This window comes from Cajanus cajan, chromosome 10 (genome assembly GCF_000230855.2).
Source record: "Cajanus cajan strain Asha chromosome 10, NIPB_CcT2T_4, whole genome shotgun sequence".
Classification (NCBI taxonomy): Eukaryota; Viridiplantae; Streptophyta; class Magnoliopsida; order Fabales; family Fabaceae; genus Cajanus; species Cajanus cajan.
In genome coordinates this window covers 4316298-4388386 of record NC_138526.1, presented here as the reverse complement: position 1 = coordinate 4388386, position 72089 = coordinate 4316298, and the positions used below count along the sequence as shown (strand labels likewise).

The window sequence follows — 72089 nt, the reverse complement described above, 5'->3', positions numbered from 1 at the left end:
TGTGAAACCCAGATGAGGTTATGCTGAGCATGGGATGTATCATGTTAGGCTTGACAAATTTGGTGAGTTTCTGCCTTGCCTTAACATCGAACGTGACTCACTGACGTCATGCATGAGAGAGAGAGAGGATGCTCTCTGTTTACTTTTAGCATCAGGCATAGTTGTTTGAAGCCGGGTGTGGCCTAGTGAAGCCCGACACAGACTAGAAATATGTTATTATGTATGGTGAATTTTGATGATGGTTGTGAATTGTATTGATAGAAGTTGCTTGAAGAAGTGATTGAGGTTCTTCTTCAATGCTCCTCTGAATTCCACAATTTTCTTAAGGTTGAACAACACTTGATGAATCACAATCCAAACTCAAAGAAGCAAGGTTTGGCATGCCAATTCTCCTTGAAGGAGAAGAAGATCTAAAAGAACAAAGGAATCCTTCCATTGTGGAAGTTTTTAAGAAGAAAGTGTTCTCCTTGGTTGAATGACTCTTGAATTAATTGATATTAAGATTAATTTAATGCGATATGATTACTTATTTTATATTTATTTATGATACAATTATTTATTTTATATATATTTTTAATTTAAAATTAATTTGATACAATACAATTATTTATTTTATATTTTTTAATAATACGATTATTTGTTTTATATTTATTTATAAATCAATTTTTTTTTTTAAAATTGAATCAAACCATTCTACTATCTAAAAATAATCTATTTTCCAAAAATAATCTACTATCTAAAAATAGATAAAATAATCTGTACGGGTAAGGGCGTTCGGCCACCACCCGGTCGGCTGCCAAAAGGCAAAACCAAGTGACCGAGTGGCGTTCGGCCACCTGGATCGGCCAATCATCTCTCATGGCCCTTAATCCATGATTAGGAGTTAATTAGTTGATTAAGGTGTATTACCTAATACGGTAAATACGTTGCAGGGCCCATGGGGTCCAAAGCCCATAAATGTCAATATAAATAGCTCAAGTCAAAAGGTAACGTCACTGTTCATTAATTACCCTCGATATTGGTGATTGTCCTGACTTGAGCGTTGGAGTGCCTTTTGCAGGTACCAACCCTTCACTCGCATTGGATTGGACCACTCGTTCGGCCTTCAGAGTACGAGAAGATTTGGTGTATCCTCCAGACAGGTACATTTTGGCGCCCACCGTGGGGCCGAACGAAAGTGGTTGAAAGTTTGCTAAGAACGATGCCGATAACTAGGAGAACAAACACGCAAGACCGCCCTACTGAAGAACATGTGGAGATGGTGGATGAAACAGATCTTACCGAAACAGTACGACTACTCAAGCAAGAAATGGAATTGATGAAACAACAAAGAGAAAAAGATGCAAGGGAGCTTTCAGCCTTGAGGGCTGAAAATGAAGCGTTGAGAAGTCAGGATACTTCTTGGAAGCCTACCCATGCCACCAACACACAAACTCAGGGGTCATACCAATCTCATGCGGTCCATACATCGGTCCCCCACGCTTCAGCAGTAGCCCCTGAGAGATTCCCTTCGGCTTTACCTACTGTAGTTCGTCCTGCAGATGTAACCACTATCGGATCACACCGACATCCGTTTACTCCCTCCATTATGCAACTCCCCCTGATGGACAACTGGAAGGCTTTACCTATTGACAAGTATGATGGTACCACTGATCCTGATGAACATTTAGATGTTTTTCTGACACAGGTAACTCTGAGTACGACCGATGACGCTGCATTGTGTCGGATTTTTCCTACGTCCCTCAAAGGCAGAGCTCTCAGCTGGTTCACTCGTCTCCCACCTAACTCAATCGATTCCTTTAATACATTATCATCCCAGTTCACTATCCAATTTGCGACAAGTCGCCCTCACAGTCTAACATCTTTATCTTTGGTTAGTCTTAGGCAGGATAAAAAAGAGTCTCTTCGGGCGTTTATGGATCGGTTTAACAAGGCTACTTTGGAGATCAGAGATCTCAACCCAGCCGTGGCGCTGCATCATCTCACAACGGCTTTAAAACCAGGCCCATTCGTCAACAGCATTTGTAAAAAGCCTCCTTCGGACATGAATGATTTACGTAGGAGGGCAGATAAGTACATGCAGATGGAGGAGTTGGCAGAATTTAGAAATCAGGCCCGCGCCGAGCAGTCCACTAAATCCGAGAAACCAGTTGAACCATCATACAGGGGGCGAGGCAAAGAAATATCCCTTCGGGAGAGGCCTATTCGTGGACCGAAGTATACTCAGTATACTCCCCTTAATGCCAATCGCGCGGCGGTCCTCGAACAGGCTTTGGCATCTGAAGTGTTAACGATCCCGAAGAGAGCATCTACTCCGCCAAGAGCAGATACTAGCAAATCTTGTCGGTATCATAGGAATCGGGGACATTCAACTGATGAATGCGCGGCCCTCAAAGACAAGATCGAAGACCTGATTAAGCAAGGGAAACTGCACAATTTTGTGGACCGGTCTGGTTCGTCTCAAAATCGTTCATACCAACCCAGGTATCAGGATCGGCACAGGCAAGACCGTTCTGATAAAACCTCTGATAGAGGTCGACGCGAGAGAAGCAGGTCACGTGAAAGAAAAGATGATTCGGCACCCTCGCATCGAAGGATTATCAATACCATTGCTGGTGGCTTTGCAGGTGGGGGCACAACTTCTTCGGCCCAAAAGAGACATCTCCGAGCTATCCGGTCGGTCAACGCTGTTCACCGACAGTCGTCTCGGCGATTACCAACGATAACCTTCACAGATGCAGACTTCAAGGGTATTGACCCAGAACAAGACGATCCGATGGTCATTAGTGTTGAGATTCACAACTGCATTGTCAAGAAAACACTGGTTGATCAGGGCAGTTCGGCGGACATACTATATTGGAGCACATTCCAACAGTTGGGTATCTCGGAAAAAGAGTTGCTTCCTTATGACGATCCGTTGGTTGGCTTTGCAGGAGAGAGAGTCAGCACCAAGGGATACATAAAACTTTTTACAAGGTTTTGTTTCGACGAAAAGGAGAGCAGAGAGATCCAAGTAAAGTACATTGTCGTTGAAGCTAATACCTCGTATAATATCCTACTCGGTAGACCATCCCTAAATGCATTAGGAGCTATTGTTTCAACGCCACATTTGGCAATGAAGTTCCCGTCAGACAGAGGAAATATCATTACAATTCACGCTGATCAAAAGGCTGCTAGGGAATGTTATTACGCTAGTTTGCGTGTTGAACCGAGGGAGGAAAGAAAATCCAAATCCAACAAAATTCATGCTGTGAACGTTTCGGCACTAGTAGAAGAGGCTGTGTTGGATCTTGATCCAAGAATGAATAATGAAGAAAGGGTGGAACCAATTGAGTCTAAAGTGCCGTTCCAGATAGGCTCACGTCCCGAGCAGGTCACGTACATCGGTGCCGAAATCTCTGAAGATGACCACTCGGCCTTATGTCAGGTTATAAAGAAGAACAGAGATCTCTTCGCATGGACACCCTCCGATATGCCAGGAGTGGATCCAAAAGTCATGTGTCATAAACTTTCAGTCTGTGCCGAAGCAAAACCAATCGCGCAGCGCAAGAGAAAAATGGGGACCGAAAGAAAGCTGGCAGTTGAAACAGAGGTTGCCAAATTGCTTGATGCCGGATTCATTCGAGAGGTTCATTACACCACTTGGTTGGCGAATGTGGTCATGGTAAAAAAGTCGAATGGAAAGTGGAGAATGTGCACAGATTATACAAGTCTCAACAAGGCATGCCCTAAGGATGCCTATCCACTTCCAAACATAGATCGATTAGTCGATGGAGCCTCGGGACACGAAATGTTGACATTCCTGGATGCTTATTCGGGATACAATCAAATTCCCATGCATGCTCGGGATGAGGAAAAGACGGCCTTCATTACCGATTCGGCTAATTACTGCTATCGGGTAATGCCGTTTGGGTTGAAAAACGCTGGAGCAACGTACCAAAGGTTAATGAATAAAGTTTTTCAACATCAGATAGGCAAGAACATGGAGGTATATGTGGATGATATGGTGGTAAAATCCAGAAATGTTGATCAGCATGCAATGGATCTTTCTGAAATATTCAAACAGTTGCGCAAGTATGATATGAGGCTTAATCCGGAGAAGTGTGTGTTTGGAGTATCAGGAGGAAAATTCCTTGGCTTCATGCTTTCGGTTAGGGGGATCGAAGCTAATCCCGATAAGTGTATGGCAATCGTCAAAATGATCAGCCCTAAGAATCTTAAGCAAGTTCAGCAGTTAGCAGGTCGGCTTACAGCGTTGTCAAGATTCCTCCCGTGTTTGGCTGAAATAACCAAACCTATGGTAAAATTACTGAGAAAAGCGAACAAGTTTGAATGGTCTGCCGAATGTGAGAAGTCTTTTCAGACTTTAAAAGAACGTCTTGGTTCTCCACCTATCCTTTCTAAGCCCGATCCGGCAGTACCAATTCTGGTCTACTTGTGTGTTTCGAATGACACAATAAGTACGGTTTTAATTCAAGAAAAAGAGGGACAACAGCCCATTTATTTCATCAGTCGTATGTTACAGGAAGCCGAAACAAGGTACCAGCTTTTAGAAAAAGTGGCACTCGGGCTTGTTCACACTGCTCGGCGCCTTCGGCAATATTTTCAGAGTCATCAGATTATTGTTCGAACTGATTGCCCGATAGCCAAAGTGTTACGCAAACCCGAGTTAGCAGGAAGGATGATGGCTTGGTCAATTGAGTTATCGGAGTTTGATATTTGTTTTCAACCTAGGGGACCCATCCGGTCCCAATGCTTGGTGGATTTCGTTGATGAATTGCAACCGAAAGGATATTTTGTTAATACTGTATGGACGATACACGTGGATGGTTCCTCAAACAATCAAGGGAGTGGGGCAGGTATAATTTTGGAGGGACCAACAGGATTAATCATAGAACAGTCCTTACGGTTTGCGTTCAAAGCTTCAAATAATCAGGCCGAGTATGAAGCGTTATTGGCTGGCTTAAGACTCGCGCAAGAAATTGGTGTCAACCGGCTGGAGTGCTGGACCGATTCAAAGGTCGTAGCCGAACAAGTGAATGATAATTTTCAGGTAAAAGATGCAAACTTGTTGAAATATTATCATTTATTCCAAAAAATGCGCGATACGTTTGAAGAAGTTCAAGTAAAACACACACCAAGGGAACACAATACGAGAGCGGACCAATTGGCTCGGTTGGCAAGCAGCACCAGAAAGCCTGGACAACTACGAACCACACTTCACTTGGACCTCGAATCGCCAAGTGTGGTAGCCGCCGAATGTTTGGCAGTGGAGCGATCCGTTCGTACGTGGATCACCGAGATAATGGATTATCTTGAGCAGGGCACACTACCATCGGACCCAACAGCGGCTAAAAAGCTCCGAACGCAGGCCGCTAGATATGTTATTCTTGGAGGAGATTTGTATAGGAGAGGATTCTCGACTCCATTGTTGAAATGTGTTGATGAAGCACAAGCTAGCTACATTTTGAGAGAAATGCATGAAGGGATATGTGGTTTTCATTCGGGGGGACGGACTTTAGCAACAAAAGTGCTACGAGCCGGATACTACTGGCCTACTCTCAAGGACGACTGTGTAAACTTTGTGAAGCATTGTGTGTCATGTCAGCGACATGGTAACCTTATCCACGCTTCGGCTGAAGAACTGCACGGCATAAGTTCGCCGTGGCCATTTGCGATGTGGGGTATGGACATTCTAGGCCCCTTCCCGATAGCCAAAGGACAGTGCAAGTTTCTACTGGTAGCTGTGGATTACTTCACAAAATGGGTTGAAGCCGAGCCGCTTGCAAGTATCACAGCTGCCAATGTCCAAAATTTTTTATGGAAGAACATCATTACTCGCTTCGGCATTCCATATGCACTTGTTACCGATAATGGGCTGCAGTTCACCGATCAGAAACTCAATCGGTTCATACAAGATCTCGGTATCAAGCACAGATTTACCTCTGTTGAACATCCACAAGCCAATGGGCAAGCCGAAGCAGCAAACAAAGTCATACTTGGCGAACTGAAGAGACGGTTGGGAGACGCTAAAGGAGCTTGGGCGGAGGAATTGTTGGAAGTTCTATGGGCTTACCGGTGCACGCCCCAATCCACGACTAAAGAAACACCATTTCGGCTGACATATGGCACCGAAGCTATGATACCTGTGGAGGTTGGAGAACCTTCTTTTCGAAGAATGCATTTTGATGAAAATACCAATGATATGTCTCTCCAAGCTGAAGTGGATATGGCGGACGAGGTTCGTCTCAAAGCAGAAATCACGGCTGAGGCTTGCAAGCAAAGGATGACTCGCAGATTTAATTCCAATCTTATCAGAAGAAGTTTTAAAGAAGGTGATCTAGTATGGAGAGCACAAGGATCGGCGAGGCGTAATCCGAGAGAAGGAAAGTTGGCTGCTAATTGGGATGGCCCATTTCGGATTCGGCATAGCTTGGAGAACGGTGCATATAAATTGGAAGAGCTTTCAGGCAAGGTCATTCCGCGAACTTGGAATGCATCCCATCTGAAGACATATTATAGTTAATGTTTGTTGTAAATCAGACCTTGTATACATAGATGGTGTACTCTTTTCCTTATTCGGTCTTTTCTCCCCTTGTAAAAAAGTGAAAAGGGGTTTTGGCCGATAAGGTTTTTAACGAGGCACCTGTTAATAAAAATCTATGCAGTTCTTCCATTCTTACAGCTCAATTTTCGATTCTGTTACTTAATCAACGCAACAGGCTTCCCTCCCGAGTTGTTCAACTCGGCCAAGGATGTGCCTCAAAAAATCTCGCAACAGGCTTCCCTCCCGAGTTGTTCAACTCGGCCAAGGATGTGCCTCAAAAAATCTCGCAACAGGCTTCCCTCCCGAGTTGTTCAACTCGGCCAAGGATGTGCCTCAAAGTCTCGCAACAGGCTTCCCTCCCGAGTTGTTCAACTCGGCCAAGGATGTGCCTCAAAGTCTCGCAACAGGCTTCCCTCCCGAGTTGTTCAACTCGGCCAAGGATGTGCCTCAAAGTCTCGCAACAGGCTTCCCTCCCGAGTTGTTCAACTCGGCCAAGGATGTGCCTCAAAGTCTCGCAACAGGCTTCCCTCCCGAGTTGTTCAACTCGGCCAAGGATGTGCCTTAACAAATATGCTTCCATCACAGATATACAAGCCGAAGCAATTCATTCGGTTTTATTAATAAAAGTTCTACAAGCCGAGGCGTGTTCGTTCGGTTTTACATAAAACAGAAGTACAAGCCGAGTCAATTCGTTCGGTTTTATTCACAAATGTTCTAGAAACCGAGGCTTGTTCGTTCGGTTTTACATAAAACAGAAGTACAAGCCGAGTCAATTCGTTCGGTTTTATTCACAAATATTCTAGAAACCGAGGCTTGTTCGTTCGGTTTTACATAAAACAGAAGTACAAGCCGAGCCAATTCGTTCGGTTTTATTCACAAATGTTCTAGAAACCGAGGCTTGTTCGTTCGGTTTTACATAAAACAGAAGTACAAGTCGAGGCAATTCATTCGGTTTTATTCACAAATGTTCTAGAAACCGAGGCTTGTTCGTTCGGTTTTTCATAAAACAGAAGTACAAGCCGAGGCAACCCATTCGGTGTTATTCAAGATCTACAAACCGGTACGTGTTCTTTCGGTCTTACATAAAACGTGCAAGCACTAGCCGAAGGAAGTTGATTCGGTTTTACCCAAAAGAAAGCTACCAACCGAAGCAGGTCCTTTCGGATTTGTCAAAGTTGATTTAGTTTTACCCAAAAAGACAGCTACCAATTCGGGTTTATTTCCTATCTTTGGTTTTATTTAACTGAAAGATGAAACTGGCTTGTTCAGCTTTTATTCAGGCGTTCAAATGGTTACCCATTCGGTCCTAGATATATACATACAAGTGGTTAATCCATTCGGCTCTTTATCAGGACTCAAGAATGATGATTTTTATTTAACTAATCATTAATGGACAGCAAGTCAAAACAGATTGCTTAAGAAAAACGATTTCATTCAGATAAGAAAGCTCTATCGGCCTCCAAACTACAACAAAAAGGGCATTTTGATTACAAGTATAATTAACTACTCTTCCGGCGTCCGGACGGATTCATCTCCCATAACGGTATCGGGGTTTCCCTCAGTATCGTTGGTAGGATCATGGTGTCCCTCATCCAGTGTGTTTTCCTCGGAGGTCTCCACATCATCTTCAGCTTGGGGGGCAGGATCATCATCCAGTTCAGCTCCTTCAGGCAGATCGGCATAAGATATCAAGGACCCTTGATAGAAATCCTTAGTCATATCAAATTCAAAGCCCTCTTCAAATTGACCGAAATGCTTAGCCTGACGAATGGCCTGCTTGAACCCAGCCTCATGTTGAGCAACGATCTTTTCTTGAGCTTGCTTTTTGAGGGTGTCATAGGCAGTCTCAGCCTCCTCCAGTCGGCGACGCCCTTCATTGGTTATTTTTTGAAGTTCCAGACGAAGGGTATCATTATCACGCCGAACAGCATCCAACTCGGCAGCGAGATCCCTATTCTTGGCAGTCACCTCTTCATTGACTGAAATTGCATCGGCTGCAGTCTTTTCAGCCTCCTCTAAATTTTGTTTCAAAGACTGAACCTCGCCAAGAGGTTCCATAGCAAGGTGATGGGCCAGAGCCAAAGAGCGTGCTTGAACCTCGCAAAAAAGTCTCCACTTTGTTTTCCCATCCAAGGATGATAAAAATTCTTGCCCGAATGGAGAGACAAGATCAGACCGAATCACTGACTCGGAGGGAGTATCCTCGCTTAGAAACGCACGAGACATCAGTGGAGGAGGCACCACAATGACGGTTCGGTTTGGAGAGGACTCAGGCAATGACTTCGCCTTTTTGGACACTTCTGGTTGATCGTCAGAACCTTTTCTCTTTACGCGCTCTCGGTTGGTCTCTTTTTCCTTTTTCTTCTTCTTGCGTTCGGGATGAGGAGGCAACCGGTCGTCCGTATTGGGTCGGGGAGAGGAAGCAACAGTTGAAGTACCTATTTCCCCGGATCGCCGAGCTTGCTTCACCCTTGCGGCAAGCAAGCTACGAATGTCTAAGTCAGCAGCACCACTTTTGACCATGATTCCTGCACGATGAGTTAAGTAAACATCAATAGGATTTAAATTGTTAGAAAAAAATAGGACGAATAGCATACCTATCAGGTCGGTCCACCAACGGGGCGATACAATTAAATTGATTAATGACCTAGTCGGCAATCGCCGAGGAAGGCGCATTAACAATTTCAAATCTGTTCGTTCTTCAGCTGTCAGCATCTTCTTCGGTACCACGTCATAGGGCCGAGGGGTACGAGTCCAGTATAACGGAAATAAACTTTGCCCATTACCATCAAAAAAGAAACGTTGCCCATTCGGCCGTATGGTCACTCGGAAAAATCCAGTTTTGAAATTCTTATACGATGAAGTGAAACTATTTAATAAAAGCCGATCCCCTATTCGGCTTAGGGAATGCCGCTTTGCTAAAATCGTTGGCCGAGACGAGTAGAAATACAGAAAGAGAAGAGGGGAAGGCTTAATATGAAGACATTTACATAAGTGCTTGAAGCCCTGCAGTTGTGCCCAGCTGTTCGGGTGCAATTGAGTAGGAGCTACATTCAACACTCGTAGCACTCCCATCGTGAACTCGTCAAACGGCAACGTAACCTTGAGATCTCGGAGGAGACAATCATACATATAGAATGATGGCATTTTGCCATCACTTTGATCAAGACAAACTAAATCAGGATTAACAAAAGCATTGTTTCGGCATGACCGAATCCCAATCGGGTAGGGATTCTCTTTAGTATCAAAATTTAAACAGTTGGTGTAATCAAGGAGATTTGTGATCATTTTGGTGTCTTGATAGCGCGAATAATATGAAGTCACTTCCCCGTTTACCCATTCATATCCAGGCACATCAGACGGACCATATCGTTGACGGTTAGACGCTCGTGTTCTTTTCTCTTGAACCTCTTCACCGCCACTAGTAGAAGCTTCGTCGGTTGCGGCACTGCTTTCACCTGACCTTTCGGCATGCATGGGAGATTGAGATAACCTAGGACTTGATATACTGGACGAGAACCCCTCGGAAGACGAGGACCGAGAGCTGCTAGCCGAAGAACTAGAAGAAGTATCAACCATGGTTACAAGAACTTACCAATTTTTCTAAACGAAGGATAACCGGGTCGGCTTCTGAGGTCTCGGAATAACTCAACACGGATTATGATAAAGTGTATGAATGGCCCTACCGTTTAACCTATTTATAGGAATGAAAAAAGGCGCGAAAATTTAAAGTATCGAAAAGTTGTAACCGTTAGATCTTCCATATCTAACGGTTATTTAATACATGACCCTTCACCTTACCCTAACCGCCATCTTCAGTTTACCCTTAAAGAAAGTCACGTCTCTCTTCAAGGCTGGGGGGCAGTGTACGGGTAAGGGCGTTCGGCCACCACCCGGTCGGCTGCCAAAAGGCAAAACCAAGTGACCGAGTGGCGTTCGGCCACCTGGATCGGCCCATCATCTCTCATGGCCCTTAATCCATGATTAGGAGTTAATTAGTTGATTAAGGTGTATTACCTAATACGGTAAATACGTTGCAGGGCCCATGGGGTCCAAAGCCCATAAATGTCAATATAAATAGCTCAAGTCAAAAGGTAACGTCACTGTTCATTAATTACCCTCGATATTGGTGCTTGTCCTGACTTGAGCGTTGGAGTGCCTTTTGCAGGTACCAACCCTTCACTCGCATTGGATTGGACCACTCGTTCGGCCTTCAGAGTACGAGAAGATTTGGTGTATCCTCCAGACAGGTACATAATCAAATCAAACCAATCTATAAAAATTGAATAACTAAACCAAGTTTTCAAAATAATTGATTCTCGATAATATATATATATATATCCTTTTCAAAACGAATTGATTCAATACAATACTATTGTTCATTTTATAATCATGTACGAGTCAATTTTTTTTTTATCAAAATGGGTAGATAAAAAATTAAATTAATTACAATTGTTCATTTTATACTCATTGACCAATATTTTTTTTTTTAATTTTATACTCATTTACGAATCAATTTTTATCAAAATATATAGATAAAAAATTAGATTAATTACAATTATTAATTTTATACTAATTTTACGAATCATTTTTTTTAATTTTTATTAAAATAGATAGATAAAAAACTAGATTAGTTCCATTCAAAATCAATTTTTATTCAATTTCTTTATAAAAGTCAAACCGAACCCATCTATAAAAACCAATTTACTTTATAGATTAAATCAATTTAATCAAAAGTTTTTATTATCAAAATTGTTCCTACTAGGAAACACTCTTACGTTGATGCTCTTTGACACTTGATCTTTTTCTAGGTTGAGGTGATAGTTTCCTAAATCCTTGTCCTAACAAGAGGGAGGGTACCTGCAAAGACACTCTGACGCTCAAGTCAGTACTCGGTATAGAGCAATAAATATTGTAGTATTAAATAATCATACCTCCCTTTCTGTCCCATCAATACTGTATTTATGGTGACTTATTTGGGCCTGATGGGCCTTTTTGATTAAGAGATTAATAATCTTGAGTTTCATAACTTAATATGAGCTAATGTGGACCTCTATTAACTAACCAAAATTAGTGTAATGTGACTTCAGTAATAGGGGGTATTCGGCTTATCTTATGATCGAATACTCTTTCAGGTTATGCCTTAGCCGAACTGGTACTCGACCTTCAACCTTCGTCACTAGATGGCTGCTCAGCCTAGGGTGACTTTCCTTGTGGTCGAATACCCTTTCGAGTTGTGCACTAGCCAAATGGGTATTTGATTCCCCTGTACACATCCCCCAAGCCCGAGGAATTATGACAAAGGGGTTTGAGAAAAAATTATGCGAAACGGGGTGCCTTGATATCATCCCTTTGTCGCATTGTGGCTGACATGTGTGTTTACGAAATTTACAAGGGTACTAGCCGAATGGAATATTCGACCTTTATTAATTATTAATATAAAAAGTAAGTTATTATAGCAAGATTTGCGTGGCATGTTAAAATTTACGTGTAGCACATTACAAATTATGAATATGCATGGCATGCTAAAAGTTGTATAAATATGCATGGCGTGCTAATTGTTTCTACACATATGCGTGCTAAAAGTTATATAAATATGTTGTCACAAAGGTGTTCGACATTTGCTAATTAGTAATTATAGTGTCAATTGAGAGATGCAGGCCGAAGGGGGTAAGAAAGCCAACCATTGATACGTGTTGCGTTTTTTAATTATTAGTAGACTAGTACAAGTGAAAAATTAGATAAAGTCCCTACTTGTACTGTCAAAGAAATTTTCCTTGTGTGATGTGGTGGCCTATCACAACTCATGCTAATCTCTCTTTATTTGTAATCATGTGATAGTTGACAACACTTTTAATATATTATCTATGGAAATGAAAATTATGTCATAGGCTTGTCACATGGTCGAAGGGGTGTGTCCTTCCATGAAGGATTGCGCCCGCGATTTCGGAAAGTTGAAGTTATTTGAATGGCCGAATGCATCCTCTACCGAGGAGTTGGTTTTATGGGAAAAGGGGAGAGAAAATATCCGGGGTGAAAACATGCCTTTTCTGAGGATTATGAGTAGAGTGGGATCGGCTTTTCTGAGTAGAGTGAGGGTACTCGGGAGGGTGTGCTTACTCACCCTGACCAACCATTTAAGTTTGGGAGGGATTGTAGTATTCATCCTTAGCCGAGTGAGGGTACTTGGGAGGGTGTGCTTACTCAACCTGTACTTGGAAGGGTGTGCTTACTCAACCTTGACCAAGCATTTAAGCTTGGGAGGGATTGTAGTATTCGTCCTTAGTCGAGTGAGGGTACTCGGGAGGGTGTGCTTACTCAACCTTGACCAAGCATTTAAGCTTGGGAGAGATTGTAGTATTCATCCTTAGCCGAGTGAGGGTACTCGGGAGGGTGTTTTAATCATCCTTGGCCGAGCAGTGGTGCTCGAGAGGGAATGGTTTTGCGTCCTTGGCCGAGTAGTGGAGCTCGAGAGGAAATGATTTTACGTCAGCAATGGTGCTCGGGAGGGAATGCTTTTGCCCGTTAGCTTAATTTGTGAATAAAAAGACGGAAACTTGGATGCGAACAAACTATTTGGGTCTAAGATGTGTTTCATTACTAGGGTGCCTCATTAAAAACCTTTCCAAGTAAAACCTCTTTCACATTCTTTTACAAGAGGAGAAAACCTGGGAAAGGAAAAGAGTACACTGAAACAACTACATAGTTGGCATAAAATTAACTGGAATAATGTTTTAGGTCTGTTGCGTTCCACGTTCTTGGAATGGCTCGTCTCGTAAGTTCCTCGAGCTTGTAGGCTCCATTGTTTAGGTTATGTAATATGCAAAAAGGGCCATCCCATTTGGGTGCTAACTTTCCCTGCACTTTGTTCCTTCTTGCTTCCCCGATGACTCTCTAGACTAAGTCTCCTGGTTGAAATTCTCGCGGCTTTACTTTTGTTTTATGTTTCCTGGCTACCCTTGCTCTGCATGCCTCCATGTTGATAAGCGCTCGGTCTCTTACTTCGTCGATCAGGTCCAACTCCACGTTGAGTGCTTCATCGTTGGTTTGTTCATTGAATTGTTGTTGCCTTAAAGAAGGTTCTCCTATCTCGACTGAAATCATGGCATCTGTACCATACGCTAGTCGAAACGGAGTCTCTTTAGTGGGACTTTGAGGCATGCAATGGTATACCCAGAGGATTTCGGGTAATTAATTAGGCCATGAACCTTTGGCATGCCCGAGCCGTCTCTTTAATTCTTTTAGAATGACCTTATTCGCTGCCTCTGCTTGACCGTTGATTTGGGGATGTTCTACTTGTTAAGTCAGACGAAGAAATTCTGATCGAAGCCGTATCCGGTCAAATAAATGCAATTAAGTGTAGTACTAGGAAGTGACTCCTAGGTCGTCTCCCAAGGACCGTCTTTTTTACTGTTAAAGGCTTAAACACACAAAATGGGGGGTTTGTTTTCAGATTTTTAGTTGGTGACACAATAAAACAAAATAAAACAGCAATTAAAACGGATTGGTTCCCTGCTCAGATTGCAACTCTTTTATCCCTGGTTCTCAAAAGATTACTCTATTAACCACTTAACCCTCGTTCCATCCGAGTTAACCAACTAAGCGAAGATTAACCCAAGATTTCCTTACACGAATTAAGCAAACGTATACAACATCAACCTCTTCACACAGATTAAGCAACTGTGGCATTGAGCACAATCCATTAAGCATGGACACTCATACAAAGGTTAAATGAAGAAGACAAAGCAGAACAGAGATAAACACACATAACTGAACCTCAAACAGAGATTGCAATCTGCTCAAGGAGCCAACCCAGGGGTTTTTAGCCTTCCATTAAGATGGAACAGAAACGAAAATAATACAAACAGAAATGAAAATGGAACAGAAATTGGAAACGAAACTGAAAACGGAAATGGAAACGAAAGTATTTATTCAATGCAAATGGTTCAGTTCAGATACAAAAATGCATATATAAAGAGAAGAAGGAAGTAAAACGAAAATGGCAGCTAAATAGAGCAAAACGTGAAACTGGGCTACAAGAGAGCAAAACGTAAAACAGAAGAACAAAGAGAAGCCAAAAACGTCCTGGAATGGTGAAGGAGGCTACTGTTCACGTAGTCACATCAGCCTCTCATGTTAGTGCTGCCCAGTCAGCCCTACCCTAGGTGCAGTTAACCTAAAACGAAAATTGGGCCCCCATCATACAAGTCTGACCCAATAATACAATAAAATAAAATACAGATTGAAATTAAATGCTGAGGTGGAAAAATGGTGTAGTGGTGACATGGCAGATGAAGTGGTAGATGACGTGGCAGCTCCACTTGAAGTCCAGAAATTGATTCCAAGCCCAAATAATTATTAAACTGCCCTGAAAATGAAATTTGGAATAATTAGATTCAGAAAATTTAAATTAGTTAAAATATGAATTACCGGTCCAATTAAAGCCCAAATAGAAAATAGTGGAGATAATCAACAGTTAAGCGCAAATTAGAGATTAAAATAAGTACAGAAAGGTAAGAAAATAGGGGAAAATAATGACTCATCAAATTCCCCCACACTTAGCCTTTTGCACTCCTGGGCAAAATCAAAAAGCAGAGCAAGGAACAATTCCAAAGACAGCAAAGAGAGTGACACAACATGAAGAAACAGAAACAAGAATACACACAAGAAAACAAACAGATCTACACAATCCTCAATGAATACTGGGAAAAGAAAAGGAGTAGACAACATCCAACACTCCAAGAGTTAGAGAAACCAGATACTTATGGAAATCATCCAAGCATTTCAAACATGGCAAAACAATCAATCAGCTCAAGAGGTGAATCAAAAGCAACAGAGCCTCACTAGATGCACTGTATCACTGTATCTCTCAAGTGTCTAGGCAACTGTATACTCTCAAAGCACTCATGAAAACAAGCAACAGATAAACTTGGAAAGCCTCTAAAATCAACATCCAACGAACATGCACATAAGGATTAAAAGGTCTTTTTAGGGTTGTAATGAGGCCAAGGACAGGGTAGAGGATAATATATGGGATAAGTAACTACAAACCAGAGGAACCAGAGGAGCAATGGGGAATAAGTCAAGAATACGCACAAGAAACAAACCCAAAAACCTCTAATGACCTCTATGAAGATGAATCCTCTTTCTCTTGCCTCAAACAACTTCTCTTTTTCATTTTTTTTATTTTTTATTTTTTGAATTTTTTTTTGAATTTTTTTTTTTGAATTTAAATATGAACAGTACATAGTGAACAGTACACATGAATAAGATAACATGCAGAGAAGTAAAGTGTACAGCATAAGAGATCAACTGGCCAATATACATCATCCAATGAAACATACGCACACCCCCACACTTATTCAAGAACTTGTTCCTAAAACGATTCCAAAGCTCCAAAACTCCCTAAGGTTAAGGTAATCATGGTTTTTTGCTTAAGGCTTATAATGAGCTTCAAACAAAAAGGGGAAATAGGCTCAGCAGGGGTTATCAGAGGAGTTAATTCAAGGTAGGCTTATTTGGCCAGAGGCTTATCAGAACAAAAATGCCTTAATCATATCCAAACATGAATGTGAATCAAGAAGTGTCAAACAGAGTCAAGACAAGGCAACTGTGCAAGCAATCAAGAGGCATAACACACAAGTAAGAATAGAGAGTGGCTCAAATCCTCACACAGGGTATATCTGTCACAATTAAAACAACCTCTCAAACCTCAAAATCATCTTTCCAAGCAGAGAAAAACAGGGATTTCAAACCATATAGTATCAAGAAACTCGTATCCAAGAATGAAGTAACTGCCTACAAACAATCAAAACCCAGAAATCACAGAGAAACATGCAAAGCTGTACAGAACACCTAAACATAAAACCTAAAATAACAAATAAACCCTAAAAGCATGTAACCAAAACAAAACAGTTCCCCCCCACACTTAAATCACACATTGTCCCAATGTGGCACAAACAGAAGATCAGAGCAATCAAAACAAGTAATAAATATGGACAAGTGCAATAAAAGTAAAGAAGGAGAAGGGGAAAGAAAACTCCCTAAGTCATGGTGGTAGAGTAGCGGGGTCGAGTAGATACATCTCCTCTTCAACTGCATTCAACAAGGATGGATTGCTGAGGAAAGGCTTCAGACGGTGCCCATTAACTTTGAAGCTCTTGTCTGTGGATTCACTTTTAACCTCAACTATACCACAAGGAAAAACATTAGTAACAACAAAAGGTCCAATCCACTTAGAACGTAGCTTACCACCCATGAGTCCGAGCCGAGAATTGTACAAGAGAACTTTCTGGCCAACCACGAAGTCCTTCCTAGCTATCAAGCTGTCATGGAACTTCTTGGTTTTCTCCTTGTAGAACTTAGAGTTCTCATAGGCTTCAAGGCGGATCTCATCAAGCTCACTCAGTTGCAACTTTCTTTCCTCTCCAGCCTGATCAATAGAGAAGTTGCAAGTCTTCACAACCCAGTAGGCTCGGTGCTCTATCTCCACAGGTAAATGACATGCCTTACCAAAGATAACCCGATAAGGAGACATCCCTATGGGTGCTTTGTAAGCAGTCCTATGTGCCCAGAGAGCATCCTCTAGCCTATTGCTCCAATCTTTCCTATTGGGCTGGATAATCTTCTATAAGATTCTCTTGATCTCCCTGTTTGAAATTTCTGCTTGCCCATTAGTCTGGGGGTGGTAGGGTGTAGAGATTATGTGCACTACCCCATACTTCTTGAGCAAAGCCTGCATGGATCTGTTACAAAAATGGGTGCCCTGATCACTAACAATAGCTCTGGGTACTCCAAATGATGGAATCATGCCTAGGAAGGCAAGAGGTGACATATTGAAGGAGCCAAGAGGAGTTGGCTAGACATGAAGGTTTGGGCCAGTCAGGGCCCAATGGGCCTGATGGGCCTGAGAAGGCCCAAGTTGAACTTTTCATGGGCCATATTTTGTTATAGCTATTTTCATATGTTTTGTATACATCATGTTAGTATAGGTATCATATATTTTGGTCTTGTATTTTGGACCACATAGAGTAGCATTTTAGGTTTTAGGCTTGTTGGGCCTAGTTTTGGGCTTCATGGGCCTTTGGGCTTTTGGTACCCAATATTGGGCTCATTTTCATTCTTGTAATTTTTCCTTTCCATTGTATTTGTTTGACCATTGTATTTAGGTCATTAGAGTAGGAATATACAAGAATTACTTAAATAGGTAAAATAGGTTAAACTAGGTTTAATTTGGAAGTCATTTAAGTTACATTTGAGTCACATGTTTAGCACCATGGGTGGCTGAACATGTGCCACTCAAATTAACCCTAAATAACTCTCAAATCAAACCTAAATGCATCTAGGCACCTAAATTTTCGGACTAGCACATGGGAGCCAAAATTTGAATTCAAATTTCAAGTTTGAATTCAAATTTTGGGCGCCACATGTAGCCTTGGATTTAGGCGCCCAAAGTTGCACACTTGGAACCCTACTTAAGTGATTCTTCCACTCTTTGTATTCACTTTTGAGAATAATGAAATTTGAGAGCTTATTCAGCCAAATTTCGTTCAAGAGTCACCATGAGAGAAAGCTTCACCTTAGGAACCCTTCTAGGATTTCCTCCTCTTTGAAGTGAGCTTTCCCTTGCACCTTAAGCTTGGATGCTTCCATCCAATGTAACACCCCAATTTTTATTATAAAGAGTATTTTTGTATTAATGGCATTTTCGTAATTAGTAATGGTATTTTCGTAATTTTAATAAAGGAATAAGGGTATTTTTGTAAACTTATTATTAATGGCATTTTCGTAATTTTTAATGGCATTCTCGTAATTTTGTTGAAGTTTTTGGGGTATTTTTGGTTTCTGGAACGGGCCGTTCCAAATGTGGAACGGGCCGTTCCAAATGATAAAATTGTGTATTTTTGGGACGTCCAGAACGGGCCCAGAACGGGCCGTTCTCCAAAGGAGAACGGGGCGTTCTCCTTGCAGAACGGGCCGTTCCAGAAGGAGAACGGGGCGTTCTCCTTGCAGCACAGGCCGTTCCAGAAGGAGAACGGGGCGTTCTGCTGGGTTTTGGAACGGGCCGTTCTGATTTCAGAACGGGCCGTTCCAGTTGAAAATTTTGCGTAGATTTGAAGGGTCCAGAACGGGCGTTCCACTTTTCGGAACGGCCGTTCCGGATAGGTCCGCGAAAATGCCTATAAAAAGGCCCCTCCTCCCTCTCAAATCCACACACCTCTCATCTTCTCTCCCTTCTCTCTTTTCTTTCTCTCTCTACTTCCTGCTGTTGATGGAAGGAGCTTAGGGGGTGGAGGTTCTACCCTAGTTCCGGTCTCGATATAAGGAGAGAGAAGAGAAGGTTCTGCCCGAATTTTGACTACCGTTTAAGGAAAAAGAAGAGGAGGTTCTGCTCAAGTTACTATTCATCCAGGTACGGGGGAAAAGGGGATTATTTATATGTAGAGTACATGAGGGAATTGGGTAGAGGAAGAATTTCTTAGGATTATGATTTTATAATTATTTTATTTGAAGAATCATTAGTTCTATTGAAATTATGTGTTGAGGTTTATATATATGCCAAATTGTAGGAATAATGATCTGGGAAGAAAGAAGAAATCATAAATGCTGTGAACTAGAATTTGGAATAATTATGAGTTTCACTGTTATATTAAATTGATTATCTTATTGATTATTATAATTTATGAATATTATTGCTATATTACTCGTTAAGAATGGATGATCTTGATGTGAATTGCTTGAGGGGTGTGTAAACCCTCATTTTGTTGGGCTTATCTGTTGTGTATGTGATGTGTATGTGATGTGAAATTATGTACGTGATGTGAATTTGAGTTATGAAATGAGAAGTGTGGAATGTGATTGAGATGTGAATGAGATGTGATTATGGTACTGATGACCAGGGGTGAGCACGACCCTAAGCTGATGGGTAGCGTGACCTTGGCACAGTATTATGTCAGGGGTGAGCACGGCCCTAGGCTACTAAAAAGGGTAGCGTGACCTTGGCACAGTGTTATGTCAGGGGTGAGCACGGCCCTAGGTTGGAAAAAGGGTAGCGTGACCTTGACATAGTGAAATTTGTGTGGATTATGAATGAATTGTAATGTTCAAGTGGATTGTGATGGATTGATGTAATTGTGAATTGAGGTGTGAAAATGATGAATGGTTGATAAATTATGATACACACATATATATATATATATATATATATATATAGATAAATGCTTATGAATATTTTATTAAATAATGAGTTATTATGAGATTATATTGTGATGTGTTTGTATGTACTTTGCATATAGATATTTTCTTTTCTCACCGTATAAACTGTGGATATTTTAGGAGAAGAAGATCCAGCTACGAATGGCTTCTAGGATGCCAACAGTTAAAATTCTGGGAATGCTCTGATAGTGTGACATCGGGGCAGAGGATTTCTAGGATGAAATATTTATGTGTATTTGGCACTGTAATATTGTTTTGAAAACAATTTGTAAAACTCTCGTGTTTTATGTTTTATATCTCTATTAATGTGATTGTCGAATTTTTATGTGAACCCTTTTACCAACTTAGAAAATTTAACTTTCTTAAATGTATTATAATTTTTTTTATATATGTGTTGGGGTAGTAAGGGTGTCACATTTAGTGGTATCAGAGCCTGGTTGATCCAATCGGCCGTGAGTTATGAGTCTACTATGCTTGTTTGGTAGATTAATTATGCTCTTATTTATTTATTTGTGTGCATTGTATTCTCAAGATTTGTCTGATAGACATGATATAATTTGATGATGCTATTTTTTTTATTGATCTTTTCATAATTTCTTATTTGTTTGATACTTTTTACGTAAAAAGACCTTAGATTTGGATGATTTAAGAGTTTACGGTTAATGGAATTTAGGAATCTATAGTAGTAAGCAATTGAATCAAAGGTGGTTGTATTTGAGAATTGGAATTTTGATATTTTGATGAGAGATTGGAATGTTCCTTGAGTATTGGTGCTTGCATGTTAACTTTATGGTTTAGGTAGTATGTAAATTTTATTCTAAGTCCTTTGTGAGCTGTTTTGGAAAGCTTTAATATGAGTTTAAGGTAAAAAAAAAAAAAAAAAAAAAAAAAAAAAAAAAAATGAGTTTGGAATGGTTAAGGTATTTTGTGAAATGTTAGTACACTAATGCTAGTATGATAATTCCTTATGTCTGTTGTTTATTTGATTATGTACTATTTTCTTAGATTATGGCTGGTAGGAATGATCGTGCAATTGCTGATGCTCTTCAAGCATTAGCACAAGCTGTAAGTAACAACCATAGGACTGAAATCGCTCCTAATTGGTTAGAGCGATTTCAACGAAATAATCCACCTACTTTCCAAGGAGGATATGACCCAGATGTTGCGATGAATTGGCTAATGGAAATCGAAAAGATTTTCAATGCCATGGAGTGTCCTTTCACTCAGAAAGTGAGGTTGGCTACCTTCATGTTGACTGCTGATGCCCATTTTTGGTGGGAAGGAGCACTTCAAAGGATGATTGATGCAGAAATGCAATTGAATTGGGACAACTTCAAGAGGGTTTTTCTTGAGAAGTATTTCCCGGATGATGTAAGAAGCCAGAAGGAAGTTGAATTTCTTGAACTAAAGCAAGGGAATGACACAGTGGCAGAGTATGCTGCAAAATTTGATGCCTTGGTTCGCTACTGTACTCATTACCATGGTGAGGATGGCGAAAGGGCTAAGTGTATTAAGTTCGTGAATGGCCTTCGCCCTGAGATAAAAACAGCAATCAATTATCAAGAAATTTATCACTACCCGACTCTTGTCAACAAGAGTAGAATTTATGACCGTGACAATCGTGCACGTGCTGACTATTACAAGGGAGCTGGAGGTCCTATGCGTACCACAAATTCTAGTGCTTTAGGTAAAAGTAAACCTTACACCAAGTCTACTGGGAATTCAAGTTCTAAGGTGAATAATCAAGATTCGATGCAACGAAAGAGTCAATCTCCAATGGTTGGACAAACATCAAAAGGGGGGAGTGAGGGTTCTGTTCCACGCGATAATTGCTTCAACTGTGGGAAGACAGGTCATAAGGCATATGAGTGTTGGGTACCAAGAGTGATAACATGTTACAACTGTTACGAGAAGGGACACAAAGCTCGGGAGTGCCCCAAGAATAAGAAAGAAACAACAGAGGTTGAAGGGAGCGCTAGCAAGCCTAGAGCTACAGGAAGAGTATTTGCCTTGAGTGGTGTTGAAGCTACTTAATCCAAAGATTTCATCCAGGGTATGTGTTTCATCAATGGAACCCCTCTAATTATTTTATATGACTGGTGCGACTCACTCTTTTATATCACGTATATGTCTAAATTACCTATTTTTTTTTTTTTTTTTTTTTCCTTGTCTTCTGAACTAATAGTAGAGACACCCACTAATGGTTCAGTGATCACTTCTGATGTCTGTCCAAAGTGTCCTTTGACTATTGATGATAGAGAATTCATAGTTGACTAAATTTGTTTGCCTCTAAGTCAGCTAGTGAAATTAGTAGCTTCCTTGGATTGGCTGAATACTATAGAAAATTCATAGAGGGATTCTCCAAGTTAGCATTACCTTGACAAGTTTGACTACGAAAGGAGTTGTGTTTGTATAGGATAGTAAATGCAAGGATAGTTTACCGGGCCCTTGAGGAAAAGTTGACTAGTACACCTGTTTTAGTATTGCTTGACTTTTGTGGTTTATTGTGATGCTTCTAAAATAGGTTTGAGTGGAGTGTTGATGCAAGAAGGAAAGATAGTGGCTTGTGATTCTAGGCAACTGAAAACTCATCATAGGAATTACCTTACTTATGATTTTAAGTTAACGGTTGTAATATTTAGAGACATTGCCTATATAATTATAAGCTTGAGGTATTTATTGATCGTTGGAGCCTTAATTATTTGTTGACTGAAAGAGTTAAGTTAAGTTTAAACTACTAAGAGGACTAATATTTCAAACTTAGATTTGAGTAAAGTCATTGTGGTAACCGATATTTTGAGTAGGAAATCTTTATATTTATTTTCCTTTATGATTAGAGATTCAAATTAGGGATTTAAGTTTGACTTATGAGATTACTCTTAATAGTGTAAAACTAAGTATGACTCGAATACTAAGTGGATCGTTGAAAGAAATTGGAGAAGCATAATTAGTTGATTCATTTGATAACAAGATATGAGATTATAGGATAAGGTGATGGATAAGAATTTGACTTGGGTGTAGATGGAGTGGTGAAATTAGTGATCTGATACGTATACCTAGTGAACTTACACTTAGGTACTTAATCTTTAGAGATAACCATAGAAGTAAAACCAATATTGTAGCAGATACCTCGATTATGATGACCTCTGATATATCATTTTGATGATTTAAGGGTTGGATTTGATTGAAGAATTTAGAGACTTATGCTAGATGAGTGAGATTACCCTTAGAAGCATTGAATGGATTATGCTGAAAGTAACTAGTGAATTAATGGATGAGATTAGGGAAGCTTAGGAGTCAGGTCTTTTCTTAGAACCAATTTGGGTGTTTAGTAACCTTGAATTAAGAAAGATGATTTTAGAGTAAAGACATACGAGTGTTCTTGAAATATATTTACGAACTACTAAGATGTATCAGAGTTGCGCAGCGGAAGTGTAGTGACCTAAGGTGAAGAGAAAAGAAATCATATACTCGTGTTTAGTATACATGAAATCTTTACAAATTTTGTAGCAATTAGACGTCTCATTTTGGAAGTAAGATGGTGAATGGATAGACCTTAATTATAGGTTTGTTTGAGACATTTAAGAGATTGATTTAGATTCCTTAAAATTTACTTGTCTTACCCTTAGATTTCCTTGGTAAAATGAATAGAGTTGTAGGTAGTGAGGTTGCATAAGAATTAGAAGTAAGAAGCGAAGAATTTACCATTGCAAAAATTTCGAGGACGAAATTTCTAAAAGGAGGGAAGAATTGTAACACCCCAATTTTTATTATAAAGAGTATTTTTGTATTAATGGCATTTTCGTAATTAGTAATGGTATTTTCGTAATTTTAATAAAGGAATAAGGGTATTTTTGTAAACTTATTATTAATGGCATTTTCGTAATTTTTAATGGCATTCTCGTAATTTTGTTGAAGTTTTTGGGGTATTTTTGGTTTCTGGAACGGGCCGTTCCAAATGTGGAACGGGCCGTTCCAAATGATAAAATTGTGTATTTTTGGGACGTCCAGAACGGGCCCAGAACGGGCCGTTCTCCAAAGGAGAACGGGGCGTTCTCCTTGCAGAACGGGCCGTTCCAGAAGGAGAACGGGGCGTTCTCCTTGCAGCACGGGCCGTTCCAGAAGGAGAACGGGGCGTTCTGCTGGGTTTTGGAACGGGCCGTTCTGATTTCAGAACGGGCCGTTCCAGTTGAAAATTTTGCGTAGATTTGAAGGGTCCAGAACGGGCGTTCCACTTTTCGGAACGGCCGTTCCGGATAGGTCCGCGAAAATGCCTATAAAAAGGCCCCTCCTCCCTCTCAAATCCACACACCTCTCATCTTCTCTCCCTTCTCTCTTTTCTTTCTCTCTCTACTTCCTGCTGTTGATGGAAGGAGCTTAGGGGGTGGAGGTTCTACCCTAGTTCCGGTCTCGATATAAGGAGAGAGAAGAGAAGGTTCTGCCCGAATTTTGACTACCGTTTAAGGAAAAAGAAGAGGAGGTTCTGCTCAAGTTACTATTCATCCAGGTACGGGGGAAAAGGGGATTATTTATATGTAGAGTACATGAGGGAATTGGGTAGAGGAAGAATTTCTTAGGATTATGATTTTATAATTATTTTATTTGAAGAATCATTAGTTCTATTGAAATTATGTGTTGAGGTTTATAGATATGCCAAATTGTAGGAATAATGATCTGGGAAGAAAGAAGAAATCATAAATGCTGTGAACTAGAATTTGGAATAATTATGAGTTTCACTGTTATATTAAATTGATTATCTTATTGATTATTATAATTTATGAATATTATTGCTATATTACTCGTTAAGAATGGATGATCTTGATGTGAATTGCTTGAGGGGTGTGTAAACCCTCATTTTGTTGGGCTTATCTGTTGTGTATGTGATGTGTATGTGATGTGAAATTATGTACGTGATGTGAATTTGAGTTATGAAATGAGAAGTGTGGAATGTGATTGAGATGTGAATGAGATGTGATTATGGTACTGATGACCAGGGGTGAGCACGACCCTAAGCTGATGGGTAGCGTGACCTTGGCACAGTATTATGTCAGGGGTGAGCACGGCCCTAGGCTACTAAAAAGGGTAGCGTGACCTTGGCACAGTGTTATGTCAGGGGTGAGCACGGCCCTAGGTTGGAAAAAGGGTAGCGTGACCTTGACATAGTGAAATTTGTGTGGATTATGAATGAATTGTAATGTTCAAGTGGATTGTGATGGATTGATGTAATTGTGAATTGAGGTGTGAAAATGATGAATGGTTGATAAATTATGATACACACACACATATATATATATATATATATATATATAGATAAATGCTTATGAATATTTTATTAAATAATGAGTTATTATGAGATTATATTGTGATGTGTTTGTATGTACTTTGCATATAGATATTTTCTTTTCTCACCGTATAAACTGTGGATATTTTAGGAGAAGAAGATCCAGCTACGAATGGCTTCTAGGATGCCAACAGTTAAAATTCTGGGAATGCTCTGATAGTGTGACATCGGGGCAGAGGATTTCTAGGATGAAATATTTATGTGTATTTGGCACTGTAATATTGTTTTGAAAACAATTTGTAAAACTCTCGTGTTTTATGTTTTATATCTCTATTAATGTGATTGTCGAATTTTTATGTGAACCCTTTTACCAACTTAGAAAATTTAACTTTCTTAAATGTATTATAATTTTTTTTATATATGTGTTGGGGTAGTAAGGGTGTCACATCCAAGGCTTAAGCCTTCTTCCTATCCGAGAATCTCCTCCATCTAGTGTTCATCTTTGTGGTTTCCATCTCCTTGAAGAAGATCCGAGCAAAGGAGAAGCTAAGGAGAAGTCATCTACCACTCCTCCTAACCTTTTCCATCATTTTTGGTATCAAGAGCAAGGTTCTTCTTGGAGATAAGTTCTCTTGTATTTTGTCCAATTATTTTGCTGTTTGTGTACTCTTGTATGTCTTCTTTGAGTTTCTATTCGGATCTAATTGTTTTGAATCAAATTTGTTCCATAGATCCATTGTTTGATTGTTCTTGATTTTCTTCCACAATCAACTTGTTTAGGACCTATTAGCTTGTGCTTGTTTTTGATTTTAATTTTGAGTCTCTCCATTCCTAATATGTGTCCGTGATTGGACTGCATACATTGCATTTAGATTTTGGTTTTTAATCCATGTTTTGTCTTAGCATGTTTGTGTAGTCTTTATATGTTGCAAATTCCTTGAATAGCATGTTTAACCTAGTTTTATTTTGAACTTTGTGTCTACATATTGCTCTCGGTTTTGTTTCTCTTTTGCCTACCTATATGTGCTTTTCTTTTACCTTATTGTGTTCATAATTTGCTATTATTAGTTCTAGCAAGTTTCCTTAGAGTTAGGTTTCCTTTGTGTTCTTAAGTTTTCAAATCATATTCCATTGAAAATCTTATAAAAAAATTTTGACTCAAAATTTCAAGTGTAATCCTACTTCTAGTGCACTAATTTTGTGGATTCAAATTTTAAAAAAAAAGTGAGTTAAGAGGCTGGAAAACAGAGTTTAAAACAGAGCCTAAAGACCTAATGTTCAAAAGAAAAAGAGTTCAAAAGAAATCCAAACCAAAACCTAAAGACTAGTGCACTAGTTTCTCAAATTTACTTGAATTTTGACCTAATTTTTGGCTAACTTGTAGTCTCGGTTTCTATAGCTTGGAATCATAGAAAAATTTGAAACAAAAGGCAAACACCTTCTCTGGAGTGTAGACCCCTAAAATTGTCCGGGTCGGAAATAAAGCTTGAAGACTCTCGAAGACTGAAGGATAATCAGCCAGAAGGACTCCTCGAAGGCCCTAGGAGGGTTCTCTGTAGGTCTAGAGGTCTTAGAATAGCTCAAAATAAGGAAGTGGAGGGAAAAAGCCCAATACGGCCGTACTAAAGTCAATACGACCGTATTGACACTTCAATACGGTCGTACTGAAGTCAATACGACCGTATTGACACTTCAATACAACCGCAGCGAACTCAATACGGGCGTATTGAAATTTCTGAATTTCAATACGACCGTATTGAACTTCAATACGACCGTATTGAAGTTCAAAAATTTCAATACGGCCGTATTGCCCCTGTAGGCCGTATTGCGCCTATTCCCTATAAATATGACGTCAATTGGACGTCATTCCACACTTTTTCACTCAGTTTTGACTCCCTCCTTGAGTATTCTGGGGTTTTTGAGCAGTGTTCTGCCCTAGAAATCTCTCTGGGAGTCGATCCGACGAAGTTCTGGAATTCCGAGCACTTAGCTTGGAGATTCGAACCTAGTCGAAGGGAAATCCTCCGGATTTCCATAGTCAAAAGTTTTTAGGAAGGAGCGAGCGAGCTTGTAGAGCGAGGGAACGCCAAAAAGCTTCCCAGTTTTACTCAATATATAAAAGCACGCTTCAAGAGGTTTCTTCTTAAATCCTTCCTTTTACTGCTTTCTGTGTGCATATTTAAACTGTCATCATGTAGATAGTCAATTTATAATTGCTTAGAATAAATAGGGGTAATTTAGTAATTTTACACTGTTATTTTAGAGAAATAATCTGTCATAGGGAACCCGAAAGGGGCGCTGTGGGGTGCTAACACCTTCCCCACGCGTAACCGACTCCCTTACCCAACTCTGGTTGTAATGGCCAAAGTTGATTTATAAAATCAATTGCCTTATCCCTTTTTCCAATGTTTTGAGTAAAACATTGGTGGCGACTCCACGAACCCTCCTTTTACGAAAACCACTAATCCATGGAGGGTCCCGCTTGGGATTAATATGGATTAGTGAGCCTTTTTATAAAATTGCTTGTTTGACGAGGTCTCAGTTTGAGAATAAGTCATTCTAGCAATCCACATTTTTTAAACAAATAAACGAGTCCAACCATCAATCGCGAATGCCGAAAGCCCGTTTCGGGCCGGTGGCGACAGATGGCGACTCCACTGGGGAAGCCTCGAGAGTCAGTCCCATTTAGTGACAGATTATTTTTAACAAATAATAGTTAAAACTACTTCATTACCCCTTGCTTGTATTATAATATGTTTTATTATATGGCTTTAAATAACTGTTGTATGTTTAAATTCCGCAATTGTTTGAAATAAAAACTGCACACAAACCTTTGCACACAACAGTTCCCTCTATACCCGGGGGCATGAGTGATTAACCATAGGGAGTGGATGTTAGTACGGCCGGTTGTCGAATGGGTCTATAGGTGCCCGTAGACCGTTGTCGGAAAACATCACTCAAGGTGATAACCATGAACTTGAGTCCGACGGTGCGTTGGAGCTTTCCATCGACCTACGACGAGAGGAATTGGGTCCCTATAATGGGGGCACCTTGGGGGCCTTGGACTGGTGAGAACAGTTAGATCCTCCTTGAATATGCACTTTTCTGCAGGAGACCCCTACCTCGTAATTTGCTCGTGACTGTTCGTGGATGAGTGAATTGTGTGTGCATTTTTATGTGACATTGTATGAGCATACATTTGCATTCTTTAAACATACAACATCCCTAGTAAAATAAAAATAAATAGAAATAAGGATCTTCTAGTACGTGGTGTTAACATCTACCTTTATTGCATTCATATAGGTAGTTTTCCTTTTCACCCAAAAATACAAAAAATACAAAAAGGTACAAAATATCAAAAAATAATGATATTTACCCAAACCAAGCAATATCATGCATCATATTAGGAAAATCCCAAAAACATGATAATGCTTAGTTAAATAAACACTATGCATGCATATTCATCGCCATCATCTCATATCATGCATTGTATTGTAGATTATGGAGAGGTCTAGGGAGGTGCAAAGGCCATTAAAGAAAGTGGACTTCCTATTATACCGTGCTGAGAGGTTGGATCACCTCTGTACCTTGATGCCACGAGAGGCTCGTTTGGAGTTCGAAAAATCTTATGGACGAGTCCTTGACTTGATGAAGATTTGTGTGGATCCAGCTTTTCTGAGAGCCTTGGTCCATTTCTGGAGTCTCGATCTGCACTGTTTTGAATTCCCCCAGTTTGACTTAGTTCCTACTCTCGAGGAGTACGAACTCATGCTTCGATGGCCCAAATCAACAGGGGTTTATATTTTCCATGGAAATCATGTGGCCGTAGAGAGAGTTGCCACTCAAGTCAAACTACCGCCACGATTATCTGTTTTAGTGGGGAACGGCAGTATCAAGGGTTGGAAGCTTGCTATGATTGAAAACCACCTTTCTTCTTTGGCTGATGAGGGAGATTGGTTAGCTTTCAACAAGACTCTAGCGTTAGCCGTGTTTGGGATGATCCTATTCCCCTTTCACGCTAACACAGTGGACCATGCTGCTATGGACGCCTTCTTCGCTTGGGACGTACATATGAAGAGTCCCGTGCCTGCCATTCTTGCCGACACCTTGCTTTCTGTCAGCTTATCTCAACAGAAGCAAGGGAAAACTATCCGATGTTGTACCTCCTTGTTGTATGTGTGGGGCATCACACACTTTTATGCCTCTAGTCATATGGGGACTTTGCCCGATCCTTTGAGAAGTTTTTCGAAGATCCCCGTACGCCGCCGGTATGCTTCCGAGTGGAAGGAAGAGATGGAACAGTGGAGTATTGAGCACTTCACGTGGGTTTGTCCTTGGTTCCGTCCAAGCAATGTATTAACAAGATGCGGCAATTATCCAAGCATACCATTAATGGGCCTCCGAGGTTGCATAGCTTATTCACCTAGATTGGCTATGAGGCAACTCATGAGGACTCAAATTGTTCTTACCAAAGAGGAGCTTGGAGGGTTGTGTTTCTCCTTTGATTCCGAACATCAGAGGGACATGCACGCTGTCATTAGAGCGTGGGAGAAACCAATCTATGAGGGAGATCGAGAGCTTGGAAAGCCTCGGGTATCCGCCTCCACCGACTACGAGATATGGAGGAACGAGAGAGGGGTGTCTCAACCATCCACCTCTTGCGCAACCACAACCACAAGGAGGTTAATGCAAGAACAAGTCGACGCCTTGACCAAAAAGCTGGAAAGCATGGAAGCTCAAATGAGATTTCTTGAAGAAAAAAATGAAGAATCCAGTTTTACTATTGATGGTCTTCAAAGGCAATGCAAGAAGAAAGACCACGAGATAGAGCGGCTCAAGGATGAGTGTGCTAACCTCAATGAGGAGACTACTCGGGCATCTAAAATACCAAAGGTTGAACCGGGTAGTCAACTCCAAGAAGTCAATGTCAAGATAGCACGCCTTGAAGCCGAGCATGCAAAGCAGGCACAGTTGATTAGGGACATGCAAGAGGACTTGCTATCGACTCGATCCGACGCACAGAAATGGCGGGAAGTCGCTCAACGACACGCCGCAAACCTTTCCGACTTCCGCAAAAAGGAAAGGGAAGGATTGGCACGAATGGCTAAACTCCAAGAGGAGAAGGATCGAGCCAAAGACGAGCTTAACGAGCTGCAGGCCATGATCAACTATCACATTCAGAAAGCGAAGGAGGCTCAGAAGACTTGTGATGATATGAGTCAAGCCGTCCACTCGCAAGTTGAAGCAATGGCACGCCATGTTGAGGAAGCCGAAGAAGAATGGCAACGACGTATGAACCCGCCTGTGGGTTTCTACCGGCTTTTCTCTTTTTGTAAAAAATTGCTTCAAAACATTGTATAAAAAGTTGTACACTTTCTTCAATGAATAAAATCGAATTCTTGAGATTTATCGCCTTTGCATCTCATAGTCATTCATTTGCATTTATCTCTCCCGGTAATTTAATAATAAATGTTAATAAAAAGAAAGAAATAATCGATGCGTATGTTCAGAATGGATCGCACGCCATTGGTCATTAAATGCAAACCAACAACTGCACCAAGCAAGCACACGGCGACTCCGTTGTTGGTAATCAAGACAGACGAAAGGGAAGGTCCGACACCGTTAAGGATCATCGCTCCAAGGCCTTTCCCCTACAAAACAAATAAGGCTGTGCCATGGACATACGACGTCCATTCTTCTGCCGACAGCGACATCTCCAACATCGCTGGACTTGGGGGCATGACTAGGAGTGGCAGGATCTACTCTCCCGAAGATCTGCACGATAAAGCTCCCAAGAGTAAAGGAAAAGAAAAGGAGAAAACCGAGGAAGATAGAGAATCCGAGGAGGAGACTGATGAGTTGTTAAAATTCATCAAACAAAGCGAGTACTCCATCGTGGATCAACTTCACAAGACACCAGCAAAGATCACTTTGTTGTCGTTGATCCTAAGCTCCGAACCGCATCGGCAAGCTCTGTTGAAGGTCTTGAACGAGGCATATGTGTCGCATACCATCTCCCAAGACAAGTTTGAGGGAATTGTTAGCCACATCACGGCTAATGATCACCTCACTTTCACCGATGAAGAAATCCCCGCCGAGGGACCTAATCACAACAAACCCTTGCATATCTCTGTAAAGTGCAAGGAGTACCACATCGCAAAAGTCTTGGTGGATAACGGATCTTCCTTGAATGTGATGCCCAAAAGAACTCTTTCAAGTGGCAATCAAGGGAATCCAAATGCGCCCGAGTAACATGATCGTTCGAGCTTTCGACGGTTCTAAAAGAGAAGTGGTGGGAGAAGTCAATCTTCCAATCCAAATTGGACCTACCATCTTCAACGTCGAATTCCAAGTGATGGATATTACTCCTGCATACAGCTGTCTCCTAGGCCGACCTTGGATTCATGATGCGAAAGCTGTACCCTCTACGCTCCACCAAAAAGTCAAATTCATTGTGGGTGACAAACTGGTGACTGTACAAGCTGAAGATGACATACTCATCAGCAAGCCATCCAACATACCTTATGTGGATGCAGCAGAGGAAGCTTTGGAAACCGCCTTCCAAGCATTGGAAATTGCCAATGTTGAAACGTTTCCCCGAGAAATGAAGAAGGTAGCCCATATGCTCACAAAGAACGGATACTTGCCAGGACAAGGATTGGGCAAGTACTCCCAAGGAATCCCGGAGCTACCTATTATCAAGGACAATCCGGGGAAACAAGGGTTAGGATACAACCCTGTTAAAGATCAAAGAACGAAAAGGAATCAAGATCCTTCTCAACGTTCTTTAAGCCAGATCTTTAGGAAGGCTGGTTCACAAACATCAAGGCCAGTTGTCGTCATCAAGTGTCCTTTTCCTTCTAATAGGGATGTGTAAATTCAGTGACTATTAGAGATCACTCCTCGGGGACAGCCCGACCCCCGAGCCTCGATAGGGCACATGTTTCCATCATGATTATAATAAAATCATTCTTCATTAATTTCTTATTGATTCTTTTCTTGCTTACAATAAAGTTCTAGACCACATTATTTAACCCTGTTTGAACGAACATAAGTGAGGTTAAAATCGTCTTAATAATCAATAAACCCGCATCATTTTTATGTGGAAATGTGCATGACAGCTTGGAGCACCTTTTCTTGGCATCAATAAGTGCCATCATGGATAAAGAAATCCTAAAGATGATAAGCTCGGCAGAAAACCCAAAAAGGGGACTGCGCAAAAATAAGAGCAAAAGACCCGCTAGGAATCCCACAAAAGGGTGACCTAGGCAAAAATTAGGGTTACAAAATAATGAACAAAAACAAGGGCCCGCTAAGACATCACAAATGGGTGTTTTAGGCAAAAGTTAGGGCCGTCAAAAAAGGGAACAAAATAAATCCGTGATGGTACCATCAATTGAATTCAACAAGGAGCTCAAGAAAAGCTATCCAAGTTGTCAAAGCACAATCATTAATAACGAAGACGTGCTTAACTTCATAAATGTTTAATCGAACAAACCTAAACACAATAAGCCTGCCATTGGCCAGCCATTCTTACAAAATCCATTTTTCAAAAATAAAACAATCCCCTCTAAAACACAAACTTTTGAAAAATATACCTTTTCCTTCTTTTCTCTCTTGTCCCCAACGATTTTTTGAATAATCTAGTGGAAACATGGAGATATAGTGGTCAATAGGAGGGTTGACACATCTTCTAAAGGAAGGGAGAATCATTTGGTTGATGACACCAAAATCAAAATACGCATCATTCCTCGGTAACAGAAATCGGCAGAGCACAGTCCGTCTGGAGGAATGACAAAATCCAAACAGAAAAACGCATCGGTTAATTCTTTTGAAAAATGAATCGAATAGAATTAGGTGCATCATACTGCATACATGCATACAGATGATAGGTGTACTGGAAGATCACTTATTCTCTGTTTATTGAAAAAACAAAAAATATATAAACTTCAGAAAAAACAATACGCCTGTATCATGTTCAGTACGCCCGTACCAAAATTAGGGTTATGAACAAATTTTCAATTCAATACGGGCGTACTGAAATGAATAACGGCCGTATTGGCAATAACAGAAATCCTCCCTCACATCAATGACAAAATTCCTCCAAAAAGAAGAGGATAGGGGGAGCCATTCATTTTTTCCAAAAATAAAATAATTAAACTTGCATTTTGTGCATCGTGCACATTAATTGCACATTCAAAGAAATCATCATTAGGCAACTACATAAAATAGAAAAAATAGAAAAATTGCTTGTGTATGACAGCAGCAAACAAAATGCAAAGATTCAGAAAATCAACAGCGTCATACAGAATAACTGAGCCTGGAGAGGCTTGCCGAAAGAATACTCTCAGAATAACTGAGCCTGGAGAGGCTTGCCGAAAGAATACTCTCAGAATAACTGAGCCTGGAGAGGCTTGCCGAAAGAATACTCTCAGAAAATAATTGAGCCTGGAGAGGCTCGCCGAAATAATACTCTCTCAGAATAACTGAGACATTTCTGTACAGAAAAAGCCGAAAAACAACAGAAAAGGCAAAAATACAGAAAAAGCCAAAAAATGACAAAAAAGGCAAAAATACAGAAAAAGCCAAAAACGACAAAAAAAAAAGGGCAAAAGATTTAGAAAATCAATCACCTCGTACAAAATAATTGAGCCTGGAGAGGCTTGCCGAAATAATACTCCCGCAAAATAATTGAGCCTGGAGAGGCTTGCCTAAATAATACTCCTGCAAAATAATTGAGCCTGGAGAGGCTCGCCGAAATAATACTCTTTCATCATAACTAAAGCCTGGAGAGGCTTGCAGAAATAATACTCTCTCAGAATAAATGAGCCTGGAGAGGCTCGCAGAAATAATACTCCCCAGAGGGAACCTCAGCTCAAGCTCACGGAAAAATCCCCAGCGAGGGCTATCAAAGCAAAATCGACGCAATCCCCAATGGAAGCGCGATCATCCAAGCAAAATATTCAGTCAAAGGACTTGAAACTTCCTCAGTGGAAGATAGCTCTCTGACTCAAGCGCTGAGTGAGGCTAAGCCTGCAGAGGCTTCCTAAATAATACTCTGGGATACATAAGATCCCCAAATCCCCAGTCGCCTACTCAAGAGGCACCCCTTCAAAAAGAGAAAAAATCATAAAAAGATCAATAATCATTCCCCAAGCGGAATCAGGCTCTCAGCCTATCATTGAACATCAAGATGATCTGCCTAACAGAAGAGGCCAATCACAACCAATGACAAAATCCCCTGGCGGATAACAGCCTACACAGAGGCAACAAAATCCAAAAGTTAAAAAGAGTTACCCGAATAAGGATAACCGGGATACTCCACCAACGTCAAAAGGACGTCAGCCAAACATAAGGCATCGCTCAACTCAGAGAGAGAGCATCTGTGTCTATACCCCGAGGAGTCAGAAATTCCCCAAGGGTACCAACAATGCAATGCAAGTTGGGGCACAGGAACCTGTGAATGACTGCACATCCCCTAGACGGATCCCTGCGTTATCCAGCCCTCAGTGGCACAAAAATCAAAAACAATCGTCGAAGCAGCATCGTGGACTGTGGAGACAAAATCAACATCCAGAATCCCCAGCGGATAACAGCCTACACAGAGGCAGCAAAAAATCAGAAAATCAAAAAGAGTTACCCGAACAAAGATAACCGGGATACTCCACCAACGTCGAAAGGACGTCAGCCAATCATAAGGCACCGCTCACATCAGAAAGAGCATCTTTGTGTCTGTACCCCAAGGAGTCAGAAATTCCCCAAGGGCACCAACTACGCAATGGAAAGTTGGGACACAAGAACCTATGAGTAACTGCACATCCCCTAGACGGATCCCTGCGTTATCCAGCCCCTAGTGGCACAAAATCAGAAACAACCGTCGAAGCAGCATCGTGGACTGTGGAGACAAAAATCATCACAAACCCCTGGAAAGGAGATATTCACGCTACCCCGTCGTCACAAACACGGAGGTATGCAGCTTCCGGCTCGGGCAATGAGCGAAGCTATCTCTGGAAAAGGGGTACTCACCACTTACCGTTGTCACAAAGGTACTTAGCTTCCGGCTCAAACGAAGAGTGAAGCTAAGCCTGGAGAGACGGTACTTACAGCTTCCAGCTTGGGCAACAAGCAAAGCAAGGCCTGGAGAGGCAAAACTCACACTGCTCACCGTCGTCACAAAGGTGCTTGGTTTCCGGCTCGAACAAAGAGCGAGACTAGGCCTGGAGAGGCAAAACTCATACTGCTCACCGTCGTCACAAGGATACTTAGCTTCCGGCTCGAACAAAGAGTGAAGCTAAGCCTGGAGAGGCGGGTACTCAACCATCATCGTCATCAGAGGCGCGTTGATGTCCAACTTCCGGCTCGGGCGTCGAGTGAAGTTGACCTTGGAGAAGGTAAACTCAGCTACCGAGGATGTCAGAAGCGCCGAGGTATGCACCCACCTGGGGAGGCTACTCAACATTTTTCCACCGGAAGACGCTACAAGTCAGAAGGTCGGCACAATACCCGGACAATTGGGTCAACTCCTTTACTTGTCAGCCGATACACCAAAAGGCCGTCCGACTAAGTAAAGGGGGGGCAGCTGTAGACCCCTAAAATTGTCCGGGTCGGAAATAAAGCTTGAAGACTCTCGAAGACTGAAGGATAATCAGCCAGAAGGACTCCTCGAAGGCCCTAGGAGGGTTCTCTGTAGGTCTAGAGGTCTTAGAATAGCTCAAAATAAGGAAGTGGAGGGAAAAAGCCCAATACGGCCGTACTAAAGTCAATACGACCGTATTGACACTTCAATACGGTCGTACTGAAGTCAATACGACCGTATTGACACTTCAATACAACCGCAGCGAACTCAATACGGGCGTATTGAAATTTCTGAATTTCAATACGACCGTATTGAACTTCAATACGACCGTATTGAAGTTCAAAAATTTCAATACGGCCGTATTGCCCCTGTAGGCCGTATTGCGCCTATTCCCTATAAATATGACGTCAATTGGACGTCATTCCACACTTTTTCACTCAGTTTTGACTCCCTCCTTGAGTATTCTGGGGTTTTTGAGCAGTGTTCTGCCCTAGAAATCTCTCTGGGAGTCGATCCGACGAAGTTCTAGAATTCCGAGCACTTAGCTTGGAGATTCGAACCTAGTCGAAGGGAAATCCTCCGGATTTCCATAGTCAAAAGTTTTTAGGAAGGAGCGAGCGAGCTTGTAGAGCGAGGGAACGCCAAAAAGCTTCCCAGTTTTACTCAATATATAAAAGCACGCTTCAAGAGGTTTCTTCTTAAATCCTTCCTTTTACTGCTTTCTGTGTGCATATTTAAACTGTCATCATGTAGATAGTCAATTTATAATTGCTTAGAATAAATAGGGGTAATTTAGTAATTTTACACTGTTATTTTAGAGAAATAATCTGTCATAGGGAACCCGAAAGGGGCGCTGTGGGGTGCTAACACCTTCCCCACGCGTAACCGACTCCCTTACCCAACTCTGGTTGTAATGGCCAAAGTTGATTTATAAAATCAATTGCCTTATCCCTTTTTCCAATGTTTTGAGTAAAACATTGGTGGCGACTCCACGAACCCTCCTTTTACGAAAACCACTAATCCATGGAGGGTCCCGCTTGGGATTAATATGGATTAGTGAGCCTTTTTATAAAATTGCTCGTTTGACGAGGTCTCAGTTTGAGAATAAGTCATTCTAGCAATCCACATTTTTTAAACAAATAAACGAGTCCAACCATCAATCGCGAATGCCGAAAGCCCGTTTCGGGCCGGTGGCGACATGGAGTCTTAACTTGAATATAGAAAAAGAAAGAATTAAAAAAAAAATTAGAGAAAGCATTTTAAAGTGAAAAAGCCGAGAGGTGTACATTGGTGAAAAATCACTTGATTCCTTGTTATTGTTTTGACTACTACTTGTGCTATACTTATCCAATTGCTTTCAATTTTTTTTTGTTTTGTTCATCTACTCTAGTACCTATCTAGGAACATTCCTAACTGAGTGCTAGCTTTATTTGGAGTCTTATTTTCCAGTTTTACTTGTTGAACCTCTTTGAGTCTTGTCATATATACATATTACTCTTAACTTTTGGTATAAGCTTTCCAAATTGTGCTTTATTGCTTGTCTAGTTTTCTTTCAATAATTTCCCTGTGCTGGAAGTGGCCTCAAATTCTTGCTCAAGGATCAAGCATTGCTCAACAAAGAGTAGGAAAAGTTTGGACACTAAGACCTAAAAATTTGACCTAATTTAGTGACCAAAACTTCTCCTAAACTTCCTTCACTTGAGTGACCATTCCTTTCACCTTGTGAGGCAGCCACCATTAACCTCTTTGTTGTGTTTCTTTTGCAGGTCCAGTAGCATCATATTGAAGGATTAGTGGCGGATTAAACACTTGATTAAGTGTTGGAAAATTTACACAACAATCCGTCACTAAATTGGTCACCAAAACCGCCATTTATTGCTTTCTAGGCTAGTTTAAATTTTGCAATCTCTCTTGTATTTTAAAATCAATTTGTAAAGCTTGGAGGGAGTATTAAGAAGCTGGTCAGGTATATCTAAATCCTTGTTAGCATCCTCACGTGTAGTGCTAGTGGAAGTGGCTTGGAAATTTCATATGTTTCAAGCTTCCACTTAGGGAACCCGACTAGTTACTTATCTTGATTCCTTTAAGTTCTTTGTCTTTTAATTGCTTTATTTTGCTGCCTTGAAACGTCTAGACTTGTGTAGATTTACTTGCTCACGTTTAGTTTAGTCTCAAAAACAAACAAATTGTGAAAAAGCATTCAAAAATTTTTGTGAAAAGTTTTGGGGAATCAAAGATACCACAAAGGAGTTTAGTGATTTCCACTTGAAAAGGCTTGGTTATTAAGTGGCTCTTAGTAGCTCACCTCCCTTGATAGTGCAATTTGTACACTTAGACTTCCAAGTGCTATTTTTGTTCCTAGAAAAGTCCAAAAATATTTTCTTTTTGCATAGCATATACAAAAAATTCTTTTGTTTAATCATGAGAAAATATTTCTCAAGTGGTAGTGAATTAAGCTCTCCAAAAGGTTTTTCACATTCTACTCAAAGGCTTAAATCACTAACACCTTGGACAAAGCAAGAAGCTTTAAAAAAAGAAAAAGAAAAACTTGAAAAAAAAGCACAAATTGCAATTTTAGAGGAAGAAATTCACATTATTAAACAAAAGAGAGAAAAACTTTTAGCAAAAGAAAAATTGAGAAAAACAAGAGAAAAAGAAAGAAAAAAGGCATTGCTCTTAGGGAAGAGTAAGGAGGAAAATAATTCCTCTAAAGGACTTGTGAGTGAAGAGAGTTGTTCTACCACTAAAAATCATTTACAAAATACTCTCTTCATAAATAAAGACCTTAACTCTTACCCTAATCTTACCACTAGTCATGAAGTAGAGATTCAAGAACAAATCATTCTAAAGAAAAATGAATCTCAACTTCAAGATGTAGTGAAGAAGGAGTGGACTACATTTAGTTCCACTTCTTGTGCTACTTCCTTGGAGGTGCCCAAGGAAGATAGCCTTCCTCTCTTTAGGAATCCTTCTACCATAGTTGTTCTAATAAAGCACCCAAATTTTGGAATATATTGTTTGATAGATACATCTTGTCATATTTCATATTCTATTTTTGATCTTATGGGAAGTTCATCTTTATTTGAACTTAATTTGCACCCTTCCTTACAAGACAAAACTAGTTTATATGAGTTTTCAAGATTTTCCAAGACATTTTATCTACCAAACAATATGATTCAAAATTGTTTAGGACGTTTTCTAGTATTCTTTTCTTTATATTTTAGGAAAAGCCTAGGCTACCATTTAGGGTATTTTAGGCAAGATATTGTAGTGTTTAAAAATCATTCTTTTCATTGTCTTAGTCATAGTGTTATTACATTCTTAGGTTTTACTTCTAGGTTATGCTTAGGAGAGGAGCCTATTTCTACTTTTAGGGAGTCTAATTTTGATAGTTTATTTTTTCTTAGGCTAGATATAAGGACTCCTCTTAGGATCCATAATCCATTTTCTCATCATAAACATGTCACCTCTTATACATGGTTTGTTGTGTATGTAGGTGATGTTTCTTATTCCATGCATCCTCGTGATTTGAGGACAAATCCTTTTCAAGAGGGAGGGGATGATGGAATCATGCCTAGGAAGGCAAGAGGTGACATATTGAAGGAGCCAAGAGGAGTTGGCTAGACATGAAGGTTTGGGCTAGTCAGGGCCCAATGGGCCTGATGGGCCTGGGAAGGCCCAAGTTGAACTTTTCATGGGCCATATTTTGTTATAGCTATTTTCATATGTTTTGTATACATCATGTTAGTATAGGTATCATATATTTTGGTCTTGTATTTTGGGCCACATAGAGTAGCATTTTAGGTTTTAGGCTTGTTGGGCCTAGTTTTGGGCTTCATGGGCCTTTGGGCTTTTGGTACCCAATATTGGGCTCATTTTCATTCTTGTAATTTTTCCTTTCCATTGTATTTGTTTGACCATTGTATTTAGGTCATTAGATTAGGAATATACAAGAATTACTTAAATAGGTAAAATAGGTTAAACTAGGTTTAATTTGGAAGTCATTTAAGTTACATTTGAGTCACATGTTTAGCACCATGGGTGGCTGAACATGTGCCACTCAAATTAACCCTAAATAACTCTCAAATCAAACCTAAATGCATCTAGGCACCTAAATTTTCGGACTAGCACATGGGAGCCAAAATTTGAATTCAAATTTCAAGTTTGAATTCAAATTTTGGGCGCCACATGTAGCCTTGGATTTAGGCGCCCAAAGTTGCACACTTGGAACCCTGCTTAAGTGATTCTTCCACTCTTTGTATTCACTTTTGAGAATAATGAAATTTGAGAGCTTATTCAGCCAAATTTCGTTCAAGAGTCACCATGAGAGAAAGCTTCACCTTAGGAACCCTTCTAGGATTTCCTCCTCTTTGAAGTGAGCTTTCCCTTGCACCTTAAGCTTGGATGCTTCCATCCAAGGCTTAAGCCTTCTTCCTATCCGAGAATCTCCTCCATCTAGTGTTCATCTTTGTGGTTTCCATCTCCTTGAAGAAGATCCGAGCAAAGGAGAAGCTAAGAAGAAGTCATCTACCACTCCTCCTAACCTTTTCCATCACCAAACCTGCAAAATATGTTAGATATGACAAAATCCACAACAACCCGAGCATCATTAGTTCTGGTGGCTTTGGCTTCCACCCATTTTGAAACATAATCAACAGCTAGGAGAATATATGAAAAACCAAAAGAGACAGGAAAAGGACCCATGAAATCTATACCCCAGACATCAAAAACCTCGTAGAATAGCATGGGCTGTTGAGGCATCTGCTGTCTCCATGTAAGGGATCCTCCTGCTCTCTGACACTGCTCACAAGTGCTGCAAATTTTCCACGCATCCTTGAAGATGGTGGGCCAGTAAAAACCACAATCAAGCACCTTGCAAGCTGTCCTCTGAATGCCAAGATGACCACCAGATGCAGAAGAATGACAGAACTGCAGGACGGAGTCAACCTCATGGTCCGACAAGCATCTCCTGATTACCTGATCACTGCAAAACTTCCACAAATAGGGGTCATCCCAAACATAATGTTTAGCATCACTCTTGAGTTTATCAATCTGAGCTCTAGATGCTAAAGGAGGAAAAACAGAAGCAACTAAAAAATTAACAATATTTGCAAACCAAGGGGTGGTAGAAGCAGAAACAGAAGAAATAGTTAACAAATTTTCATCAGGAAAATTATCCTGGATGGGCAAGACGTCAGCACTATCCTCAGCTCTCTCAATCCAGCTGAGATGGTCTGCCACTAAATTCTGAGCTCCACTCCTGTCTCGTATATCCAGATCAAACTCCTGGAGCCAGAGCATCCACCTGATCAATCTGGGCTTTGACTCAGCCTTTTTCAGTAGGTACTTCAGAGCTGCATGGTCAGTATAAACAATAACACGAGAACCAAGCAAATAAGATCTAAATTTATCAAGAGCAAAAACAATGGCCAGAAGCTCTTTCTCTATGGTAGTGTAGTTTGCTTGGGCAGCGTCCAAAGTCCGGGAAGCATAATATATCACTCTGGGCAACTTGTCAACTCTCTGTGCCAGGACAGCTCCCAATGCATAATTGGATGCATCACACATCAGCTCGAATGGGACTGTCCAATCAGGTGCCTGAATGATTGGAGTGGTGGTGAGTGCTTCCTTGAGGCAGTCAAAAGCCTGTTTACACCTGTCATAAAAAAAAAATCAACATCTTTTTGTAGAAGATTGGATAGCGAAAGGGCCTTCTTGCTGAATTCTTTGACAAAGCGCCTATAGAAACCTGCATGGCCAAGAAAAGATCAAACCTCTCGCACGCAAGAGGCGTAAGGCAACTGTGAAATAATAGAGACTTTTGCAGGATCTACTTCTATGCCCTTACTAGAAATAATATGCCCTAAAACTATACCCTGTTCAACCATGAAATGACATTTCTCAAAATTAAGAACAAGGTTAGTCTCAATGCATCTATTCAGAACTCTATCCAAACTATCCAAACATGCATCAAAAGAGGATCCATATACAGTAAAATCATCCATAAACACCGCTATGCAATTTTCAAGAAAATCAGAAAAGATACTAAGCATGCATCGCTGGAATGTGCCAGGGGCATTGCATAGGCCAAAAGGCATCCTCCTATAGGCAAAAGTACCAAAAAGGCAGGTGAATGTGGTCTTCTCCTGATCCTCAGGAGCAATATGAATATGAAAATAGCCAGAGAACCCATCAAGAAAGCAATAATGAGATTTACCTGCCAGACGCTCAAGCATCTGATCAATGAAGGGCAGAGGAAAATGATCCTTCCTTGTTGCTTGGTTGAGCCTTCGGTAGTCAATACAGACCCTCCAACTATTTTGCACTCTAGTGGGGATGAGCTCATCCCTCTCATTCTTAACAACAGTGAGGCCTGTCTTCTTGGGGACCACCTGGACCGGACTCACCCACTGACTGTCTGAAATGGGATAGATGATCCCAGCTTGTAGAAGCTTGGTCACCTCTTTCTTCACAACTTCCAAAATGACAGGGTTGAGTCTCCTTTGGGGCTGTCTCGCTGGTTTAGCTCCATCCTCCAATAGTATTATGTGCATGCAAGTGGAAGGGTTGATACCAGGAATGTCCGCCAGGGCCCAACCAATGGCTTTCTTATGCTTTTTCAGAACGTGCAACAATTTCTCCTCTTGAACAGCATCAAGGGAGGTGGAAATGATCACTGGTAGCTTCTCATGATCCTCCAAGTAAGCATACTTGAGGTTCTCTGGAAGAGGCTTCAACTCTGGTGTTGGTGCTGGCTGAACATCAGAAGGAACCAAGGAAGGGAAAAGTGGTTCCACAGCCTGTACCTCAACCTGCAAGTCAGATTCTTTTGTACTTCCTGCAACATGGTTAGTGCATTCTGACTCTAAAGAAATAATATCCAGGGGTACAACACCGAAAACATCAGATACAAAATCAGATTCAAAATCAAACTCAGAAACATAATCAGATTCAGATTCAGATTCAGATTCAGTGCATGCAAGAGAAGTATATAGATCAGATAGAAAACAATGTTTCTTATCATGCAAAGAATAAAAATTAGAAGCATACTGATCAACAACATCATCAAGTATCTCAGCACGAAAAACAGAATGGTCCTCAGATGGATGTTTCATGGCATCAAGAATATTAAAATGGACAACACAATCACCAAACTCCATGGACAATGTAGCAGCATACACATCAATCTTAGTTCGGGCTGTTTTCAAAAATGGTCTACCTAAAATGATTGGGGTGGAACCATGAGAGAATCCCTCCTCCATATCAAGCACATAAAAATCAGCAGGAAAAATTAGTTCACCAACCCGAACCAAGACATCCTCTATGAAACCTGTAGGGTGGGCAACACTCCTATTTGCCAACTGTATCACCACACCCGTAGGCTGCATAGGACCAAGAGACAGAGATTTAAAAATGGACAGAGGCATGACATTTATAGAAGCACCCAAATCAAGCATGGCATTTTCAAATTTGCTATTCCCAATAATACAAGGTATGCAGAAAGTACCTGGGTCCTTACATTTTTCAAGAATGTGAGGAACAGATTTACCTATCAAAGCAGACACATTTCTGCCCATGCTGATTCGCTCATTGCCCTTCAGCTTCCTCTTATAAGTGCACAACTCCTTCAAGAATTTTGCATATCTGGGAATTTGCTTGATGGCATCGAGCAGAGGTATGTTCACCTCCACCTTCCTGAAAGTCTCCAAGATCTCCTTATCCACCTCTTCCATCTTTTTGCTTGGAATTGATTTTGGTGGAAATGGAAGAGGGATAGGAGGCTGTCGCCACCGGCCCAAACGGGCCTCGGCGGTCGCGAAGACGGTCGAGCTCGCTTTTATTTTGGTTTTGAAAATGTATTGGATTATTAGAACGACTTGTTCTCAAACTGAGACCTTGTCGATCCTATCCAATTTATTCATTAAAACGTCTCACCAATCCATATTAATCCCAAGCGGGACCCTCCATGGATTAGTGGTTTTCGTAAAAGGAGGGTTCGTGGAGTCGCCACCAATGTTTTACTCAAAACATTGGAAAAAGGGATAAGGCAATTTGATTTTATAAATCAACTTTGGCCATTACAACCAGAGTTGGGTAAGGGAGTCGGTTACGCGTGGGGAAGGTGTTAGCACCCCACGGCGCCCCTTTCGGGTTCCCTATGACAGATTATTTTCTAAAATAACAGCGTAAAATTACTAAATTACCCCTATTTATTCTAAGCAATTATAAATTGACTATCTACATGATGACAGTTTAAATATGCACACAGAAAGCAGTAAAAGGAAGGATTGAAGGGAAACCTCTTGAAGCGTGCTTTTATATATTGCAAAAAATGAACTGGGAAGCGTTTTGGCGTTCCCTCGCTCTACAAGCTCGCTTCTCGCTCTCCTAGAACAAAATTTTAACTAAGGGAATCAAAAAGATTTCCCCTCGACTAGGTTCGATCCTCAAGCAAAATGGCTCGGGGCTCAAGAACTTCGTCGGATCAACTCTCCGAGTGATTTCTAGGGCAGAACACTGCTCAAAAACCCCAGAATACTCAAGGAGAGGGTTGAAACTATGTTCAAAAGTGTGGAATGACGTCCAATTGACGTCATATTTATAGGGAATAGGCGCAATACGGCCTACAGGAGCAATACGGCCGTATTGAAATTTTTGAACTTCAATACGGTCGTATTGAGTTCAATACGGCCGTATTGAAATTCAGAAATTTCAATGCGCCCGTATTGAGTTCGCTGCGGGTGTATTGAAGTGTCAATACGGGCGTATTGATTTCAGTACGGCCGTATTGAAGTTTCAGAAACTTCAATACGCCGTATTGAGTTCATTGCGGCCGTATTGAAGCTTCAATACGGCCGTATTAAGTTCAGTACGGCCGTATTGGGCTTCATTCCCTCCACTTCCTTATTTTGAGCTATTCTAAGACCTCTAGACCTACAGAGAACCCTCCTAGGGCCTTCCGGGAGTCCTTCTGGCTGATCTTCCTTCAGTCTTCGAGAGTCTTCAAGCTTTATTTCCGACCCGGACAATTTTAGGGGTCTACAGCTGCCCCCCCTTTACTTAGTCGGACGGCCTTTTGGTGTATCGGCTGACAAGTAAAGGAGTTGACCCAATTGTCCGGGTGATGCGCCGACCTTCTGACTTGTAGCGTCTTCCGGTGGAAAATTGTCGAGTAGCCTCTCCAGGTTTTGCTATGCTTGCTGCCCAAGCTGGAAGCTGTGAGTACCGCCTCTCCAGGCTTAGCTTCACTCTTTGTTCGAGCCGGAAGCTAAGTACCCTTGTGACGACGGTAGCAGTGTGAGTTTCGCCTTTCCAGGCCTAGTCTCGCTCTTTGTTCGAGCCGGAAACTAAGCACCTTTGTGACGACAGTGAGCAGTGTGAGTTTTGCCTCTCCAGGCCTTGCTTTGCTTGTTGCCCAAGCTGGAAGCTGTAAGTACCGCCTCTCCAGGCTTAGCTTCACTCTTTGTTCGAGCCGGAAGCTAAGTACCTTTGTGACAACGGTGAACGGTGAGTACCCCCTTTCCAGAGATAGCTTCGCTCATTGCCCGAGCCGGAAGCTGCATACCTCCGTGTTTGTGACGACGGGGGTAGCGTGAGTATCTCCTTTCCAGGGATTTGTGATGATTTTGTCTCCACAGTCCACGATGCTGCTTCGACGGTTGTTTTTTGATTTTGTGCCACTGAGGGCTGGATAACGCAGGGATCCGTCTAGGGGATGTGCAGTTACTCATAGGTTTTTTGTGTCCCAACTTTCCATTGCGTAGTTGGTGCCCACTGGGGAATTTCTGATTCCTTAGGGATGCAGACACAAAGATGCTCTTTCTGATGTGAGCGGTGCCTTATGATTGGCTGACGTCCTTTCGACGTTGGTGGAGTATCCCGGTTATCCTTGTTCGGGTGTCTCTTTTGGTTTTCTGATTTTGCTGCCTCTGTGTAGGCTGTTATCCACTGGGGGATTTTGTCGTTGATTTTGATTAGCCTCTTCTGTTAGGCATATCACCTTGATGTTCAATGGTTGGCTGAGAGCCAGATTCCACTTGGGGAATGATTATTGATCTTTTTATGATTTTTCTCCTTTTGCAGGGATGCCTCTTGAGTAGGCGACTGGGGATTTGGGGATCTTATGTATCCCAGAGTATTATTTAGGAAGCCTCTACAGGCTTAGCCTCACTCGGCGCTTTGAGTCGGAGAGCTATCTTCCACTGAGGAAGTGTTAAGTCCTTTGACTTGTATATACTGTTTGGATGATCGCACTTCCATTGGGGATTGCGTCGATTTTGCTTTGATAGCTCTCGCTGGGGATTTTTCCGTGAGCTTGAGCTGAGGTTCCCTCCGGGGAGTATTATTTCTGCGAGCCTCTCCAGGCTCAGTTATTCTGCATACTGTGGAGGATGTGGAGTATTATTTTGGCAAGCCTCTCCAGGCTCAGTTATTTTGTACAAACTGTTTGTTGGATTTTCTGTATCCTTGTTTTTTTATTTTCGGCTTTTTCTGTATTTTGCCTTTTCTTCTGATTTGGCTTTTTCTGTATTTTGCCTTTTCTATGTTTTTGGCTTTTGCTGTACAGAATTTAAATTGCTAGAGAATTTTGAATTCAAAAGTGGCAAATTTCATTAAAAATGAATTTGTACAAGAAAAATTTGAGAAATGGGGCTAAGCCCAACCAAACTAGTACATGAAAAAGCAATAAAACAGAAGCCAGTTTTCACTCCTCTGCTGGCGGGTCCTGTGGCGGGTCCGGGAAGCGGCGATGCATCCAGACGGAGAGGTTGTCGAACCCCTGCACCAAGGTATCTAGTCGAGCATCGGTACTCTGCTGCCATGTACCGACACTATGCTGAAAAGCATCGAATCGCGTGTCGATGCTCTGCTGAAAAGCATCGAATCGCGTGTCAATGCTCTGCTGCAGTGTGTCGAAGCGGGCGTCAAAGTATCCCCTGTCCGACCGTGACGTGCTAGCCTCTGGCTGCGGGGTGTCGCCTCCCTCAAAGTCGAGGTTGTTGAGGAGGTCGTCGAAGGTCTCGAGGCCATCTACTCGCACAAACCCCCCTCCTGGCGATCTAGCGATGATCTTCATGTTAATCAGGGTGGAGGCACCAATCAACTTTGGCGCCAATGCCCCTGGCTCTGCACCATCGGGACATCCCCATGTCTCCGCTAGCTGTGAGAGGAGTGGGGCAACCAAGATGTACCCCTGTCTGGACTCTCCTCCCTCTCGTACCCCAAGCTTCTTCACATGCTCGAGGAAGAAATATCCAGGATTGGCCTTCCGGCCGGTGGCCATGCAATATAAGGCCAGCAGATCCGGTCGTGTAATCGACTCCGGACTCTTGGACCTGCCATGAATAGTACTGGTGAGGATCTTGTGACAGATCCTAAGAGCAGTCGGGAGCCGGGAGCCCTTCACCCCTGAATGATAATCCCGTCGGCCAGTGAGCAAACTCCACATCTCAACCGGAGTCCACTGATCAGGCCACTCGCATATGGCATCTCGGAATGCCAGTTGATCAGTGCGGTTGAAAAACCCTGCCTGGACGTTGAACTCGTCCAACGTCAGCGAGCGGTATCCTTCATTCATCCAGAAATCCACCGCGCAAACATCCTCCCCATAGCTGTTAGTCGACTCCGTGACGCCGACTGTAGCCAAGAACTCCTTCGTGGCCGTCAAATATAGCTGGGATGGTGGATTAAGGACAAATCCCCATCCTATGGCGTCGAAGTAGTTCCTGACATCATTCTCCAAGCCCACTGCTTGGAGAAGCTCAAAATCGAGCACTCTTGACGGCTCGATGGTGAACGTCTCTATAAGCTGTAGCCGGTCCCGGTGTCGATCTGTCATTACGCGTCTGGCTGGGGCTCTCTGCCTTTTGCGAGAAGATTCTGCCATTTCCGATAATCTCTGTAGGAATGCACTCACAAGCAAGGAATGTGGAGAATGAAGAAAGGTATGCAAAATGAGGGAGGGGAAGTCTTTATTTATAGGCAAAATTCCGCCAATACGGCCCGTATTGGATTCAATTACGGCCGTATTGGCCTTTCCGTTGATGTACAAAGTTTACAATCAATATGGACCGTATTGGATTCAATACGACCGTATTGGGGCTTAGTACGGGCGTACTGGATTTTAATACGCCCGTATTGGAGTTGAAACGTTGTTCTTAACGTTAACTCCAATACGACCGTATTAATACCAATACGGGCGTATTGGATTTTTCTGATTTATGATTTTTTTTTTTTTTTTTTTTTTTTTTTTTTTAAGATAAACAGAGAATAAGTGATCTTCTAGTACACCTATCATCTGTATGCATGTATGCAAATGAGATGCACCTAATTCTATTTGATTCAGTTTTTCAAAAGAATTAATCGATGCGTTCTTTGTTTGGATCTTGCCATTCCTCCAGACAGACTGTGCTTTGCCGATTTCTGTAACCGAGGAACGATGCGTATTTGATTTTTGGTGTTATCAACCAAATGATTCTCCCTTCCTTTAGAAGATGTGTCAACCCTCCTATTGACCACTATATCTCCATGTTTCCACTAGATTATTCAAAAATCGTTGGGGACAAGAGAGAAAAGAAGGAAAAGGTATATTTTTCAAAAGTTTGTGTTTTAGAGGGGATTGTTTTATTTTTGAAAAATGGATTTTGTAAGAATGGCTGGCCAATGGCAGGCTTATTGTGTTTAGGTTTGTTCGATTAAACATTTATGAAGTTAAGCACATCTTCGTTATTAATGATTGTGCTTTGACAACTTGGATAGCTTTTCTTGAGCTCCTTGTTGAATTCAATTGATGATACCATCATGGATTTATTTTGTTCCTTTTTTTGACGGCCCTAACTTTTGCCTAAAACACCCATTTGTGATGTCTTAGCGGGCTTTTGTTTTTGTTCATTACTTTGTAACCCTAATTTTTGCCTAGGTCACCCTTTTGTGGGATTCCTAGCGGGTCTTTTGCTCTTATTTTTGCGCAGTCCCCTTTTTGGGTTTTCTGCCGAGCTTATCATCTTTAGGATTTCTTTATCCATGATGGCACTTATTGATGCCAAGGAAAGGTGCTCCAAGCTGTCATGCACACTTCCACATAAAAATGATGCGGGTTTATTGATTATTAAGACGATTTTAACCTCACTTATGTTCGTTCGAACATGGTTAAATAATATGGTTTAGAATTTTATTGCGAGCAAGAAAAGAAGCAATAAGAAATAATGAAGAATAATTTTATTATAATCATAATGGAAACATGTGCCCTATCGAGGCTCGGGGGTCGGGCTGTCCCCGAGGAGTGATCTCTAATAGTCACTGAGTCTATACATCCCTATCGGAAGGAGAAAGACACTTGATGACAACAGCTGGCCTTGACATTTGTGAACCAGCCTTCCTAAAGATCTGGCTTAAAGAACGTCGAGAAGGATCTTGATTCCTCTTCGTTCTTTGATCTTTAACATGGTTGTATCCTAATCCTTGTTTCCCCGGATTGTCCTTGATAATAGGTAGCTCCGGGATTCCTTGGGAGTACTTGCCCAATCCTTGTCCTGGCAAGTATCCGTTCTTTGTGAGCATATGGGCTACCTTCTTCATTTCTCGGGGAAACGTTTCAACATTGGCAATTTCCAATGCTTGGAAGGCGGTTTCCAAAGCTTCCTCTGCTGCATCCACATAAGGTATGTTGGATGGCTTACTGATGAGTATGTCGTCTTCAGCTTGCACGGTCACCAGTTTGTCACCCACAATGAATTTGACTTTTTGGTGGAGCGTAGAGGGTACAGCTTTCGCGTCATGAATCCAAGGTCGGCCTAGGAGACAGCTGTATGCAGGAGTAATATCCATCACTTGGAATTCGACGTTGAAGATGGTGGGTCCAATTTGGATTGGAAGATTGACTTCTCCCACCACTTCTCTTTTAGAACCGTCGAAAGCTCGAACGATCATGTTGCTCGGGCGCATTTGGACTCCCTTGATTGCCACTTGATCAAGAGTTCTTTTGGGCATCACATTCAAGGAAGATCCATTATCCACCAAGACTTTTGCGATGTGATACTCCTTGCACTTTACAGAGATGTGCAAGGGCTTGTTGTGATTAGGTCCCTCGGCGGGGATTTCTTCATCGGTGAAAGTGAGGTGATCATTAGCCGTGATGTGGCTAACAATTCCCTCAAACTTGTCTTGGGAGATGGTATGCGACACATATGCCTCGTTCAAGACCTTCAACAGAGCTTGCCGATGCGGTTCGGAGCTTAGGATCAACGACAACAAAGTGATCTTTGCTGGTGTCTTGTGAAGTTGATCCACAATGGAGTACTCGCTTTGTTTGATGAATTTTAACAACTCATCAGTCTCCTCCTCGGATTCTCTATCTTCCTCGGTTTTCTCCTTTTCTTTTCCTTTATTCTTGGGAGCTTTATCGTGCAGAGCTTCGGGAGTGTAGATCCTGCCACTCCTAGTCATGCCCCCAAGTCCAGCGATGTTGGAGATATCGCTGTCGGTAGAAGAACGGATGTCGTATATCCATGGCACAGCCTTATTTGTTTTGTAGGGGAAAGGCCTTGTAGCGACAATCCTTAACGGCGTCGGACCTTCCCTTTCGTCTGTTTTGATTACCAACAACGGCGTCGTCGTGTGTTCGCTTTGCGCAGTTGTTGGTTTGCATTTAATGACCAATGGCGTGCGATCCATTCTGAACATACGCATCGATTATTTCTTTCTTTTTATTAACATTTATTATTAAATTACCGGGAGAGATAAATGCAAATGAATGACTATGAAATGCAAAGGCAATTGAGAGATTTCATAAATCACAACACTTGATTTCATTGATCATAGAAAGTGTACAACTTATCATACAATGCTTTGAAGCAATTTTTTACAATATAAGAAAAGCCGATAAAAACCCACAGGCGGGTTCATTTTTCTTCTCCATTCGTCTTCGGCTTCCTCCACATGGCGTGCTATTGCTTCAACTTGCATATGGACGGCTTGGCTCATATCATTACTACTTTTCTGAGCATCCTTCGCCTTTTGAGTGTAATAGTTGATCATGGCCTGCAACTCGTTAAGCTCGTCTTCGGCTCGATCCTTCTCTTCTCGGAGTCTAGCTATTTGTGCTAGTCCCTCCCTTTCCTTTTTGCGGAAATCGGAAAGGTTTGCGGTTTGTTGTTGAGCAACTTCCCGCCATTGTTGTGCGTCGGATCGAGTCAAGAGCAGATCTTCTTGCATGTTCTTGATCAACTGTGCCTGCCTTGCATGTTCGGCTTCCAGGTGTGCTATCTTTGCGTTGACTTCTTGGAGTTGACTACTCGGTTCAACTTTTGGCATTTTGGATACCTGAGTAGTCTCCTCATTGAGGTTAGCACACTCATCCTTGAGCCGCTCTATCTCGTGGTCTTTCTTCTTGCATTGCCTTTGAAGACCATCAATAGTAAAACTGGATTCTTCATTTTTCTCTTCAAGAACTCTCATTTGAGCTCCCATAATTTCCAGCTTTTTGGTCAAGGCGTCGACTTGTTCTTGCAATGCCTTCCTTGTTGCTGTGGTTGCACAAGAAGTGGATGGTTGAGGCACCCCCCTCTTGCTCCTCCATTCCTCATAATCAATGGAGACGGATACCCGAGGCTTTCCAAGCTCGAGATCTCCCTCATAGGTTGGTCTCTCCCACGCTCTCATGACAGCGTGCATGTCCTTCTGATGCTCATAATCGAAAGAGAAACACAACCCTCCAAGCTCCTCTATAGTAGGAATGATCTGAGTCCTCATCAGTTGCCTCATAACCAATCTTGGTGAGTAGGCTATGCAACCTCTGAGGCCCATTAATGGTATGCTTGGATAACTGCCGCATCTCATCAATACATTGCTTGGACGGAACCAAGGGCAAACCCACGTGAAGTGTTCAATACTCCACTGTTCCATCTCCTCCTTCCACTCGGAAGCATATCGGCGGCGTACGGGGATCTTCGAAAAACTTCTCAACGGATCGGGCAAGGTCCCCATATGACTAAAGGCATAAAAGTGTGTGATGCCCCACACATACAACAAGGAGGTGCAGCATCGAATGGTTTTTCCTTGCTTTTGTTGAGACAAATGAACAGAGAGCAAGGTGTCGGCAAGAATGGCAGGCACGGGACTCTTCATGTGTACGTCCCAAGCGAAGAAAGCGTCCATTGCAGCATGGTCCACTGTGTTAGCGTAAAAGGGGAAAAGGATCATCCCAAATACAGCTAACGCTAGAGTCTTGTTGAAAGCTAACCAATCTCCCTCGCCAGCCGAGGAAGAAAGGTGGTCTTCAATCATAGCAAGCTTCCAACCTTTAATACTGCCGTTCCCCACTAAGGCAGCTGATCGTGATGGTAATTTGACCTGAGTGGCAACTCTCTCCACGGCCACATGGTTATCATGAAAGATATAGACCCCAGCTGATTTGGGCCATCGTAGCATGAGCTCGTACTCCTCGAGAGTAGGAACTAGGTCAAACTGGGGGAACTCGAAACAATGTAGATCGAGACTCCAAAAGTGGACCAATGCTCTCAGAAAAGATGGATCCACACAAATCTTCATCAAGTCGAGAACTCGTCCATAGGATTTTTCGAACTCCAAACGAGCCTCTCGTGGCATCAAGGTACAGAGGTGATCCAACCTCTCGGCACGGTATAATAAGAAGTCCACTTTCTTCAATTGCCCTTGCACTCCCCTAGATCCCTCCATGATCTACAATAAAATGCATGATATGAGATGATGGAGATGAATATGCATGCATAGTGTTTATTTAACTAAGCATTATCATGTTTTTTGGGATTTTCCTAACATGATGCATGATATTGCTTGGTTTGGGTAAATATCATTATTTTTTGATATTTTGTATCTTTTTGTATTTTTGGGTGAAAAGGGAAACTACCTATATGAATGTAATGAAGGTAGACGTTAACACCATGTACTTAGAAGATCCTTATTCCTATTTATTATTATTTTTTTAAAAGGATAGGAATGTTGTATGTTTAAAGAAATGCAATGTATGCTCAAACAATTTCACATAAACAATGCACAAACAATTCACTCATCCACGAACAGTCACGAGCAAATTACGAGGTAGGGGTCTCCTGCAGAAAAGTGCATATTCAAGGAGGATCTAACTGTTCTCACTTGGTCAAAGGCCCCCAAGGTGCCCCCATTATAGGGACCCAATTCCTCTCGTCGTAGATCGATGGAAAGCTCCAACGCACCGTCGGACTCAAGTTCATGGTTATCACCTTGAGTGATGTTTTCCGACAACGGTCTCATAGGCTCCTATAAACCCATCAACCGGCCGTACTAACATCCACTCCCTATGGATTACCACTCATGCCCTCGGGTGTAGAGGGAACTGTTGTGTGCAAGGGTTTGTGTGCAATTTTATTTCAAATAATTGCGGAAAATTAAACATACAACAGTTATTAAAGCCAAATAGATAAACATGTTATCATACAAGTGAGGGGTAATAAAGTAATTTTAACTATTATTTGTTAAAAATAATCTGTCACTAAATGGGACTCACTCTCGAGGCTTCCCCAGTGGAGTCGCCATCTGTCGCCACCGGCCCAAACGGGCCTCGGCGGTCGCGAAGACGGTCGAGCTCGCTTTTATTTTGGTTTTGAAAATGTATTGGATTATTAGAACGACTTGTTCTCAAACTGAGACCTTGTCGATCCTATCCAATTTATTCATTAAAACGTCTCACCAATCCATATTAATCCCAAGCGGGACCCTCCATGGATTAGTGGTTTTCGTAAAAGGAGGGTTCGTGGAGTCGCCACCAATGTTTTACTCAAAACATTGGAAAAAGGGATAAGGCAATTTGATTTTATAAATCAACTTTGGCCATTACAACCAGAGTTGGGTAAGGGAGTCGGTTACGCGTGGGGAAGGTGTTAGCACCCCACGGTGCCCCTTTCGGGTTCCCTATGACAGATTATTTTCTAAAATAACAGCGTAAAATTACTAAATTACCCCTATTTATTCTAAGCAATTATAAATTGACTATCTACATGATGACAGTTTAAATATGCACACAGAAAGCAGTAAAAGGAAGGATTGAAGGGAAACCTCTTGAAGCGTGCTTTTATATATTGCAAAAAATGAACTGGGAAGCGTTTTGGCGTTCCCTCGCTCTACAAGCTCGCTTCTCGCTCTCCTAGAACAAAATTTTAACTAAGGGAATCAAAAAGATTTCCCCTCGACTAGGTTCGATCCTCAAGCAAAATGGCTCGGGGCTCAAGAACTTCGTCGGATCAACTCTCCGAGTGATTTCTAGGGCAGAACACTGCTCAAAAACCCCAGAATACTCAAGGAGAGGGTTGAAACTATGTTCAAAAGTGTGGAATGACGTCCAATTGACGTCATATTTATAGGGAATAGGCGCAATACGGCCTACAGGAGCAATACGGCCGTATTGAAATTTTTGAACTTCAATACGGTCGTATTGAGTTCAATACGGCCGTATTGAAATTCAGAAATTTCAATGCGCCCGTATTGAGTTCGCTGCGGGTGTATTGAAGTGTCAATACGGGCGTATTGATTTCAGTACGGCCGTATTGAAGTTTCAGAAACTTCAATACGCCGTATTGAGTTCACTGCGGCCGTATTGAAGCTTCAATACGGCCGTATTAAGTTCAGTACGGCCGTATTGGGCTTCATTCCCTCCACTTCCTTATTTTGAGCTATTCTAAGACCTCTAGACCTACAGAGAACCCTCCTAGGGCCTTCCGGGAGTCCTTCTGGCTGATCTTCCTTCAGTCTTCGAGAGTCTTCAAGCTTTATTTCCGACCCGGACAATTTTAGGGGTCTACAGAGGCTGATGTAGATCATCACTGTGTGCACTGGAAGAAGGTCCACCTGCATGAAAATTTTTTCTACTACCTGTATGGCCCTCTTTCTCAAGTGTAGGCTCAGGTGGAGGTACAACAGCTGTAGGTGGTGCTGGTATGTCAATCTGTTTGCCTGACCTCAATGTGATGGCACTCACATTTTTCGGATTCTGCACAGTCTGTGGAGGCAACTTGTCTGAATTTTGAGACTGTGCCTGATTTAGCTGAGTAGCCATCTGACCCATTTGATTTGTCAAACTCTGTATGGAAGCTCTAGTCTCTTTTTGGAACTGCATGTTTTGAAGAGTCATCTGCCTCACCAGCTCCTCCAATGAAGGTTCAGAAGTAGAAGGTTGAGGAGCTGGTTAGGCTGCAGGTGCAGGAGGAGGTCTCTGTTGAGGAGGCTGATATGTAGAACTTGAGGGATTATTATGTGGTGGATTTTGCTGCTGTTGAGGGTTTCCCCACCTCAAGTTAGGATGATTTCTCCAACCAGGATTGTATTTATTGGAAGACAGATCATAATTATGTTGTTGCTGGTGTGGAGGTCTGTTGTTGTAAATGTTGGCAGCATATGCTTGTGGGGCATCAAGACCTGTAGAAGATTCTTGCAAGGAGGGACAAGCATCTGTTGGATGACTAATTGAAGTGCAGATGCCACATACTCTTGCTGGTGGTGGAGCTGATTTTTGATTTGCAGCCAGTTGTGAAACCAAGGTGGTGAGAGCATCAATCTTACTCTCCAGCTTTTTGTGTTCAGTGGAATTTGGGGCTACCACATGTCGCCACCGGCCCGAAACGGGCTTTCGGCATTCGCGAAGGATGGTTGGACTCTTTTATTTGTTTAAAAATATGGATTGCTAGAATGACTTATTCTCAAACTGAGACCTCGTCAAACGAGCAATTTTATTAAAAGGCTCACCAATCCATGTTAATCCCAAGCGGGACCCTCCATGGATTAGCGGTTTTCATAAAAAGGAAGGGTTCATGGAGTCGCCACCAATGTTTTACTCAAAACATTGGAAAAAGAGGTTTAAGGCAATTGATTCAAAAATCGACTTCGGCCATTACAACCAGAGTCGGGTAAGGGAGTCGGTTACGCGTGGGGAAGGTGTTAGCACCCCACAGCGCCCCTTTCGGGTTCCCTATGACAGATTATTTAAAAATAATAGTGCAAAATTACTAAATTACCCCTTATTTATTCTAAGCAATTATAAATTAACTATCTACATGATGACAGTTTAAATATGTACACACAGAAAGCGGTAAAAGAAGGGACTTTAAAGAGATAAACCTTTGAAGCGTGCTTTCTTATATATCTTGACAGAAATTGGGAAGCGTTTTGGCGTTCCCTCCCTCTACAAGACCGCTCGCTCCCTCCTATAAAATTTTAACTATGGAAATCCGGAGGATTTCCCTTCGACTAGGTTCGAGACTCAAGCAAATGGCTCGTGACTCAAGAACTTCGTCGGATCAACTCTCCGAGTGATTTCTAGGCAGAGCACTGCTCAAAAAAACCCAGAATACTCAAGAAGAGGGTTAAAACTCAGTGTGAAAGTGTCCAATGACGTCCAATTGACGTCATATTTATAGGGATGAGGCGCAATACGGCCTCTGGGGGTCAATACGGTCCGTATTGAAGTTTTGAACTACAATACGGCCGTATTGAAGTTCAAAAAACCTCAATACGGCCGTATTGAAGTTCAGTGCAGCCGTATTGAAGTTCAGTGCAGCCGTATTGAATTCAATGCAGCCGTATTGAAGTTCAGTGCAGCCGTATTGAATTCAATGCAGCCGTATTGAAGTTCAGAAACTTCAATACGGCCGTATTGAGTTCAGTGCGGCCGTATTGTAGTTTAAAATGTTCAATACGGCCGTACTGAACTTCTGGGAGGCCGTATTGGGCTTCATTCCCTCCACTTTCTTATTTTTTGCTACTCTAAGATCTCTAAACCTACAGATTGTCGTCCTAGGGTCTTCCAGGGTCTTCCAGGAGTCCTTCCGGCTGACTTTCCTTTGATCTTCGAGAGTCTTCGAGTCTTATTTCCGACCCGGACAATTTTAGGGGTCTACAGCTGCCCCCCCCTTTACTTAGTCAAACGGCCTTTTAGTGTACCGGTTGATAAGTAAAGGAGTTGACCCAATTGTCCGGGGAATAAGGCCATCCTTCCGACTTGTAGTGTCTTCCGGTGGAAAATTGCTGAGTAGCCTCTCCAGGTTTTGCTTCGCTCGTCGCCCGAGCCGGAAGCTGCATACCTCCGTGCTTCTGAACACTCTGGTAGCGTGAGTACCGCCTCTCCAGGCTCAACTTCACTCGACGCCCGAGCTGGAAGTTGTGAGTACCGCCTCTCCAGGCTTAGCTTCGCTTGCTGCCCAAGCTGGAAGCTGTGAGTACTGCCTCTCCAGGCTCTGCTTCGGTGCTTCTGACATCCTAGGCAGTTGAGTTTACCCTCTCCAGGGTTAGCTTCGCTTGCCGCCCAAGCTGGAAGCTGTGAGTACCCGCCTCTCCAGGCTCTGCTTCGGTGCTTCTGACATCCTAGGCAGTTGAGTTTGCCCTCTCCAGGGTTAGCTTCGCTTGCCGCCCAAGCTGGAAGCTGTGAGTACCGCCTCTCCAGGCTCTGCTTCAGTGCTTCTGACATCCTAGGCAGTTGAGTTTGCCCTCTCCAGGGTTAGCTTCGCTTGCCGCCCAAGCTGGAAGCTGTGAGTACCGCCTCTCCAGGCTCTGCTTCGGTGCTTCTGACATCCTAGGCAGTTGAGTTTGCCCTCTCCAGGGTTAGCTTCGCTTGCCGCCCAAGCTGGAAGCTGTGAGTACCGCCTCTCCAGGCTCAACTTCACCCGACGCCCGAGCTGGAAGTTGTGAGTACCGCCTCTCCAGGCTTTGCTTCGCTCGCCGCCCGAGCTGGAAGCTGCATACCTCCGTGCTTCTGAACACTTTGGTAGCGTGAGTACCGCCTCTCCAGGCTTTGCTTCGCTCGCCGCCCGAGCTGGAAGCTGTATACCTCCGTGCTTCTGAACACTTTGGTAGCGTGAGTACCGCCTCTCCAGGCTCTGCTTTGGTGTTTCTGACAACCTAGGCAGTTGAGTTTGCCCTCTCCAGGGTCTGCGGTTTGCTTTCCCCAGGGTCTGCCTCCGTGTTCTTGACGACATTGGCAATGTGAGTTTGCCCTCTCCAGGGATCTGTGATGGTTTTGTCTCCACAGTCCACGATGCTGCTTTGACGATTTGTTTTTGATTTTGGTGCCGCTGAGGGCTGGATAACGCAGGGATCCGTCTAGGGGATGTGCAGTTACTCATAGGTTCTTGTGCCCCAACTTGCTTTTGCATAGTTGGTACCCATGGGGAATTTCTGTTTCCTTGGGGTGTAGACACGAAGATGCTCTTTCTGATGTGAGCGATGCCTTATGATTGGCTGACGTCCTTTGACGTTGTGGAGTATCCCGGTTATCCTTATTCGGGTGACTCTTTTGGATTTTCTGATTTTTGCTGCCTCTGTGTAGGCTGTTATCCGCTGGGGATTCTGGATGTTGATTTTTGATTGACCTCTTCTGTTAGGTAAATCATCTTGATGTTTAGTGGTTTGGCTAGATGCCGAATTCCGCTTGGGGAATATTTATTTTTTTATTTTTCTCCTTTTGTAAGGGTGCCTCTTGAGTAGGCGACTGGGGATTTGGGGATCTTATGTATCCCAGAGTATTATTTAGAAAGCCTCTTCAGGCTTAGCTTCACTCTTTGTTTGAGTTGGAAAGCTATCTTCCACTGAAGGAGTTTAAGTCCTTTGACTTGGATATTTTGTTTGGATCATGCTTCCGTTGGGGAATTTCGATGATCTGGCCTTGATAGCTTTCACTGGGAAATTTGGTCCAAGGGTGAAATCTGAGATATCTCTGGGGAGTATTATTTCGGCGAGCCTCTCCAGGCTCAGTTATTCTGTGGGAGTATTATTTCGGCAAGCCTCTCCAGGCTCAATTATTCCGTACGAGGCGATTGATTTTCTAAATCTTTTGCCTTTTTTGTCGTTTTTGGCTTTTTCTGTATTTTTTGCCTTTTTGTCATTTTTTTTTTTTGGCTTTTTCTGTATTTTTGCCTTTTCTGTTGATTTGCGGCCCTTTCCGTTGACCGCTGCCATACACAAGCAATTTTTCCTATTTTCTATTTTATGCAATTGCCTCATGATAAGGTCTTTGAATGTGCAACTAATGTGTGTGATGCACAAATGCAAGTTTTATTATTTAATGTTTTTAGAAAAATGAATGGCTCTCCCTATCCTCCTTTTCTTGGAGGAACTTCTGTCATTGACGTGAGGGAATATTTTTGTGAGCCTTTTTACGCAGGAGATTACGGATTTTATAGGAACCCCTCCCATTTTCTTTTATTGACCGATTATTAAGGAATTTCATACAATTTTTTTTAGAAATACCAATTTAGAGGCATAATCACATGGTCAAGAGAGAAAAGAAATGAATAGATATTTTATTAATATTCACAAGTGTTTTTACAGAAAGATATACAGAAGGAAATTTCTGAAGAATGGCTGGCCTGGGTAGGCTATTTACATTGGGCTTAACAATTATATCTGCAATTGTTGCTCCGTACGTTCTCCTAGTTGTTTCGGGTGATATGCCTGAGTCAGGAGTGTAGACACTGCAAGACGCTTGCTTCTAGAAGATAATCACACGAATCGCCTTTTGGTTTTCGATTCAAGTGATCGTTGCTTGCTTTATTTTTATGTCTTATTCTTTTGCCCCTGTAGACCCCTAAAATTGTCCGGGTCGGAAATAAAGCTTGAAGACTCTCGAAGACTGAAGGATAATCAGCCAGAAGGACTCCTCGAAGGCCCTAGGAGGGTTCTCTGTAGGTCTAGAGGTCTTAGAATAGCTCAAAATAAAGAAGTGGAGGGAAAAAGCCCAATACGGCCGTACTGAACTTAATACGGCCGTATTGAAGCTTCAATACGGCCATACTGAAGTCAGTACGACCGTATTGGCACTTCAATACAACCGCAGCGAACTCAATACGGGCGTATTGAAATTTCTGAACTTCAATACGACCGTATTGAACTTCAATACGACCGTATTGAAGTTCAAAAATTTCAATACGGCCGTATTGCCCCTGTAGGCCGTATTGCGCCTATTCCCTATAAATATGACGTCAATTGGACGTCATTCCACACTTTTTCACACAATTTTGACTCCCTCTTTGGGTATTCTGGGGTTTTTGAGCAGTGTTCTGCCCTAGAAATCTCTCTGGGAGTCGATCCGACGAAGTTCTTGAGCCCCGAGCCATTTTGCTTGAGGATCGAACCTAGTCGAGGGGAAATCTCTTTGATTCCCTTAGTTAAAATTTTGTTCTAGGAGAGCGAGGAGCGGGCTTGTAGAGCGAGGGAACGCCAAAACGCTTCCCAGTTCATTTTTATAAAAGCACGCTTCAAGAGGTTTCCCTTCAATCCTTCCTTTTACTGCTTTCTGTGTGAATATTTAAACTGTCATCATGTAGATAGTCAATTTATAATTGCTTAGAATAAATAGGGGTAATTTAGTAATTTTATACTGTTCTGTTAAAAATAATCTGTCATAGGGAACCCGAAAGGGGCGCTGTGGGGTGCTAACACCTTCCCCACGCGTAACCGACTCCCTTACCCAACTCTGGTTGTAGTGGCCAAAGTTGATTTTTAAATCAATTGCCTTATCCCTTTTTCCAATGTTTTGAGTAAAACATTGGTGGCGACTCCACGAACCCTCCTTTTATGAAAACCACTAATCCATGGAGGGTCCCGCTTGGGATTAATATGGATTAGTGAGCCTTTTAATACAATTGCTCGTTTGACGAGGTCTCAGTTTGAGAATAAGTCATTCTAGCAATCCACATTTTTCAAACAAATAAACGAGTCCAACCATCCCTCGCGAATGCCGAAAGCCCGTTTCGGGCCGGTGGCGACAGATGGCGACTCCGCTGGGGAAGCCTCGAGAGTCAGTCCCATTTAGTGACAGATTATTTTTAACAAATAATAGTTAAAAATTACTTCGTTACCCCTTGCTTGTATGATAACATGATTTATTATATGGCTTAAAATAACTGTTGTACGTTTAAATTCCGCAATTGTTTGAAATAAAAACTGCACACAAACCTTTGCACACAACAGTTCCCTCTATACCCGGGGGCATGAGTGATTAACCATAGGGAGTGGATGTTAGTACGGCCGGTTGTCGAATGGGTCTATAGGTGCCCGTAGACCGTTGTCGGAAAACATCACTCAAGGTGATAACCATGAACTTGAGTCCGACGGTGCGTTGGAACTTTCCATCGACCTACGACGAGAGGAATTGGGTCCCTATAATGGGGGCACCTTGGGGGCCTCAGACCAAGTGAGAACAGTTAGAACCTCCTTGAATATGCACTTTTCTGCAGGAGACCCCTACCTCGTGATTCGCTCGTGACTGTTCGTGGATGAGTGAATTGTTTGTGCATTGATTATGTGAAATTGTTTGAGCATACATTGCACCTTTTAAACATACAACATTCCTTTTTAAAATAAGAATAAATAGGAATAAGAATCTTCCATTGCATGGTGTTAACATCTACCTTCATCACATTCATATAGGTAGTTTCCCTTTTCACCCAAAAAAAATACAAAAAAACAAAATACCCAAAAAAGAAAAAAGGGTTATTTATCCAAACCAAGCAATATCATGCATCATCTTAGGAACATCCCGAAAACATGATAATGCTTAGTTCAATAAACACAATGCATGCATATTCAACATCATCATCTCATATCATGCATATAGATCATGGAGGGATCTAGGAGTCATTCATTTCATACATCCCTCCTAGTAAATCATTAATAAACATTAATAAAAAGAAAGAATTAATCGATGCGTATGTTCAAAGAATGGATCGCACGCCGTTCGTTATCAAGTGTAAGCCAACAACCGTGCCAAGCGAGCGCACATCAACTCCGTTGTTGGTAATCAAGACGAATAAAGGGGAAGGTCCAACACCATTAAGGATCACTGCTCCAAGACCTTTCCCCTACGAATCAAATAAGGCTGTGCCATGGATATACGACATCCATTCTTCTGCCGACAGCGATATTTCCAACATCGCTGGACTTGGGGGCATGACTAGGAGTGGCAGGATCTACACTCCCGAAGATCTTCATGATAAAGCCCCCAAGAATAAAGAAAAAGAAGAAAAGAAAACCGAGGAAAAAGAATCCGAGGAGGAGACAGACGAGCTGTTAAAGTATATCCGACAGAGCGAGTACTCCATCATGGATCAACTTCATAAGACGCCAGCAAAGATTACTCTGTTGTCGTTGATCCTATGCTCCGAACCGCATCGACAAGCTCTGTTGAAAGTCTTGAACGAGGCATATGTGTCGCACACTATCTCCCAAGACAAGTTTGAGGGGATTGTTAGTCACATCACGGCTAGTGATCACCTCACCTTCACCGATGAAGAAATCCCCGCTGGGGGACCGAATCATAACAAGCCCTTGCACATCTCTGTAAAGTGCAAGGAGTATCACATCGCTAAAGTCTTGGTAGATAATGGATCTTCCTTGAATGTGATGCCAAAAAGAACGCTCAAGCAATTGGCAATCAAGGGAGTCCAAATGCGCCCGAGCAACATGATCGTTCGAGCCTTCGATGGTTCTAAAAGAGAAGTGGTGGGAGAGATCAATCTTCCAATCCAAATTGGACCCACTATCTTTAATGTCGAATTCCAAGTGATGGACATTACTCCCGCATACAGCTGTCTCCTCGGCCGACCTTGGATTCATGATGCGAAAGCTGTACCTTCTACGCTCCACCAGAAAGTCAAATTCATTGTGGGTGACAAGCTGGTGACTGTACAAGCTGAAGATGATATACTCATCAGTAAGCCATCCACCATACCTTACGTGGATGCAGCGGAGGAAGCTTTAGAAACCGCCTTCCAAGCATTGGAAATCGCCAATGTCGAAACGTTTCCCCGAGAAATGAAGAAGGTAGCCTCCATGCTCACCAAGAATGGATACTTGCCAGGACAAGGACTTGGCAAGGATTCCCAAGGAATTCCCGAGCTACCCATCATCAAGGATAATCCGGGGAAAACAAGGGTTAGGATACAACCCTGTTAAAGATCAAAGAACGAAGAGGAATCAAGATCCTTCTCGACGTTCTTTAAGCCAGATCTTTAGGAAGGCCGGTTCACAAGCGTCAAGGCCGGTCGTCGTCATCGAGTGTCCTTTTCCTTCTAATAGGGATGTGTAAATTCAGTGACTATTAGAGATCACTCCTCGGGGACAGCCCGACCCCCGAGCCTCGATAGGGCACATGTTTCCATTATGATTATAATAAAATCATTCTTCATTAATTCTTTATTGCTTCTTTTCTCGCTTGCAATAAAATTCTAGACCACATTATTTTAACCCTGTTTGAATAAACATGAATGAGGTTAAAATCATCTTAATAATAATAAACCCACATCATTTTTATGTGGAAGTGTGTGTGTCAACTTGGAGCACCTTTTCTTGGCCTCAATAAGTGCCATCATGGATAAAGAAATCCTAAAGAGCAAAAGACCCGCTAGGAATCCCACAAAAGGGTGACCTAGGCAAAAGTTAGGGTTACAAAATAAGACCAAAAGACCCGCTAGGAATCCCACAAAAGGGTGACCTAGGCAAAAGTTAGGGTTACAGAATAAGACCAAAAGACCCGCTAGGAATCCCACAAAAGGGTGACCTAGGCAAAAATTAGGGTTACAAAATAATGAATAAAAACAAAAGCCCGCTAAGACATCACAAATGGGTGTTTTAGGCAAAAGTAAGGGTCATCAAAAAGAAAAAGAATAATAATAAATCCATGATGGTACCATCAATTGAATTCAACAAGGGGCTCAAGAAAAGCTATCCAAGTTGTCAAAGCACAATCATTAATAACAAAGATGTGCTTAACCTCATAAGTGTTTAATCGAACAAGCCTAAACACATAAGCCTACCATGGCCAGCCATTCTTACAAAAACCATTTTTTAAAAAAAATAAAATAATCCCCTCTAAAACACAAACCTTTGAAAATATATCCTTTCCTTCTTTTCTCTCTTGTCCCAAACGATTTTTGAATAATCTTGTGGAAACATGGAGATATAGTGGTCAATAGGAGGGTTGACACATCTTCTAAAGAAAGGGAAGAATCATTTGGTTGATGACACCAAAATCAAATATGCATCATTCCTCGGTAACAGAAATCGGCAGAGCACAGTCCGTCTGGAGGAATGGCAAAATCCAAACACAAAAACGCATCGGTTAATTCTTTTGAAAAAAGAATCAAATAGAATTAGGTGCATCATACTGCATACATGCATACAGATGATAGGTGTACTGGAAGATCACTTATTCTCTGTTTATTGAAAAAACAAAAAATAATAAAAAATATAAATTTCAGAAAAAACAATGCGCCCATACCATGTTCAGTACACCCATACTAAAATCAGGGTTATGAACAAAATTTCAACTCAACATGGGCGTACTGAAATGAATGCGGCCGTATTGGCCATAAAGAAATTTTCAAAGACCTCGTCATGAGGCAATTGCATAAAAATAGAAAAAAATAGAAAATTGCTTGTGTATGACAGCAGTCAACAAAAGCCGAAAATGAAAAAAGGCACGGATATAGAAAATCCAACAAACAAGATTGCACAGAATAACTGAGCCTGGAGAGGCTTGCCGAAAGAATACTCTCAGAATAACTGAGCCTGGAGAGGCTTGCCGAAAGAATACTCTCAGAATAACTGAGCCTGGAGAGGCTTGCCGAAACAATACTCTCACAGAATAATTGAGCCTGGAGAGGCTCGCCGAAATAATACTCTCTCATAATAACTGAGACATTTCTGTACAGAAAAAACCGAAAAACAACTGAAAAGGCAAAAATACAGAAAAAGCCAAAAATGACAAAAAAGGCAAAAATACCGAAAAAGCCAAAAAATGACAAAAAAGGCAAACATACAGAAAAAGTCAAAAGTCGATAAAAAAGACAAAGATTTCACATCTTTCAGAATAAAGCCTGGAGAGGCTTGCAGAAATAATACTCTCAAAATAACTGAGCCTGGAGAGGCTTGTAGAAATAATACTCTCAAAATAACTGAGCCTGGAGAGGCTTGCTGAAATAATACTCTTTCAGAATAATTGAGCCTGGAGAGGCTTGCTGAAATAATACTCTTTCAGAATAAAGCCTGGAGAGGCTTGCAGAAATAATACTCTCAAAATAACTGAGCCTGGAGAGGCTTGCAGAAATAATACTCTCAAAATAACTGAGCCTGGAGAGGCTTGCTGAAATAATACTCTTTCAGAATAATTGAGCCTGGAGAGGCTTGCAGAAATAATACTTCCTCAGCATAACTAAAGCCTGGAGAGGCTTGCAGAAATAATACTCCCCAACTGTACAGAATAAATGAGCCTGGAGAGGCTCGCAGAAATAATACTCCCCAGAGAAACCTCAACTCAAGCTCACGGGCCAAATTTCCCAGTGAGAGCTATCAAAGCAAGATCGTCAAAATCCCCAATGGAAGCACGATCTCCCAAGCAGAATATTCAAGTCAAAGGACTTAAACTTCCTCAGTGAAGATAGCTCTCCAGCTCAAGCGTTGAGTGAGGCTAAGCCTGCAGAGGCTTCCTAAATAATACTCTGGGATACATAAGATCCCTAAATCCCCAGTCGCCTACTCAGAGGCACCCCTTCAAGAAAAATCACAAAAAGATCAATAACCATTCCCCAAGAGGAATCCGGCACTCAGCCGAACATTGAACATTAAGATAATTTGCCTACTCAGAGGCATTCCTTCAAAGAAGAGAAAAATCGGAAAAATCAACAACAATTCCCCAAGCGGAATTCGGCTTTTCAGCCAATCATTGAACGTCAAGCTGATACGCCTAACAGAAGAGGCCAATCACAACTAATGACAAAATCCCCTAGCGGATAACAGCCTACACAGAGGCAACAAAATCCAAAAATTAAAAAGAGTTACCCGAATAAGGATAACCGGGATACTCCACCAACGTCAAAGGACGTCAGCCAAACATAAGGCATCGCTCAACTCAGAGTGAAAGAGCATCTGTGTCTATACCCCAAGGAGTCAGAAATTCCCCAAGGGTACCAACAATGCAATGCAAGTTGGGGCACAGGAACCTGTGAATGACTGCACATCCCCTAGACGGATCCCTGCGTTATCCAGCCCTCAGCGGCACAAAAATCAAAAACAATCGTCGAAGCAGCATCGTGGACTGTGGAGACAAAATCAACATCCAGAATCCCCAGCGGATAACAGCCTACACAGAGGCAGCAAAAAATCCAAAAATTAAAAAGAGTTACCCGAATAAGGACAACCGGGATACTCCACCAACGTCAAAGGACGTCAGCCAAACATAAGGCATCGCTCAACTCAGAGAGAAAGAGCATCTGTGTCTATACCCCAAGGAGTCAGAAATTCCCCAAGGGTACCAACAATGCAATGCAAGTTGGGGCACAGGAACCTGTGAATGACTGCACATCCCCTAGACGGATCCCTGCGTTATCCAGCCCTCAGCGGCACAAAATCAAAAAACAACCGTCGAAGCAGCATCGTGGACTGTGGAGACAAAATCATCACAAATCCCTGGAAAGGAGATATTCACGCTACCCCGTTGTCACAAACACGGAGGTATGCAGCTTCCGGCTCGGGCAATGAACGAAGCTATCTCTAGAAAAAGGGTACTCACCGCTTACCGTTGTCATAAAGGTACTTAGCTTCCGGCTCGAACAAAGAGTGAAGCTAAGCCTGGAGAGATGGTACTTACAGCTTCCAGCTTGGGCAACAAGCAAAGCAAGGCCTGGAGAGGCAAAACTCACACTGCTACCGTTTTCACAAGGGTACTTAGCTTCCGGCTCGAACAAAGAGTGAAGCTAGGCCTGGAGAGATGGTACTTACAGCTTCCAGCTTGGGCAACAAGCAAAGCAAGGCCTGGAGAGGCAAAACTCACACTGCTACCATTTTCACAAGGGTACTTAGCTTCCGGCTCGAACAAAGAGTGAAGCTAAGCCTGGAGAGGCGGTACTCACAGCTTCCAGCTTGGGCAGCAAGCAAAGCAAGGCCTGGAGAGGCAAAACTCACACTGCTTACCGTTGTCACAAGGGTACTTAGCTTCCGGCTCGAACAAAGAGTGAAGTTAAGCCTGGAGAGGCGGTACTCAACCATCAGCGTCATCAGAGGCGCATTGATGTCCAACTTCCGGCTCGAGCGTCGAGTGAAGTTGACCTTGGAGAAGGTAAACTCAGCTACCGAGGATGTCAGAAGCGCCAAGGTATGCACCCACCTGGAGAGGCTACTCAACAATTTTCCGCCGGAAGACGCTACAAGTCAGAAGGTCGGCACAACACCCGGACAATTGGGTCAACTCCTTTACTTGTCAGCCGATACACCAAAAGGCCGTCCGACTAAGTAAAGGGGGGGCAGCTGTAGACCCCTAAAATTGTCCGGGTCGGAAATAAAGCTTGAAGACTCTCGAAGACTGAAGGATAATCAGCCAGAAGGACTCCTCGAAGGCCCTAGGAGGGTTCTCTGTAGGTCTAGAGGTCTTAGAATAGCTCAAAATAAAGAAGTGGAGGGAAAAAGCCCAATACGGCCGTACTGAACTTAATACGGCCGTATTGAAGCTTCAATACGGCCATACTGAAGTCAGTACGACCGTATTGGCACTTCAATACAACCGCAGCGAACTCAATACGGGCGTATTGAAATTTCTGAACTTCAATACGACCGTATTGAACTTCAATACGACCGTATTGAAGTTCAAAAATTTCAATACGGCCGTATTGCCCCTGTAGGCCGTATTGCGCCTATTCCCTATAAATATGACGTCAATTGGACGTCATTCCACACTTTTTCACACAATTTTGACTCCCTCTTTGGGTATTCTGGGGTTTTTGAGCAGTGTTCTGCCCTAGAAATCTCTCTGGGAGTCGATCCGACGAAGTTCTTGAGCCCCGAGCCATTTTGCTTGAGGATCGAACCTAGTCGAGGGGAAATCTCTTTGATTCCCTTAGTTAAAATTTTGTTCTAGGAGAGCGAGGAGCGGGCTTGTAGAGCGAGGGAACGCCAAAACGCTTCCCAGTTCATTTTTATAAAAGCACGCTTCAAGAGGTTTCCCTTCAATCCTTCCTTTTACTGCTTTCTGTGTGAATATTTAAACTGTCATCATGTAGATAGTCAATTTATAATTGCTTAGAATAAATAGGGGTAATTTAGTAATTTTATACTGTTCTGTTAAAAATAATCTGTCATAGGGAACCCGAAAGGGGCGCTGTGGGGTGCTAACACCTTCCCCACGCGTAACCGACTCCCTTACCCAACTCTGGTTGTAGTGGCCAAAGTTGATTTTTAAATCAATTGCCTTATCCCTTTTTCCAATGTTTTGAGTAAAACATTGGTGGCGACTCCACGAACCCTCCTTTTATGAAAACCACTAATCCATGGAGGGTCCCGCTTGGGATTAATATGGATTAGTGAGCCTTTTAATACAATTGCTCGTTTGACGAGGTCTCAGTTTGAGAATAAGTCATTCTAGCAATCCACATTTTTCAAACAAATAAACGAGTCCAACCATCCCTCGCGAATGCCGAAAGCCCGTTTCGGGCCGGTGGCGACAGCCCCTAACTTTTGCCTAGGACGTATCCTAGCGGGGGTGATTTTGCCTTTGTTTTGCCTAGTACCCTTGTACTGGCGGGCTTTTTATTTTGCCCTAACTTTTGCCTAGGACGCCCTTTTCGGGTTTTCATCCTAGCGGGCCTGTGCAAGCAACGTCTTCAAGCGTAGTACTTCTTTACCACGTCAGCGTTGACTGGGTATCGAAGTTCTTCTCCATCCATGTCCGTGAGGATCAGTGCTCCTCCTGAGAAGGCTCGCCTCACCACATATGGTCCTTCGTAATTTGGGGCCCACTTTCCGATTTTGTCCTTTTGAGCTGGTAGCAACTTCTTCATTACCAGTTCTCCCTCATGATAGACTCGAGGGTGGACTTTCTTGTCAAAAGCCTTTTTGATCTTTCTCTGATAGGCTTGACCATGGCATATGGCGTTCAGCCGTTTTTCTTCAATAAGGTTTAACTGGTCATACCGGCTTTGAACCCATTCTGCTTCGGAAAGTTTTGCTTCCATGATTACCCTCAGAGAGGGTATTTCGACTTCGACGGGTAGAACTGCCTCCATCCCATAGACAAGGGAGAATGGAGTAGCTCCGGTAGATGTGCGTACAGAAGTCCTATAACCATGGAGAGCGAAGGGTAACATCTCGTGCCAATCTTTAAATGAGACAACCATCTTTTGCACTATCTTCTTGATATTTTTATTGGCTGCCTCGACTGCCCCATTCATCTTTGGTCGATAGGGGGAAGAGTTGTGGTGTTGGATTTTGAACTCTTGGCACAGTTCTTCCACCATCTTGTTATTTAGATTGGATCCATTATCAGTGATGATTTTATCGGGAATACCGTATCTGCATATGATATTCTTCCTGATGAAGGATGTTACCACCTTTCGGGTCACATGAGCATACGATGCCGCTTCTACCCATTTGGTGAAATAGTCAATGGCCACAAGAATGAATCTGTGCCCGTTGGATGCTTTCGGCTCAATGGGTCCAATAACATCCATGCCCCACATTGAGAATGGCCAAGGCGAAGCCAATACGTTGAGTGGGGTTGGTGGGATATGAATATTGTCGGCGTATGCTTGACATTTATGGCATTTACGCACATATTGGTAACAATCCTTTTCCATGGTCGACCAATAATATCCCGCCCTGAGGATCTTTTTAGCCATTGCGGGCCCGGGAATGTGGGTACCGAAAACCCCCTCATGAACTTCTTTGATCATGTTTTGAGCTTCGACTTGGTCTACACATCTCAACAAGACCGAGTCATAATTTTTCTTGTAGAGGGTTTCACCGACTAGCAAAAATCCCATGGCCCTTCTTCGGATATGCTTCTTGTCATTATCACTGGCCATATCAGGATATTCCCCTTTTGTCAAATATTGCTTGATGTCATGGAACCATGGATGATCATCAACCACTTCATCTATCAGAAGGCAAAACGCTTGCTTATCATGCCTCCGGATATTGATGATGGGCATTTCATGCTCAGTATCCAAGGCGAACATTGATGATAGTGTAGCAAGAGCGTCAGCAAACTGATTTTCCTCCCTTGGAATGTATTCAAAGACGACACTTTGGAAGAGTTGTGTCAAATCTTTGATGTGCTCAACATATGGTATCAATTTGGGATTTCGGACTTCCCATTCACCTCGTAATTGGTAGATGACTAGGGCCGAATCACCAAACACTTTGAGCTTTAGGATACCATTGTTGATGGCTGCTTGGATTCCCAACGCGCAAGCCTCGTATTCTGCCATATTGTTTGTACAATCGAAGTTGAGTCTTGCCGTTATGGGAATGTGTTTTCCTTGTGGAGAGATTAGCACTGTGCCAATCCCTCGTCCAAGCATGTTGGAGGCTCCATCAAAATACATGGTCCATGCATCATCTTTAAGCTCTTCATGTTGTAGATGCATTATATGCTCATCGGGGAAATCATCCTGAAGGGATTGGTAGTCGTTGGTCGGCCCACATGCTAGGTAATCAGCTAGGGTGCTGCCCTTGATGGCCTTTTGTGTGACATGTATGATGTCAAATTCTGATAACTGTACTTGCCATCGGGCAATCTTCCCAGTGATTATTGGTTTGTCGAACACGTACTTGATTGGATCCATTTTGGAAACCAACCAAGTAGTATGCCTTATCATATACTGCCTGAGCCGTTGTGTTGCCCACGCTAACGCGCAGCATGTCTTTTCTAATGGCGTGTAGCAGGTTTCATAATCGAGAAATTTCTTGCTCAAGTAGTAAATGGCTCGTTCTTTCTTTCCAGTTTCGTCTTGTTGTCCTAGCACAACTCCCGTGGACTCATCGAGCACAGTTAGATAGAGGATTAATGGTCTTCCCTCGACAGGTGGCACCAATACCGGTGGATTGGCCAAGCACTGTTTGATCTTATCAAAAGCTTGTTGACAATTTTCATCCCAAACTTCGGAATGATTCTTGCGCAACAGCTTGAATATTGGCTTGCACGTGTCAGTCAACTGTGCGATGAACCTTGCGACGTAGTTCACCCTGCCGAGGAATCCTCTAATTTCTTTCTCAGTTTTAGGAGTAGGCATTTCCATTATTGCCTTTACTTTATCGGGGTCCACCTCTATGCCTTTTTCACTGACGATGAACCCGAGAAGCTTACCCGACCGGACTCCGAAAGTACACTTAGCCGGATTTAGCTTAAGCTGATACTTGCGAAGCCGATTGAATAATTTTCTCAAATATTGGACATGGTCCATCTCATCTTTTGACTTTGCGATCATGTCATCCACGTATACTTCAATTTCTTTGTGGATCATATCGTGGAATAACATCACCATCGCTCGTTGATAGGTGGCACCCGCATTCTTGAGTCCAAAAGGCATTACCCTTTAGCAAAAAGTACCCCAGGGTGTAATGAAGGATGTCTTCTCGCGGTCTTCCACATTCATCTTGATTTGGTTGTACCCAGAGTACCCATCCATGAAGGAATAGAGTGTGTTTGTGGCTGTATGATCCACCAATGTATCGATGTGTGGTAAGGGAAAATCGTCCTTTGGACTAGCACGATTAAGATCCCTGTAGTCAACACAAACTCTAACCTTTCCATTCTTTTTAATGACCGGCACTATGTTAGCCAGCCATTCGGGATACTGGGATACAATCAGGAACCCCGCGTCTAATTGTTTTTCTACCTCCTCCTTGATCTTTAAAGACCATTCGGGCTTGACTCGTCGGAGCTTTTGTTTGACGGGTCGAAACCCTTCTTTCAGTGGTAATTTGTGCTCGACGATATTAGAGTCCAAACCGGGCATATCATGGTACGACCATGCAAATACATCTTTGTATTCCTTTAACAACTGGATCAATTGCTCCCTTATTTCATCACTGATATGGGTTCCAATATTGACCTCTTTTATTTCTTGGCCTTGCCCCAAATTCACGGTCTCCAATTTTTCTTGATGCGGTTGGAGTAGACGAGCCTCTTGATCTAGCAGTCTTTGCAAGTCCGGAGAAATGGTCTCCTCATCACTGTCCAACTCAACCCATTCGTCCTCAACTTTCGGATCCCGGTCGGAGCGAACAATCACAGACATAATTGTTTTATTGGTTCTGTTTAGGTTTAGAATTTATTAATATTAATGAGAGAAAGAGAGAAAAGAACAAATGAGAGAATAATGTGTGAAAAATGCCTCTTTATTGATATGTATTAAAATTTGTACAAAGACCCTTATTTACATGAAAAGGTTCTCATGATCTCGGGTACTGATCACGAGTCCCTAAAAGAAAAGAAAAATATGGAGGGGCCCTATTGTGGCTTGTCATTCTCTACTCCTGCTTTGGTAGAGGATTCTTGCTCACGTCGGGTGCTGTCGAATCGAAGGTAACCCACCCGGCATCAATAAGGTCTTGGACCTTGTGTTTGAGAGCCCTACAGTTCTCCGTTGAATGTCCTGGTGCCCCCGAGTGGTATAGGCATTTATCTTGTGGTTTGTACCACT

At 42.2% G+C, this 72089-nt stretch overlaps 4 protein-coding genes across 4 annotated transcripts; 3 read left to right on the top strand and 1 right to left on the bottom strand.

Annotated features, from left to right (window-relative positions):
- Window positions 1-1201: 1201 nt before the first annotated feature.
- On the top strand, window positions 1202-6526 carry LOC145952283 (uncharacterized). The gene has a single exon (XM_083064619.1). It carries the CDS (start codon window positions 1202-1204, stop codon window positions 6524-6526), a length of 5325 nt encoding a protein of 1774 aa, XP_082920745.1.
- A 12049-nt stretch (window positions 6527-18575) lies between these two features.
- LOC145952872 (uncharacterized) lies at window positions 18576-21796 on the top strand. The gene is made up of 2 exons (XM_083065942.1): window positions 18576-18959; window positions 19883-21796. The coding sequence occupies exon 2, from the start codon at window positions 20771-20773 to the stop codon at window positions 21794-21796; it is 1026 nt and encodes a 341-aa protein (XP_082922068.1). The 5' UTR covers window positions 18576-18959; window positions 19883-20770.
- Window positions 21797-23866: 2070 nt separating this feature from the next.
- On the top strand, window positions 23867-31246 carry LOC145952637 (uncharacterized). Its single transcript, XM_083065448.1, has 3 exons — window positions 23867-24269; window positions 25195-27178; window positions 28542-31246. The coding sequence occupies exon 3, from the start codon at window positions 28545-28547 to the stop codon at window positions 30402-30404; it is 1860 nt and encodes a 619-aa protein (XP_082921574.1). The 5' UTR covers window positions 23867-24269; window positions 25195-27178; window positions 28542-28544; the 3' UTR covers window positions 30405-31246.
- A 2008-nt stretch (window positions 31247-33254) lies between these two features.
- Window positions 33255-43352, bottom strand: LOC145952282 (uncharacterized). The gene is made up of 6 exons (XM_083064617.1): window positions 43305-43352; window positions 42531-43001; window positions 42027-42431; window positions 41394-41495; window positions 40299-41265; window positions 33255-33262 (listed from the first exon to the last, which is right to left on the bottom strand). Exons 1-6 carry the CDS (start codon window positions 43350-43352, stop codon window positions 33255-33257), a joined length of 2001 nt encoding a protein of 666 aa, XP_082920743.1.
- Window positions 43353-72089: the final 28737 nt, after the last annotated feature.

Excerpts from the sequence above, each read along its gene's own strand:
- LOC145952872 (XM_083065942.1), top strand. The coding sequence starts at position 20,771 with ATGGCTGGTAGGAATGATCGTGCAATTGCTGATGCTCTTCAAGCATTA.
- LOC145952637 (XM_083065448.1), top strand. The coding sequence starts at position 28,545 with ATGGAGAGGTCTAGGGAGGTGCAAAGGCCATTAAAGAAAGTGGACTTC.
- LOC145952283 (XM_083064619.1), top strand. The coding sequence starts at position 1,202 with ATGCCGATAACTAGGAGAACAAACACGCAAGACCGCCCTACTGAAGAA.
- LOC145952282 (XM_083064617.1), bottom strand. The coding sequence starts at position 43,352 with ATGGAAGAGGTGGATAAGGAGATCTTGGAGACTTTCAGGAAGGTGGAG. Across the intron at positions 42,432-42,530 it reads TTGATTTTGAATCTGATTTT|GTTGAGGTACAGGCTGTGGA; the intron begins GTATCTGATGTT and ends TCTGACTTGCAG. Across the intron at positions 41,266-41,393 it reads ACGCCTCTTGCGTGCGAGAG|GCTTTTGACTGCCTCAAGGA; the intron begins GTTTGATCTTTT and ends AGGTGTAAACAG.